The sequence below is a fragment of the Cyclopterus lumpus genome, chromosome 19 (genome assembly GCF_009769545.1).
Source record: "Cyclopterus lumpus isolate fCycLum1 chromosome 19, fCycLum1.pri, whole genome shotgun sequence".
In the NCBI taxonomy this organism is placed as follows: domain Eukaryota; kingdom Metazoa; phylum Chordata; class Actinopteri; order Perciformes; family Cyclopteridae; genus Cyclopterus; species Cyclopterus lumpus.
The window spans coordinates 8,988,402-9,060,490 of record NC_046984.1 but is presented as its reverse complement, the minus strand read 5'-3'; the positions used below and the strand labels follow the sequence as shown (position 1 = coordinate 9,060,490).

The 72,089-nt window shown below is 40.6% G+C and overlaps 4 protein-coding genes across 4 annotated transcripts; 2 read left to right on the top strand and 2 right to left on the bottom strand.

Moving 5' to 3' along the window:
- Window positions 1-17,761: 17,761 nt before the first annotated feature.
- LOC117749092 (tripartite motif-containing protein 16-like) lies at window positions 17,762-20,739 on the bottom strand. The gene is made up of 4 exons (XM_034559306.1): window positions 20,691-20,739; window positions 18,740-18,802; window positions 18,491-18,633; window positions 17,762-18,190 (listed from the first exon to the last, which is right to left on the bottom strand). The coding sequence occupies exons 1-4, from the start codon at window positions 20,737-20,739 to the stop codon at window positions 17,762-17,764; spliced, it is 684 nt and encodes a 227-aa protein (XP_034415197.1).
- A 3,534-nt stretch (window positions 20,740-24,273) lies between these two features.
- LOC117749091 (stonustoxin subunit beta-like) lies at window positions 24,274-42,584 on the top strand. Its single transcript, XM_034559304.1, has 6 exons — window positions 24,274-24,325; window positions 24,724-24,786; window positions 24,867-25,009; window positions 25,101-25,484; window positions 25,708-25,765; window positions 42,502-42,584. Exons 1-6 carry the CDS (start codon window positions 24,274-24,276, stop codon window positions 42,582-42,584), a joined length of 783 nt encoding a protein of 260 aa, XP_034415195.1.
- Window positions 42,585-44,234: 1,650 nt separating this feature from the next.
- Window positions 44,235-54,107, top strand: LOC117749090 (myosin-binding protein C, fast-type-like). Its single transcript, XM_034559303.1, has 26 exons — window positions 44,235-44,298; window positions 44,452-44,600; window positions 44,690-44,807; window positions 44,920-44,968; window positions 45,138-45,197; window positions 45,319-45,482; window positions 45,631-45,763; window positions 47,247-47,371; window positions 47,501-47,606; window positions 48,074-48,243; window positions 48,526-48,691; window positions 48,805-48,911; window positions 49,009-49,038; window positions 49,154-49,296; window positions 50,052-50,211; window positions 50,355-50,459; window positions 50,554-50,742; window positions 50,856-50,990; window positions 51,229-51,396; window positions 51,502-51,590; window positions 52,191-52,386; window positions 52,522-52,661; window positions 52,828-52,987; window positions 53,167-53,303; window positions 53,531-53,717; window positions 53,969-54,107. The coding sequence occupies exons 1-26, from the start codon at window positions 44,235-44,237 to the stop codon at window positions 53,992-53,994; spliced, it is 3,276 nt and encodes a 1,091-aa protein (XP_034415194.1). The 3' UTR covers window positions 53,995-54,107.
- Window positions 54,108-54,292: 185 nt separating this feature from the next.
- Window positions 54,293-60,418, bottom strand: LOC117749089 (testicular acid phosphatase homolog). Its single transcript, XM_034559302.1, has 10 exons — window positions 60,314-60,418; window positions 59,597-59,683; window positions 58,353-58,508; window positions 58,010-58,108; window positions 56,514-56,609; window positions 55,926-56,058; window positions 55,571-55,653; window positions 55,354-55,460; window positions 54,639-54,820; window positions 54,293-54,402 (listed from the first exon to the last, which is right to left on the bottom strand). The coding sequence occupies exons 1-10, from the start codon at window positions 60,416-60,418 to the stop codon at window positions 54,293-54,295; spliced, it is 1,158 nt and encodes a 385-aa protein (XP_034415193.1).
- Between the last annotated feature and the right edge of the window lie 11,671 nt (window positions 60,419-72,089).

Here is a 72,089-nt window from a genome sequence, read left to right as displayed (position 1 = left end):
ATGATCATAACAAACTCTAAAATGAAGAGTTACATCACAAATAAATTAGAAAGAGTTGTAGAATGTATTGCAATTTTGTGAATGAAAAATCAAATGCTGTAGGACCCTGGAGGACTGAAAGATCTCAGCAGATGGATTTAACTTTTGCACTGAGTGGACAACAATTCCACGTTTGTTCATAAGCAGAGAGCAAACGTCCCTGACAAAGAACCAATGGACAGGAGTACTGTACCACCGGGAGTCCACTCTGCAGCCTCTCGGTGGGAGATCCAGGGGATCCAGGATGTGGAGATGTCGGCTGGAACACTGAGGGGAGAGAGAAAAGGTCACGCTGTTGCTCATCAATCGTCACGTTGGGTATACTCCATATGAACCAAGTTACATAATCCAACCTAAACTTAATCCAACCTAAACTCCTGAGATTGGTAGTGAGAGAAAGGTGGTGCTTACTGTGGTGCCTTGGTAGTCCCAGCAGGAAGCGGAAGTGATCCCTGTTGATCTTTAGTCCAGCTAGGATGTCCTCCATCATCCACAGCTCTCTCTGGGCCTGAGACTGGTCCTGAGAAGAAGACAGAAACCAATGATAATACTCATGAAGTATCTTCAGGCATGAACCTGAATTATTTGTAGATTTGTTCTCACTATAAGGTAATTCACTACATACTATAAAGACACACGTTACACACTCCAGTGTGTAGTTTTTAATACCTGTGGCACTCCAAAGTTACAGACGTGCTGAAGGTGTGAACGGATAACCGACAGTTCACTCTCCATTCTCTCATATTGACTCCACACCCTCTCCATTTCCTGTATGAAAAGGGGAGAATATTTGTGAAATGAATGAATAGGATTAAACAAGTAAATAAACAGTAGAATTGTTAAGAATGAAAATGTTACATCCCTTTAAAATCATTAATGCTATCTATAAATTATACTTGTGTAATGCCTTCATTTATTTCATTCTGGTTCCGTGTCCCCCGTGCTAATTACACACCAACGATACATCACACACTCTTGCCCGGATTGTGACCAGCTCTTCCTGGAGCAAAGCCTTCTGGGTCAGGGCTTCTTCCTGGGCCCTGGGCCCCTGGCGTTTCCACTCCTCCAGCTGAAGTCTGGACACCTCTAACGCACACTGGACGCTGTCCTGCAACAGGAAAAAAAACGTTTCTTTCTATTCTCCAACCAGTCACAATATATTGTTTGCTATTAATAATTCGAAATAGCTTTAAATGAGTAGTCTTATTATTACCCACCTTATCCATTTGTAGCTGGGCCAGTTCTACCGAAAGAGACTGGAGCAGCTTGTCACACCCACATAACCTTGTCAACACGATCTGAAGAGGGAAAATACAAATAAAACATATTATAGGATGATGAATAACTGCATCATATTCTGGTGACGGTTACAAGCCATATGGCAACACTGTGAATACTCACGTCTGCATCACTTTCAAGAGGCCTGATTGGTGGGGCTTCCCTGGGGTCAGGCTTTGGTGCCTGAAATGCATCAAGGTTATAATTTTGTTCAATAGGTCTATTTTTATATTGCTTCTTCCTGTTCACATTTTATCATTGTGTGATGTAAATACATTTTGAAAGAGATCATTTTTCAATTTCATTTTTTTTACGCAATCCATCGTGCTGACTACAGTTGGTTAATGTGTGTTAATGGTTGAATGCTTGAATATTAGACACAACATATAACTAGAGTTAAACAATATGATGTATTAATAACAAATAAGAACTGAGAATAAAGCACAGGGACATCGACATAAAACAAGTCAGTAACATACTTTACACATACCATATTACAAGGTCTGCAAAAACACTGTTGCTGACATTGATAAACAAAATTGTCCCCATGGTTAGATATAACACTATTACACCACAACATGTTTGAGGAGACACACGAACCAACACACGCAGGTTTAAACTTGAACCCCACAGGACACCATATGGAACACCAAGGCTGTACCGTGACTGGCGGGAGCACACAAACGGATAAATTGCTGCGGTGATGGTGATGATGGTGGTGATGGTGGTGGTGTGGGGGTTGGGGAGCATGTGCAGCTCTCGATGAGGGGGGCAAAGGGGGCAGTGAGTCTGCATGTGGCCCTGTGGAGAAGCTCTGGAGGAAGAGGCCGTATGTAGACAATAAGAGCAGAGAACGCATGGCGACAATGCTACTTTACACTTGTCTGGATGTTTGCCATAAATATATTGTCTGTACTATAATCACCTTTCCTAAATGTCGTCTCCCACTCGATATATGATGGACAGACCCATAGGTAGGTGTAGGCTGTAAACAATCAAAAAGATTAGGTTTAAATAACATGAGATGTTTGGTGATACAACATTTTGCTAAAGGGCTACTGCAGCAATTACGTATAGAACTTCAATAAAGTTGGGCAACCAACAAGAGACACATTATGATAACAATTGACCCTGATAACATCTCAGGGCTATTGGAGTATAGATTATGATTAAGATTAACAAAACACCTTGCATATGTTTTGCCACCTCTCCGTGACTGGAGTATTTGGGGTGGATTTGAACTCCAGTTTAGGAGAGGCAGGTGCGTAGTACAGCGTTTGTGGCGCCATGGACGAGTCATCGCGAGGTCGAATGTCGACCCTTCCTACTGGTGTGTGAGGTCGTGAGCCCAGCTCGTCTCTTGAGGTCAAAGAACCTGTTCCCATCATTTCTGGTGGTGTGTTTTGGCCAGGAAGATAGTCTTCCTCATGGTGTGGACCACATGCTCGTCTTCTGCTAAAATCCGCAGGGCTGGGTGTTCTGTTTGTAGAGAGAACAGAACAGAAATGTCAAAGCTGGGACCTTTCTGGTGAGGATTCTCTGGTGAGGATTCTCCCTTCAAGTAAATATGTTCCATTCACACACAAAGGTGGTTTGACAACCTGCTGTTTCTCTGACGCACACTCCGCCTCCCCCTCGGCTCTGAGCGCGATGTCTCCATCCTCCCGGCAGCGAGGTAACTCGGTTCGCTCAGAGTCCTGTTGACGTGTTTGTGTCTTTGGGAGGGACCCTCTGCACCAGAGGGGGGTTTAGGGAAGTCCACTGACTCACTGCTGCCACCTATCTGCGTGAAATCCTGATAACTCGAGCAACGCCTGAAATTATAAGAGATGGAGAAAATAAAGGCTAAAAAATATTTGATATTTACTGCACAACACCTCATGTCCACAGTGTTGTGAGAATATATTTGAGAATATACATGTGCTGTACCTGTTCAGGGAGCTGTTGGGCTCCATTGCAGCAGACTGACTGAGGGCTCGGACCCAACCCAACATGTCCTCCTGAGTGTCAGCACTGAAGAAGTAAGAGCGCATTCCCTGGTGCACCACCTGGTTGTACATAAATCATTCAGAGTGTTACATTATTATTATTCCCATGATGAACCGTCCTTAAATTACCCTTGAACTGAATGTCATGCATTAGATAAAACAGAGTTACAACAATACTGACCCCCAATTAAATATCTTGCTTGAATGAATATTTCTCAACATGTTTCTGAAAAACTTATTTTTTGCCTGCCCCTTTTCCAAACTATTTCCTGGTAGATGGTTATGTGTAACAAACCATCTGGTGGTTTCTGGCCTTTGAAGATGTATTTTAAAATTCCAATTATTTAGCAATAGGTGGATAGGGTATTTTTTCAGACAAATAAATATCACAATTAAACCTTCCCAGTTGGTAACTTACAATAAGACAATTATTATGTGTATTACAAGTTTTCTGAAATGTTGTTTACAAATCCAAACGAGGCATTATCTATTGCTATCTTTTACTGAATTTTGTAGTGTAGTAAAATGAAAACCTCAATGTGTATTTTGTTTTTTTTCTTTCCGCGAGTCTTAAAGAAGATGTTATGGAAGCAAAAAAGCACAAAACTTGACCAGTGCATGAAAAACCATGTTGTAGCAATGGGGTGTCTGCCCTTAATTGGACCTGATTGGATGGGTGTCAGTAAATATTGATAGAAGTTAAGTGCAGTAAACATAGTTCCTGTATAACAAGTTTATTTTGGTGATCGGGTTTAAAATGTAAGACTTCAAATTAAATGTTTCCAATGCATTTATTGATGGGAACGAGTAACCACATGATGATACCTTGAAGGTGAACTTTCTGTTCTTGCATTCTCGTGGTGTGCAGAACAGGATTTTGTAACTCGGGAGTGGGATGCTGCCCAGCACCGATTCTTCTCTACTGTCTGACAGAAAAGAAATGGACAAAAGAAGACATGCATTGTTCAGTCAGAGCACATGAAAGGATTTCATTCAAGAAAAGCTGCTGGGCTAAAATCGGTGTACCTTTATAGTAAAACAGACAGAAGTTGGAGAGGACAAACCACCTTCTCTTCCAAAGCTTCAACCCAGAGCTGTCCTGCAGAAGAGAGATCCATTAGGAGCCGCTCTTTGCTTTACTCATTCAATCTTCTACATGACATGATGAAGTAATTAATTGTTAAGCAGACTGTGTTTGAAAAATTACTTTTTTGTTGAGCCATCCTCTGATGACTACAGGGCAATTGGGGTCTCTCTTGGCAGCCAGACATCTTTTCCCAAATGTTTGCACCTTTCCATCACTTTCCTGTCACCCGAAGAGAGAATAAAACATTAGTATGCATTAACAGTATCGCAGTAATCCACATGTGCAAGATAGAAAATGCTAACTTAAAACAAACCTGTATGACAGGAAAGTAGGAAATGGTGGCCGAACTGGAGGTTTGGCTTAGTCTGTCCTGGTCATCCATTCTGCAGTGGAAACACAAATGTTCATATAGATTCAAGCTGAAAACAGCCAGATAGATTCTGGAAAGAAGGATGAGGTCATTAGAAGAGGATCACAGTCATAAACATGTGTGAGAGACTTGAGCCGGATGCAAACGTGACAAACAAAATGGTAGTGTTTGCACCCAAACTGATGGCTAACGTGAACGTATTTCATATGTGTGTTTATAAGAAAGTATTTCTTCATTCAAGGTCATACAGTATTTACTTAGTGGTACACACACATATGGTAAACACACACACACACACACACACACACACACACCAGAATATACAAAATATCTAAATTGTACTGGATTTCTTAATAAAAGCTCAATCAAGTAAATAAAACACATAAAAAAAGATCTCTACAGTTATAATTTACCCCAACCTCTGAACACACACTTCCTCAATGCCACACACACTGAACACGCCTCGTACCTCTACACATAAATACACTGGTTACTCTGAGTGAGGCTAAGACATTAGGCCTTACCAAGTCAATTTGAACCAGAGTCTCCCTCTGTAGAAGCAGTCAGTCACTTCCATGAACAGTACCCTGTAACCGCCGAGCACACAAATGCCACATTCCCATATAGTTGAGATTTTTTCCCCAGTCAACTGTTCATCCTCCCAGAGACTTGGTGTTGGGCTCTCCCACTTCCAGCGAAAAACTCTCCCACAATTCTATTCTGAGCCACAACAGGCCGGTGCGCATCCCCACCACGAAACTGACAGGTGACAGCTGCATCGCCGTGGTAGCAGGGAGGGGCCCCGGGCCTGTGTGAAAACCAATCTGACAGCAGGGCCGGGCCGGTATGAGAGACGAGATTTGGAATGTGTCCCCGAACTGCAGAAATGCAGAACTACAGCTCGGACCGCTGAAGACATGAAACCGAAATGAAAGCGTGTGGAGCGGGGGAAAGTAAAATGGCCTGTTGAAGACACACGCGTAGGGTGGGGTGCACTTTGTTACAGGTTTGTGTGAGTCATGCCGTCTTGTTTATTACCTCAGGTCACATGATAGCACGTTTTGTTGCACCTGCACATCTTTATGAATTAAAAGTAGATTTCTCTACTACTTTCTCATTTTATTTTTTATAAATGTATATAGAAAGATAAATATACTAGAATTTTAATTTGTATTTTTGTTACATTTCTATGTAAATAATATTGTTTTATGTATTTATGTGATATTTCTTTAGTTTAAATGTGTGTGTTATCATATACTGTATAATAATAAATGTTATTTACAAGTGTGTATGCTAAACTACTTTGAGTGTATGCATTTGCAGTATTTGCAGTATTTTAATATATACTGTATGTATAATAAAATAACATAATCATTAATATATCACTGAAAACGATCCCGTATTTAGATTTTATTATTATTATTATTTATTATTGTCCAGATGAACTTGCAGATAAAAAATCATGAGGAACATCTCACAAGCACTCGTGGGTGACCCAGAGGTTTGAAAGGGTTTAGTCGATGTCGGTGTAAACCACAATCCTCGAGAAGAGCGATACGGAGTAAACAAGAGAAAACAATCAAGTCTTTGTAAGAGATCAGAGCAGAGAACACCTCATAGCTGCTGGAGGTTACGTGGGTGTTGTGAAATATTTGGAAAATCTCCTCCTTAATCAGCGGGGGTTCACTCACTCGGGGAGGAGAAGACTTAAAATGCTAAAGAGGGACGGAAGGGAGGACAAATGGTGGGTCTGTGTACCACACAGAGTGCGCTTTGTGGTGCCCAAGGACTCTGGCACATCATGTGAAGTTGGACACACAGCATGTTGAATAAAATATCCTCCCTCTCCATCAACAAAAACATTTGCATGTCTCCAACATTCTCATGTCTTCTAATGCCAACAAAAGCATCACTATCAGTTTGACCTTGATACGTAAAGTAGTGACATCAGGCACAGTCACAACTATTAACTTGACTGCCTGAGAAGATTGCCTCATGAGGAGACTGGATCTTTGTACACAGAATATTTCATACGACTTTTCAGATTAAAGTTTGGAGGCTCAACAGTTGCAGGGAAATACAGCTGAAATATATGAGCTTGGCAAAGCTGAGTTAAAGTCCCCCAGTGGGCCTTTAATAATTCAGCCACAGATATATAAGGATAGTTTTCAGCAGTCTGTAAATTAAGTGATTATGTTATTTTATTATACATACAGTATATAAACATACTTCTAACTGCAAATACACATCAGGACTTGATTCACAATACTGTGAACCTTAAGCAGCAGTATTTTTGTATTTTGTACAACAAACTGTACTGTTAATTTCATAAAGCTAAATTACACTCATATATAGTTCTGTAGCAATAGTTTTTTGTAACTATTTTGAGTCTACAGAGAATAAAAAGAGACATAAACCATAATAAAGATGGCATACTGCTGTACCTGACTAAATGTGCCCGCCTGCTGGCGGCAGCTTCAAGCTCCATCACTTGGCAGTCTTCCTCACAGCATCTCCTCAGGCTTGGCTGCCCTCTTCCTGGTATCCAAAGCTCCTGTTGCCCCAAACAACCCTCTCCTGCTGCACTCGGCTTCTCTCCGTGTGAACCTCCCTCTCTCTCTCTGTTTCTGACTCCTTCTCTCCGTTCCGACTTGTCGCTGCAGTGTTTGTCCGGTGGTCTACCTACGCTGGCTGTTAACACTCTTCTGTCCTCTAACAGTGCACTCTCTGTGAGCCCCCTCCCCCCCTTGCACCCCCTTCCTCTTCACTGTCCCTCCCTCACCCTGTCCTTGACAGCCTCTCTCTCTTTTGCTGAGTGTGGGTTTGTGACTTAGGAATTTAGAAAAAAAAAACAGCTGTTGCATTAGTTAAATTCATATCTTCATTTCTCGGCTATATAAATCTGACTTTGGATGCCAAGCCTTGAATCATCACCCTTGAACTATGTTCAAATCGTGTGCAGAACTTACTTTGATGTTGATCTAGTACAGTGGTTCTCCAATGGGGGTATTTGTACCCATGGGGGTTACGTGATGGCCCTCCAGGGGGAAGGTGAGATTTCTTTTAAATATATTTAAAATTAGCATCCATTCGAAAATCCTTTAATAAACATTCAATAAAATATAAGAGTAAGTTCAGAAACTGAATTTTTTTAATGTTCTATATTAAATCAGACACTCGTGGCACAGCGCTGTGTATTGCATCTGTTTTTTCCACCAAAAATGCTTTGGCCGGGTAATTTGCTGAAAAGGTATTTTGACAAGGGGCACATCACTGAGAAAAGGTTGAGAACCACTGATCTAGTATGATGTTGTACAACAGGAGAGAAATCAAAATAAGGAAAGCATAGACATAAACAGAGAACATTTTTTAAATGCAGGCGATCCAGTGGGAAATTAGTCAAAGTCAACTGTGTGGAGTCTGATCTGTGTATGTCGGAAAAACATAGATTTGGGGGGAAACAGATATTTCTCGGTGTAAAATGATTATTTAACGAACATGTCTTCAATATCCCAGAACATGGGTTAAAAAAGAGTGATTTCTATATTTCTACATTGAAACTTAAAAATATGGCAACTGGGCCAAATTTTATAAAATGCCTCAAACATGGTTTAGTTGTGCACCGCGGACCCAATGGACGCACAGGTGTAATCAAGCAGGGCACGTTCTTCTGTGTGGATGGAACCACTTGATTTGTTTTGATTGTTGAATCTTGAATTGATGACGAAACATTTAGACCTTTTATAATCTTTTTAGATATCTTCCCAAAATACACCAACAATTGAATGCTGTTAAGATGGATCCCATTGGTTTTTGAGCTCTGTCTTGCAGCTTTGTGTAGCTTTCTGCCCATCATCGCCTTTTCCCCGTTGGTCAATTCCATCTGAAGAAAGTCTTGCGGTTCTGAGGGCAGGAATACGAATCCAGATTTCTAGAACATTTTTAAATTGAAGATTATACCAGGCCAGTTTTATTATTTTGATCATGTTTAGTTTGAAAGAGTATACATGAGCTGTAATATTCTCTCATCTTAACTAACCTAACATTATGTAATGTTATTAGAAATCCATGAAGTCACATTTTCAGGTGCTTCAACTTGTTGGTGTAAACGACGAGCTGAGATCACTCCCACACTAGATGGAGATGGCCATCAACTAAAGAAGCCCGACGATGACGAGTATGAAGACACTGAAGATGACGTTGATGCTGCGTCTGGCGAAGATTCTGGGTCCGAGAACCTTTCTCCTGTTCCCGCTGGCGCTCCTTTTTCTCTTCCTGTTGTCCTTCCTCAGCAGCTGAAGCCTGTTAAGCATCAGGAGCTTTCTGGGCATCAGGAAGAAGGTCCACCCTCAGTCTCTCCAAAGACGGAAGAGTCTGATCCCTCGACCTCAGGCCTTGGATCCTCCACAAACAGGACATCCTGGACATGTCCTTTTGATTACCTGGGATGGACTGATGACAGCGACTCTGATCAGGACTGTCATCCCTGTTCGCTGCAGGATTGTTAAGTCTCACCCAGGCTCACACAGTCCTTAGCATCGTGCACCAGGGCCTATTTGGACATAAACGGTGACAGGTTTGTACACTTGATGGCTGGCAAAGACCCAGGTAGGCTTCTCTCACGTCTGGCACGGTTGGCAATGACTGAAGTAACCTCTTTCACCTGTTTCCTTTCTCTTTGGAATAATGGATCTCTTTATTGGCAATGTATAAGTTACTGAAATTGATTACATTTATGTGTCATTTTCATCACAAAGCATTTTACAATGTGCCTCTCATTTAGACACACACTAGCTACCATGCATTGATAGAAATAAAAGTGATGATAGATTCTAAAAACATTCTTATCTAAAGAAATTTTTGTAAAGTTCAAATATAAAATCTATAGTAAAGATAAATGTAACATTTCAATCCTATTGTCTTAAAATCAGTCAGACAGGGCTTTAATGATTTCCACAATCATACAAAAGCATTTCCCCAAATGGTAGGCTCTTTTTTAAAGTTTTTTTAAAGAGTCAGTGTCTTGTGGTGTTCTTCAGTACACAAGAGAGATGGTGCTTTACTAATCCAGCTGCAGGGAAACAGGTGTACGGTGCTTTAAGGTGAGAAGAGTGTCACTGTTTCTAGTCATGAATAATATCAAAAACCTAGACAGAGAGAAAAGCTCTCGAAGAAACAGTGAAAGCTGATACCCAGCAGCGGGGCCACGACAGATGCCTCAGGAGAGCTGGCATTGTTGCTGTACACAAGGAAGATATGAAAGGTATTTTAAGAGCTATGATAAGAACAAGGAGATATGAGGAAAGTCATGTCTAAATATACACTCACAGGAAAGCAGCCATAAGGCTGGTTGGTAGGACCATATTTATGCTATACTGTTAACCTCAACACGTACTGCACGAAACACACAAACAATTTCTCAACACTCAAATATGCCATCTTATAATTAGTATCTCACATGCAGGCCATTTGGTTTTGACCAGGAAGGTCGTGACCCAGGATGTCCTCACAGGGGACCAATTAGTTGCTTCAAATATTTACGAGGTATCCCTTTTAGCATACTATACGATTAGCCCTGTTGACGGACAGCTGTGTGGCTACTTATCATCTCCTGTTACACACTGAACAATCTGTGGGGCGCTCGTATTTAGTAAGCAGGGACAGTGGCGTCAAGACTCATGGGAAAGGTGGTTCAGTTAGACAGTTACATTAACCTATAATATATGGAGCCCCCATAGTGTTTAATAAATAACATAGATTAGATATTATTCATATTAATAATTCAAGAGAACTCTTTAAATGGACCAATAATCTGTGAAATCATTTAAGAAATTGTTAAAATGTAATAAAATATTATTATTTCTTTTCATAATTGAAATTTGAAATAACAATTTATTATAAAAAAACATTTCATTAGAGTCAGAGTGATTTATTTAGTTAAAAAACTATGAATAATAACAAAATATAATGCAATTCTATAGAAAGTCATGTATCTATAGTATTTAATTTTAACATTCAGGAAACTCATGAAATGTGTCTCTGTTATAAAATGTCATATATGAAGGGAAGCATATTGCATACGGAGTTAGTCAAAAACTTTTTCAGTATGCAGACGGTCCATACTGTGAATATAATGTGTTGCCGTTTGTTGTATAAAACAACAAGAATCCAACGCTGTTTAATCACTTACAGTATCTACTGTTCACAATAAGCACTCAAATAATAACTATTGTAGATATCAAATGTGGCTCAAATACACAAACGTGCTTTATAATGTTCCAGGATAGATAGCAGAATATACACGATATACAGAGGCCAGTTTACATGTCTTGCTTGCAGTGACTCAATCTAACCAGAAGATGGTGCTGTTGTCTCGTGTAATGAAGAACGCTCGAGACCAAAATCGTTGTTCACAGGTGACCGAGAAACCCAGAAAGACCAATGTGCAGTGGTCAAAGAAGCATTCAGAATGTATTGAAGTAAATCTAAAAATACCCCATTATGAATTAAGGTTCTGGCTCAAAGTACAGTTCCATAAGTATTGTAAGAAAATTGTAGTCAAACTACTTTTTATACTGCTGCAGTTTAATTCATGTGAAAGCTTTGTATTGTATATAGTAAAGTCATCTTAGATTCTAACCTAAAATGAAGTGGAGATAACTTTAAAGTAGCTTAAAATGGAAATACTAAAATACTGTGCACAGCCCTCAAAATTGGACTTGAATATATGTACTTAGTTGCAAATGTGTACATTGATATTGTCAGGATCTGTAGTGTTGTGTCGTGTTTCCTGTTTTATTTTGAAGTCCTTGTCTCTCGTGTCCTCTGTTTCTCTGCACTTCCTGTCCCTGTGATTGTCTGCCCTGTCCCTGATTGTTTCCTCCTGTGTCCAATCACCTGCACTAGCCCTCTGTATTTAAGTCCTGTTCGTGTCATTCCCCGTTGTCGGTTCGTCTGGTCTAGATTGTGGAAGAGTTTGTGTGTGAGCCTGGTTTTGTATCCTGTTTTTGAAACCTGTTGAGCAATAAAGTTGCCTTTCCCACGTTGACGGCGTTTGGGTCCAGTTACCTGCTGCGTATATAACAGATATACAGAATCAATAAACTAGTGTTGCCAACATCTATATGAATAGTGTTTTTAAATATTGTCTTCCTGGATTATAAGCACAGTTCATGATTGAAAATTAACAAAGTATTTGCCTCACTACCTCAAGTCTTTTTTTGTTAATAATGTTAAAACATACAGCACGTTGTGATACTTGGTGTTTGATGATGTGTTAGGGTTAACACAAAAAACAAACAAATCTGTATTCTGATCTATTTAAGAAAAGTTAATTCTATCATAAAATATTTAATAATGTGTATGAGCAAATCTGGATTTTTACTTTTGGGTTACATATAAAGGCTCATCTCCCAAATGGTTTATATGATGAGAAAACATATTTTACTATTTGTATCGGCTCGTGAAAATTCATCTGTCGAAATGTTTCCAATCATATGGTGCTGTCAAAAACCCCAAACTGTTGCAGCAGACATGTCTGACTTTAGCATCATAGGCAGAACAGACAACAGATGTGAATATGTGTATGTATATATGTCTGTGTGTGTGTATATGTGTGTGAGAGCGTGTGCATTTGTGTGTGTGTCTCTGCACATACAGAAAGCGAGAGCAACATGTAACAACTGATGCTCCCAACAGGCCACGTTGGACTTGAACGTGGGCCAGCAGCAACGTGACAAGCTGCCAGGACCAATCATATCAGAATAAATGAGTGCTGCATATTGTCGATGAGTGTTGGACCAGGCGGGAATACAACCATCGGGAGCACATGGAGTAATAATAACTGAACGCTACTCATTGAGTTGCTGCACAAGTGTTATAAATGACATATGTCATCAATTCTAGAAGCTGTGAGGACAGCAGAGGAAAACTGACTTTAATTTTCCAATGCTATCAATGAATTTTTTATGAACGTTTTACTCTTTATTTCTGTCACAGTCGATGTGGATGCATCGTAGATACCATACATTCATTTGTTTTGCTGTACAACCTTTACACGTTTGATGTGAGGGTACAAGTTAAATAAAAAATAACAATGTTTTTAATAATGTGTTATAATATCTCGATATAGTATAATTTTTTCCCTTGAAAATCTGGTTTTGATTACTCCCTATTAAAATTATGCACATCCCCATTTACTTTTTATGAAAATTTGATTTGTGCATAACCTTTTTCCATTTCCCTCGTACATTTAGGGATCTCTCCTCGTGATCGGGTTCTTTTGTTGAAATACAGCTGGTGTATAATACTTTTTTTAATGTATTTGTTACCAAATTAGAAAGATAGCATACACTTATCGACACATTTGCAATAACTAGTTGGCAAAAAGTTGCTTATTTACCGCTCCAGCAGCTACAGAGCAACACGTTTCTTTCCACCTGATGAATGTATAAGTCTAATTAGTGTCTCCGTTAGCTCAGAGCTCCTGAATGCTCCACCAGCTCGTCTCTCATGTGTCGCTCTGTACTTTGGTGCAATACTGTCACATCAACTGAGACTTTCTATGGAGCTCCATAAAGCCGAGAGGAAGAGGTGATGCTGCAGGTTCATTACTATTAGCGACCCCTTTCACATTATTTCATTGTTTTTACATTCTCATTTGATGCAGTGCTATTATAAAAAAATATTTATTACAGCCACAAAATGCATTAATTTTAAATCGGATCATTTAACGCACTTATAGAGGAGTGGTTAACTGAATAATTAAATATATAGTTTTAACTACTTTTAATGAAAATATCTACTTCCAAGTGAATCTGCATTTGCTTAAAACACAAGAAATGTTTAATTTTTTTCCTGAACAAGATGTAATTACGTAATTCCAGCCAATCTTTTTCGATACACCCACACAAACAATGACCTTTTGTAATAATTACTCTATTCCAATGGGAAGTAAGCCATGAGTAACGTTGAGCGTGTTGTGGGCTGGACCACTTGTGACTTGGCATGATTTAATAATAATTTAGTATTAGGCTCAAATAAAGTTAACAAATTGAATTGAGAGAAAACGCCAGCCTGATTTGCCTATGAACTGATCAGACTTTTGACGGCATTGGCCCTATTATTAAAATGAAAATTAGAGAAGCAGCCTAAGCTAAGCAACATTTTAGGACGAATGGCCTAATATCCTATTGTTTTGCTATACCTAAGTAACACAATTAAGTTGATTATGAGTGCAAAAATAAATAAATGACACACTAATAATGAAGGAGTTTGTACAAAGACTTAATCTATACAACAATTTGATGCAAAAAGTTGCCTTTTGAGCAGAATCTTTTCATCAGTGTTTTACTGACCGATGCATAATGGTTCATACGTCTCTATGCATGTCCTATATATTTACCTAAGTTGTCTCAGTTCCCACATGACCTTCATTGTACGGTATTAAATAGACACGACTGCAGTTGAAGTGCATGAAATACTGGCATGTATTGTTCTCACTCACTGGGAGGCGTTGTTATGACTCTGTTAAGCCATGTTAAACCTCCCCTTAATGCTGCTATGATGTGTTTAGCCTTGCTCTGTGCCTTCTTTTTATTGCAGGTGATTGGACGGCGGTAGTTAAGAGAGAACCTGATGTGGAGGCCGGCTCTCTCTCTCCAGCTTCCAACCGGGCCTGCAGCACAGCACTGATTCTTGGGTGGTGGGTTTAGAAAGGGTGTCGGTTTAGGGGTGAGATGCCCTTTTTGTTTAACCCTGTTTTCTCCAGTTTTCGGGTAGGGAGATAGGTAAGACTTTTGTTTCTTTTGTGGTCTAGTGAAGTTAGGTGACTTGCTTGGATTGTTTTGTTTGTTATTTTGGGCCAGGCTCACACTGAAGAATTTATGACACCGAGTGCACAATAAACAACCATTGTTCATTACAAACTGCAGCATTGGTCCTAATTTGGGAGTTGGGGAGACCCGTCCGTATGCTACGCTCCGGCTCTCCTAGGCCGGGCGTAACAGGGGTGTCCTACATAGAGTTCCGGTAAAGCGTGTGCTTTGTTGTGAAGGAGGCAGGAGTTGAGGCCCACCTGTCAAAGTAGGAAAGTAATCTTCAGGCCGGAGCCACATATCAAAGTGAGTCCCTTTGGTCCAGAGGTGGTGATTCTCGCTCCTTCTACACCCAAATCCAGAGAGAATCGATGCAGCGGGCACTTTACACAAAGCAACCTCTTCTGAGCGTATGATCACAGACAGAAAGATTAGAAGATATAAAAGCACTTTGGTTATCGGAAGAAAATAGTATTTAGTTGCCAACAAAGTTTTGCAAGGTCACAGATATCAAACTTAAAGTATGACGTCAAATCTTTTCCATCGTAAATGATAAACATGACGACCTTCGTATGGAACCACATATGGAATCACGTAATGTATTTTTTCTATGATATAATACAGTTTTTAAGTTTTGCAAACTTCTTTTCTCAATTATTTATATTGTACAGGATTGTTTCTTCTTTTTTTTTGCCCAGGCACCGCAAATGAGCTATGTTGCTAAAATGGTTGTGTTATGTTGCTGATAAATGAACTAATAAAAGAATATTTTTGATTAAACCGTAAAAACAATCAATTTATAGTAATACATTCTTTATTTCAGATGTCAAAAAGCAAAAGGCACTCAACATTAATGAATATCATAACCAGTACATAAATATCAATTTCTCGAAGTTAGTTTGAGTTAGTTTGAGTTCCCATAATTCAGTCTGATGTCTCTAGTATTGTGCACGAAGATTGAATTCCCATCCAGAAACCTGTAAAACCCTTTTTCTTAATGGTAGTCTGAACTTTGAACAACAGCTCCCTCTCTTCCCCCTCACCGGGCACAACATAAAAGCTCATAATCCCCGCAGGCTGGTCAATGTGCACTCCAATGGTGGAGCTGTTTGGGATATCGTTTATGTCTTTGTTCATACCGTTGAACCAGATCTGGTAACGTGTACCTGACCAACACAGACCCCAAGACTCCTCATTCTCTCCGAGGCCGCTCGGCCCAGAATCTGCCCTCCTTGCTGCTCCTTCATAGGTGGCTCCACCCAGAGTACTCCACCTCCCAGTAAGCCCTCATGCTCCAGATACCCTCTTTGCACCTTTGAAGAAATGAAAAAAGGAAGGAAAATGAGAAAACAACATTTGTTTCTTTGCAAGCCTGTAACTGTATTTGTATAATGTTCTGACATACCTGAGGAGAGTACTCATATTTCTCTGGTCGATCCAGGACAGGACAAACCTCCTCAGTTCTACGGAAAACATTGTCAGAAATCCACAACATCATGTTGGCAGTCTTATAATCCAAAGAGAAATGCATCCAGTCTGTGTTCTCTTTCTAATTTTTCTTATATGCGGGAATATATTGCTGAACATTAAGTGATTTGAGTGAATCTGCTCTCACACATCATGAGCTTGTTGGCTCTGGGATCTGTGGAAACCATAACAGATATTCAAAGGTACAGCCTGCACTGTGCATCTTAAATTATGTAAAGTTCATATTTATGTGATGGTGTTGTCCACATAATGAGATATACATTAATAAAAACAATTTAACAAAATCACAAATCCAGCATTTGACAAGACAGCTACCACCATCCAAGAAAGAATGGGCAGAGGCAACACTGTTACATGAGAGAAGTTGTAGTCTAATAATAAATGCATGGACTTTTAATGTAAATAGAAGAGAAAAAGATGTACCTGGTGTGTTGGTCTTTGAGAGGATTATTGCAGAATTGGGTCCAGTAGGCATTTTCAGGAGTGCCAATCATCCAGATGCTTCAACATCCTTTGGTAAGTATAAGTGCCAAGTCTTTGTCCTCCACTTGACTTGTATACCATCAGTTCAGATGAAGCGGAGGGGCTTGAGTGTCTGTAAGAGGAGCTGAACTCAGTGCAGCGGGTGCTCAGCGAGTTTCAAGGTTCAAGTGAGGATATATATGCATTTGACTTTGACATGAGGCCAACACAGACATCCGACACCCCGGGGAGTCTGTTCAGGAAAGCAGCACGATGGGTGCAAACATGAGTGAAAGTAAGATTAAGGAAGTGGTCTTCTCAGTGTTGTCAATACAGACGGGAACAGGACCACATAAACCGATATATGTTTTTCTTTCAGTTACAATATTACATTGACAATGTTGGTATGCTCAGAGTCCAATACTACGTCACAAGCTCTTGTTGACGTGTATGCCTTTAAATTGTGCGTCACTCATGAGAATGGATCATAATTGACTTTCCATTGTTTTTGTGCTGCTGAAGTGTACTTTCAACACATTTCGTGCACACCAACACGTAATGCATTGTTAATGGGTCGTAACCATTTAACGTAACCGGGCTGTGCCATGACATGTCAAAATTGCTGCTGGGAAAAGGGCCAGTTATCAGTGTAATTCATAAGTTATCTAGTAAAGGAAATTAATTCAGTGCACATGCAGAACTAAGTTCAGTATTTCATATTTTTGTTGTCATTCTCTTGCGTTGGATATTTGGATTAACAGACAGAACAACATGTGTCTCACTCAGTGTTTTATTATCTATTTAAACTTTACATTCTGCACACCAAACTAGGATTCTCTTTACGTTAGCAAACAATAATAAAGGAGGAATAAAAATACATATAATTATCAATATATAAATGTTGAGTGGTCCAGTGGTTTCAAGAAAGTCCATATAGAGCAGATGGTCAAAAGTGAATACCAGTTGCATTTAAATGTGCAAACCTAAGAACTGTAAATCTTCTTCAGAGATGCTATATGTAAGGAATATTCATGTGCGCTTATGTATTCATTATGTTGTCACATAAGAGTTATTTAAGTTTATGAAGCACGAATGTTAACGTGACCTAGTTGGTGTTGTGCCATGATTGAAGCTTGATTAAAAAAGGACGAGACAGTGTCACTCCTTTCTTAGCCAGAGTTCTGTTCATAATCACTGCCTTCAAGATATGATATTGTAATGTAGATTCAGTGCTTTATTCCTCCTTCTTCAGGATCAGACAGTGTGACTGCGGAGCCAACCAGAAACCTGGTATCATTTTCTGCTCAAAGGTGGTCCGATACTGCTGCAAAATATGAACCTCCTTTCCTCCTGTGCACTCCTCTTCCCCCTTCACCTCCTCCACACCATAGAAATTTAGGATACCGGCAGGCTGGTCAAGATACACACCAATTGTGGAATACTGAGGAATCTCCATGATCTCTAAATTGCGGCCTTTGTGCCAGGCATTATATCTGGAACCACTCCAGCCAATACACCAGGACTCGTCGTTCTCCCCAAGGCCACAGAAACCATCGGTGTTCCTCCTGCCCGCTCGTTCGTAGGTGACCCCGACCACGGTCCACCCGGAGTACTCCACCTCCCAGTAGCCTCGGAAGCCGTGGATGGCTTCTTTGCAAAGAACCTTTTGGAACATGGATGGGAGTGTTATTTAGAGGCTATCCAACATTAACTGGGATTAATAGGATTTTACAGCTGCCACTGTGGAGAATTTAGAGCAGCATCACTTTCTCCGACTTGCAATGCCAAACTAGTTGCCTCAGGATTTAAATAAAAGCCGGGGGACAGCCTTCTGGTTCCAAATATCTCTTGCCTGGGTTTTACAATCACATCAAACTCATGACAACTTCATGGCACTCTCTTATTATTACATACTTGAATAGCATGAGAAAATACATATAGATAGCATTGTGTCAACCTGTACCTGTGGAGAATACTCATATCGCTCCGGTCTATCCAGGACAGGACACTTGACATCGTCGGTCTTACGAGCGACCTTAGTACCATTCTCTCCGATCCACAGCATCTTATTGGCTGTCTTGTCATCCAGGGAAATGTTGAACCAATCTGGAAAAAAATGACAAAGAAACAATGATTCAATAATAAATTATGTTTGCATCAAACTTGTGTAGTTTTTAAGAGAAAGAAAATTGTAAAAGAGGAAGAATCTTACGTTTGATTAGATCAGCTCTGCATTTTGGCTCAGGGATATTTGGCTCGTAGGCCGGGATCTTCTCTGAGGAGTGAGTGAGAGAACAACAAGGTCAGACAAGGTCAGGGGAACTGGAGACACATTAGATTTGTACTTAAAACATGTAACAAGCAAAAGCCTGTAATACGGTGGCTGTCTTACCTGTGGTTGCATTATTGGTTTTTTTTGCTGCAAAAGAAGAAAAAATATATATGTTTTATCACCAGAGCAACCTATATTAGGATCAACATGCTCAGCTGTTAGGCAGAGGTATGTGTCAGGTGGGTCTCAACAGGTGATGATGTATAATTAGAAAACCATCTGCTTCTGCCAGATCATCACATCAGCAACCACATGCCTTCTGGAGCCAGTGGTTGATTCATGCCGTGCAGTTGGAATTAACCAGACACCTCACATGCCCTCATGAAGCTCAGAAAAAAAGAACATGATCTGCTCGTACAAATCAGATAAATTGGGGATGTATATCCAACATTTGTTCATTGAGGTAAATTACATTCAAGAGAGTTGAGTAAAGGCAGCCAACAAATTACTAATTGCATTTTAATTGTGTCACAATTAAAAAGCAGCTGCTCTCAAATAGAGTTAATGTGAAGATAATGAAGGCTTTATCCTTGTATGTAATAATGAGAGGAGCTTATAATACAGACAGAAAATAATTAAGTCTGCTAGCATTTAGATTCAAATTAAACTTGATCACAGGCGGCAATATTGTGCCGTAACTTTCCTTGAAGTCATAAATTACAGTTGCATAACAGGCTCTGCCACGATGCCAGCGTTTGTAACTAATACTCATGTAAGCATGCACTATGCAGTTTGTTGTTAAGTACGGGGATTAAAAAAAGGAGACACCTGATCCCCACAGCATTAGGTGGTCAGCGTCGACTAACATAAGGGATGTGTTTTATTTATATCCAAAATGACTGAACCTTTTTCATTCGCACATTGACATCAGGTCAGAATATTAAAGAGCAGAAAAAGTAGCAAAAGGTGTATATGTTAGGACGTACGAGGTGAAGCTCTACATGTATCGACATGTATCTACATGTATCGTCATTATCCAAATCATTCAAGCTTAGCGGTTATTCATACGCCGTGCTGTATGAGGGCCACGTCTCAATGAGCTGATATTTATCCGTCTGTTGATATAGCACATGGTGATGAACATAACTGCTTTTTTTCTGGCCTCATTACAACATGACCATACAAAACAGTTAAGGTCAATGAAGCCTCTGTAGAGGGCTTGTTAGTCAAGTGACAGGATCTGGCATTATCGTCTCCTCACTGCATCTGTTTCCATGGTGATATGGTTAAATGCAAGTGTGTGAATAAGAACTTTTTTATAAGGACTACAAACCTCTGTTTCACAGGCAAGAAGCTGGATTCCTATCATTAAAAAACTAACGATTATACTATTGTAACAACTGCAAGCCAGCTGTAAGACTCTATTCCTTTGGAAGTTGTGCTACAGGTCTATTTGGATCTGTTAGCCTTGTTGCCATGATAATAGTCTGTGGACTGTATATACATTAATGAGCTATAATCCTGCTGAATGTCAGCTATTTTCAAGATGCAATTACAGCATTTAAATGCATACTGCATGATAAATCTGTTCTGGTGCTTATGATGTTGATACACCCATGTGTTGCCCCCCCTTATACGGACAATAAAACTGCAGCAAACACTGACCGGCTGGGGTTATTGAATGAGTTGATCGAAAGCATTGCTGATAATAATTCCTGTATGCACCAACTAATATATGCTGTAATATTCTTGACAGGCTTAATTAACCTCCCAAACATTTAGATGGAGGTGTTCACACATGGGTAAAACACTCTTAAATTATTAAAATAGTGTCCTGTATTCAAATCAATTATTCTAAATGGTGTAAAATGTAAAAAAAAATAAAGTTCACCTTTCTGTGACATCTGGGTGACAGAAACAATTCTCTTGGTGGCAGGCATCTCGATACCGGTTGTTTAAGCTACTGAATTGAGCCCGGCTCAGCCCTGATGTCACCGGTCTCTCTGTTGGCTCCACTGTGTGATGACTTAATGCCACTCTTATACCTTTATTGCAGGACATGGGTGAAGGAATGAGAGTCGGTGGCATGGACATAAGTGTGAGTTAAAACGTGCCAATAGAAAAGACGGGGAGGCAGGAGGCTTGTAATTGGAGCAGTGTTTTTCCTTAGAGGGGTTAAATGGATGGTTGAATTTCTGTAGGACACCCCCTAGTACCAAGTGAACCACACCCCCTTCCCTCGCCATCACTACCGCTGATATTGTCACATTGCACAGTGACAGCACTGATGGTGGAAGGGGGATTGGTGCATGCAAACACACACTCATCCAGAAACAAATTCTGAGTATGCAGCTTGGAAAGATATACAACTTAAGTCCTGGTGTTTGGCATCAAGCAGTATAAGGTTCAACATGCGCACATGTGTAACATATTGAACAAGTATGAATATCACTATGTTCTACACTAGAGCATTATCATTGTGATGTGATATGTGATATTCCTCTTGCAGCAACATATTTAAAGCCTACATTTACCGGTCTTATTCTTACATTGAACATTTAAATGTAAAAAACAAAAAAAGTAATTCATCCCATATATATATATATATATATATATTTATATAATATATATATTTTGCAAATTTTTGCAAATCTATTAAAAATAAAGAACGAAAACATAACATGTACATAAGTATTCACAACCTTTGCTCAATATTTTGTTGAAGCACCTTTGGCAGCAATTACAGCCTCAAGTCTTCTTGGGTATGATTCCACAAGCTTGGCACACCTATTTCTGGGCAGTTCCTCCCATTCTTCTTTGCAGAACCTCTCAAGTTCCATCAGGTTGGATGGGCAGCGTCGGTGCACAGCCATTTTCAGATCTCTCCAGAGATGTTCAATCGGGTTCAAGTCAGGGCTCTGGCTGGGCCACTCAAGGACATTCACAGAGTTAATAATAATTAATTTAATCCATTTTGGAATAAGGCTGTAACATAACAAAATGTGGAAAAAGTGAAGCGCTGAGAATACTTTCCGGATGCACTGTATATACTGTATATGGGATCAATTCTTTTTTTGGCAGCAAGGCTGGTTTAGGTATGTCTGCTAGTTGCCAGAGGCCGGGCTGTAGTCTGAGTTGAAGGAATCTGACACTATGGCACCGACAACCATAACAAAATATCCAATCTTCTGGCTGATGGTCTTGTTTACTTATGTTGGTCATATAAAGACATCAGAAATAAATGAAAACAGTTTCATAACCAGTTAAAAGGTGAGCTGCATTTAACATTCTGAACATGAATATAGCAGCACAAACTTATTTTTTATGTAGAGATATAGTGGAGTAATGTCTACTGATCGCAGAATGAAGTCACTCTCCACCTATGTGTGTTGTTATCAGAGCCTCTCCTGCATTTGTTGCCAGAGCCGCGTGCTCCAATGGTTAGCTCACGGGCGCCGCTCTGCACTGCGCTCATATGGCATATGGTTACAGTATATGATGCCGTCTCTGAAGACCCTCCGATGCCCTCTCAAGTTAACAATGTTAGTTATGTCAGCACTTTTGCCGTAGTTTGCAAAGTTAGCGTTGTTAGCACTGTTAGTTAGCTACGAGCCGCCGACTTGCCGCCGACATATTGAGAGCCGTTGAGAGTTAATTGAAATGATTCTAATCATGAAGCTTGCATCTTTAAGTAATCACATTAAAGTGTACATCTTTCTTTTAAAGAGAATAGGTTACTTTAATTTAGCCGTCTTCTAATTCATTTCACAATAAAAGTTACATCTATACAACTGCACATGTGTGTAAAAAGTCCAAATTAAATGAATACATTTGAATGAAAACATTTACTCACAGGACCTTGTCATGAGGTTAGGCATATCACATCTGATGATCATACTTTTCAAAGGACATTTACGGTATGTAACAAGCAAAGTCCGAATTCATACTGTATATACAAATATAACCTAATACAATAAATAACATGCCAACTGCAAGTCACTTGACTGTAGGTATGTCGGTTCATCATATCAGATTTAGCAACACACTTGACCTCCATTATCACATCAACCATTTACCACCACTCGTGCCTTAATGCCCATTGCCGGGGTTAAAAGAAAAATCCTGTCACTGGCCGTAAACCCTTCCCTGTGTTATGCCCTCCACTGCGAGCTGCGTGTCTCAGGTGTTTACAGCTCTGGGACCCTGCCAAACCGTTAGCCAAGGCTGTCCCGTCCTTCTTGTGTTGCTGGCTGCCCAAGCAGATGAGTGAGCGAGGCAGTAAATACCAGGAGTAGTGATGGAACTATCCCAGACTAGCCAATGGGATTTGTGTGGGTGATGTGTTATCTGAGTTCTTCCAGTGTCCTCTCATGGGACGATCAGAAACCAGGGGCAACAGACTTTCAAAACATTGCTGACCGAAAACCGATCTCTGCCATAAAGGCAGGGCTGAGCTGTGACCCTGTGGCTGCTCTGCATGGTGATGGTGAGGACGTGCTGGACTTCAGGTCTAAATATCTTTGTTTCTAACTTTTTTGTTGTCTTTTTTCGCCAGCTTCTCCTGTCCACATGTCTCCTTGAGTGAGACACTAAACCTTACGTTGCTCCCTGGGTCCTCCATAGCAGCCCACTGCTCCTAAATTCTTAGAAGGGCTTCAATGGCTTGAATGCTTAGAGATGTCAAGTTGTATGTCATTTGTAATGTATTTACCTGTAGGTATATGACAATTATAATACAGTTTATAATACCAAAAGATAAATCCTATTTTGTACTTTGCTGAAAACGTAATATTTAAATGAAACCTTTTTAGGACAATTTTACTAATCAATAAACACTGATGGACTGCCCATAAATGACATTAACTTTTTTTAAGCAGAAGGAATGCCTACAGAAAAGCATATTGCAGTATACAGTATATTTATATGCTCAGGGAACACAGAAGCATTACAATCCTACAGTGTCGTTCAGTAAGGAATCACAAATCTTTTACAATAATTAAAGGACATAACAGGCAAGATCAGATACATTAGTAAAACTACTTATTTAACTTACAATGCACAGACAAACTCTTCTCCAAATGGAACTCCATTGAACCAGGTTTCTTTTTGCCGGTAACCTTTTCTTCTGGCCTAACTTGACCTCTCTGTTCTCTACAGGATGACCTCATTACTGTATAGGTATCAACTACCAAAACAAAGAGATGACAAGGTAATTGTCAAAGCAAATACAGAACTAATAGATATGGGTTAGCGGGTCAGATGCCTGACTGGTTTGGCAGGCTTGTGGCCAATTACTGAGCTAATTATCTCTAAATACCATACCAAAACTTATCTTAGAGATCCCCGGGGCCCCCCAAAACCTTTAGCGCCTACCCCCATTCCGGGGGGTATATAAAGAAGCCGTTCGCATCGCTGCAGCAGTACACCACTGATAGACGCCAACATTCAACTCAACACGACAAAAAGCGATAAAGATGCCAATCCGTGCTCCCAATATAAGAATTATGCCAGCCTCCGGAAGACCTGGTAAGTAAACTCCCTTTCTTGTCCTCAGTAGATGATGTATGCTCATTGAGATATGCTGCAGCGTCTTCAGCCAGGAGTATCACTTTGTGTTGGAAAGTTTATCTGGAGATGAGCCAGGATGCAAACTTATTTAGCATTGTGCATATGGTTAGTATGAAGTTTTCTATCAGTGAACCAAAGTAAACGATAAGTAGAGCTGGCGGTCATATTGGTTTTGTACTTACAGGTACACAATCTAAAGATCTGGCTACTCCTGCAGGTAAGATTATAAAGTAAACTACAGAAAACACAGAATATAACTCCAACTGTGAACTCACTGGGGACCGTTGAAAGGTGTAAAGCTTCTGCTTGTTATTGTATCATCTTATACCCACATTGTAACTTTTCCCATCACTCAGAAAGTAACCCAGACTACGAGCCCAACATCCCTGAGCCCACATGCAGAGCTGATCTTCTGAAATGTAAGAGCGGACAAAAAGATTTCTCACTCTCATGATTTATAGCTTATTTTCCTGAATGGCACATTGTACACATCCCACAGACTGGATTAGCCTTTCCCTGGATGACAAGACAGCCAATAAAACGCTGTGGATAACAGAGGGTGGATCCAAGGCGTCACGCATGACCGATGATGTCACTTGTCCCGTCCTGGACACGCCAGAAAGATATGAGCATGTCCCCCAGGTAAGTTTTAAACAAGATAAATTAATTTGAGAAAGATAATACTTGTTTCCTATGCTAAAAACTAACTCAACCATTGTCTTTGTTCTCTCAGGTTCTTTGCAAAGAAGGCATCTCGGGCTTCCGAGCTTACTGGGAGGTGAACAATTCAGGATGGGTGATCAGCGGAGTCGCCTATGAACGGGCTGGGAGGAGGGGATGCGACGGACAGTGCGGGTTGGGAGAAAATGAACAGTCCTGGGGTCTTGGGTGGGGTGGATCCCACTACCAGCTGTGGTTCAATGGCAATAATACAGAAATCTGGAATATTCCCCAGTACACCACCATCGGGGTCTACCTTGACCATCCAGCTGGTGTACTCAATTTTTACGGCATTGAAAAAGCAGAGGAGGGCGAGGGGAGCGAAGCCAGGAAGGAGATCCATCTGCTGCAGAAGATTAAGAGCTCCTTCAAGGGGAGAATGTTGCCAGGTTTCTGGGTAGGACAAAAGTCCTCATGTTTCTTAGTTAAAACAGAGGAGTAAAGTAAATTGTGTGCGATAAGATAAGGAATATCAGGTCAGATGTGTACTTGCTTACTGTCATATTATTTTAAGTAAGTGTGTTGTTAAGCATTAATTTGTACCTACCACTATTCAATAAATTACTTTTTAAATTCAAACTTTTGTCCATTACATTATCTGAACCGTTTATCCTGTTCAGGGTGGCGGGGAGGCTAGAGGCGATTTAGAAAGGTCACAAGTTTCATCACAGGGCACACGTAGACAGTCAACAATTCACGCTCATATTCACACCTACAGGCCGGCCGCTTTAGAGTCTCGCATTACTTTGGACTGTGGGAGGAAGCCGGAGAACCCGGAGGGAACCCACACTGCCACGGGGAGAACGTGCCAATACACACAAAAGGACCGCCCGGGATCGGGGGATCGAAACCCCGGCCCCTCTTGCAGTGAGTGCTAGCCACTACACCACCGTGCTGCCGTAAATTAGAACTAATTTCCTTAATTTACAAAAGTATTTAATACTATATCCGAAAGTGTTTATAAGAGAACAGAGCAAAATAAACAGATGATATTGATAGACGGACAAATAAACAGACAAAGTGTTCGTGCCAAATGTTTTGAAGAGAGATCAAACAACGCTGCATTGCTTTGTGGTATAAACGTCAGACGATAAGTTTTGATTTATAAATACAAGCTTACGGCGCAGGAAAATTAATCCATCGCTGCCATGTGAAGCATTCAAATTCGACCATAGCTTCGGCTGCTCTGGTCTGGGCCTTTCATCCTTTGCCTGGCCCTGTTAACGCTGAGCACGGAGGGGTCCGGAGGATTAAGCTGGTGGCATGAAAGCAGATCCTGCAAATCCATAGACACGTTCATATGTGAGCACACATAATGCCAATGAGGGTGCATGCAAGGAGGAGATTGATGAAATATAATAGTGTAGATGCCTGACTTAACTCAATGCTGAGTTCATTGATAAGAATTTAGACTTGTTTTTTGCAACCTACACACATGTTGTGTTTCAACTTCTTGTGTGAATTGAACAAAACTGAACTGCACCAGAAAGACTATGATTTTGTGTTGTGATTGAACGAAAAGGAAAATGCGGAATGGACTTTGTGTATTGTTGTGCCTGCCTGTGACGTGTTAAATACAAATGTATTCATCTTGAGCAATCTCTGTTGTGGTGTATAATTGTTTGGTGGTCGATATTAAATATTGTGCTTTTGGGAATGTACCTTGGCGGGTTCAATATATGAGCTGTGTGTTGAGGTTTATTATCCTCTATACTTGAGGTTGACTAAAACGACAAAAAGTGACTCCCATCCTGAAGAAAATATTGTTAGGCACAGACCTTGCTGGCACCCCAAGCCACCACAAGCTGAACTAGGAACACAGGGGGAAAGAGTGAATATTAATTGCAAAATCAAATAGTAAGATTTAGTTTTTTTTGCACATTTTAGGAGGTGCTCTCAGTGAGCTGATGAATCTTTTACAGTCAAAGGACTTCTTGAGAATGTTACACCTTGTCATGAGGGCAACCTGAACCGTCTGACCTTAAAGTCTCTCTGATAATGTCCAATGGTGCTAATTAGCATTAAGCTAACATCAAGCACATTGTTGTCATCAAGATGCATGTTGAATATAATCAACAGAGAACATACAGTACATAGATCCAAAAAACACAACAAAGAAAGTATTGCCTTAATTCACAGTAATTAATCAGAATCAGAAATCAGCTTTATTGGCCATGTATGTGTGCACATACATGGAATTTGACTCCGGTTACACGTACGCTCTCGTCGTACATACATGTAATTTACAAATAAGATAAATATAAATAGACATTAAAGACAACAGAGTAGCAACAGGTATGTACAATATAACAAACAACAATGACAATAAATTGTAGATGTTAGTGCAGAAAGGTGGTAATAGTGCAAGTAGTGCAGATGGATGTGTCTGATTAAGTGTTCATCAGAGTGACGGCCAGTGGGAAGAAGCTGTTCCTGTGTCTGCTGGTTTGGGCGTACAGTGCTCTCTAGCGCCCACCAGAGGGGAGGAGTTGGAACAGCTTGTGTCCAGGGTGTGAAGGTCTGCAGTGATCTTTCTAGCCCGCTTCCTGACTCTGGAGGTGTACAAGTCCAGGATGGAGGGCAGGCTGGAACCAATAGTTCTCTCTGCAGACCTGACTATCCGTTGTAGTCTGTCTCTGTCCTGTTTGGTGGCCGATCCAAACCACACAGTGATGGAAGAACAGAGAACAAACTGGATGATGGCGGAGTAGAACAGGATCAGCAGCTCCTGAGGCAGGTTGTCCTTCCTGAGCTGGCGCAGGAAGTACAACCTCTGCTGGGCCTTTTTCCAGATGGTGTTGATGTTGGAGGCCCACCGCAGACACAGTGCTGTTGAGCATGGTGAGGGGGGTAGTGTTGGGGGGTTCCTCCTAAAGTCCACCGTCATCTCCACAGTGTTGGGCTTGTTCAGTTTCCAGGTTGTTCTGACCACACCAGAGGACCAGCTGTTCAACCTCCCGTCTGTACGCAGACTCCTCACCGTTCCTGATGAGGCCGATGACCGTTGTGTCAAATGTTGAAAAAGCTCTGCACAGCCTCCAGCCACCAAAATGTAATTTTACAAATCATGCTCCAACTTGCATGCGATTATTCACTCACTGAAGCAAAAAAACGGAACTCGTTTTCTCGCAGCTTTCGAGCAGATGAGGAATAGTGTTTTTTAAGGGGTCTCAGGACGGAGAAAAAAAAAGAGACCAGCTGAGACGAGAGGGCCTTATAACAGCATGCACTGGCACACAAGGCCCATGTGTTGTCAGTGCTGCTGATTACCTCAGTTGTGTCAGTGCTGCCGATTACCTCAGGTGTGTCAGTGCTGCCGATTACCTCAGGTGTGTCAGTGCTGCCGATTATCTCAGGTGTTTCCGCTCTCCCGATGACCCTCTGCCACCTCGCCCACCTGCAAGGACAACAGCCAGTGGCAGAGAGGGTCGTCACACACATCACAGGCTAACACCTTGAAGAGGTGGTGGAATAAGTATTCTGCAATGCCACACTGTTACGATAATCCATCACCATTCATTTCATTAAACTAAATGAAATAAAAGTACTCATTCTGAGGAATAGTTGCCTCAATCAGTGTTTTACTGTAATATATAATGTTCTAAACATTACTGCTGCACGTTTATGTATACACTTTAATATTATTGTCTGAATGATTATGGGTGCATTTGAGTTTGCCCTTTTTCTTTTACATATATCGATATATAATATCGATATATCTCTGCCTATTGGGCGCAGTCACAAAATAAAATGGTACTTCCTGATAATACCACAAGATGGGGCCATGGTGTCATACAATAATTAAAGACAAACGCACATAGCCAGTGCTTTAAAAAAAACATTGACTCGCTTTGACTTTGTGTAATCTTTGGGATTTTTCATACAATTGTATTAATTATATTAATTTGCTCATCAAAAACATGAATGTATTACAGTTACTTTTCCATAAGCCGAACCATGATCCTACTCCAATCCTACTTGTCAAAATGTTCCATTAACTGAAAAAAATAGGTATTAATTACATTGTGGGAAACCCCACATATTATTTGATTAAAAGTCGACAGCTCTTCTAAATTGAACACTTTAACATAAGCTCCAAATGACTGGGTGACTGATCAGCCGTATGCTGTATGACTATTGGTATCAATTATAGATGCATTTTAAGTAGTAAATCCAATTAAAAAAATATTGAATGTAATTGTGGTGGATTATCCATTTAGTCATGGCAGGGTGTTGGTTGTATGTAAATCTACAGTAACACCATTTTAGCTAAATCAATCTAGCTAAAATAGTGTGCCATAAGGAACAAAACGCGATAAACTATTAATACAAACAATAAAACAAGAGTTGAAGCACAGACAAAACTCAATATACAAGCGCTATAATACACAAATCAACCTGATACACCTATATTGCCCACCAGTAATAATTGGTCAGTCTGTGGTATAAATCACCAAGCTGTTGCAGTGGGGAAACACTGCTGCTGAACGTTATGTTTAAATGAAGCCATCTAATTGCAGAAGGAATAAATAAGACTGCTCTCTCCGCTCTGAAGTGTATCCAGTGTGAAGGATCAGCCAGAGAGTATCAGTTCCTCTGTAAGTAAAAATGATGTTAATCTTTCAGCACATGAATCTCACAGTTTGCAACTATTTGTGTGCAGCTCAGAGCAGCAACCATAGTGGGGTTACTCACGAAGCTCCCCCCCAACAACTGCAATACGCACAGCTAATGCAATAGAATCTGATAAAAACTAGGTCAAAATCTTAGCAGATGTTAAAATATTTTGTTTTCTGTCGGGGAAACGGCTGCGGTTTCCTGCAAATGATATCATGTTACTGTCTCTGTTTGCTATCTGTAGAAGTCCCTAGATATTTATAGTTGCCCTCCAATTCAATTCCCTTATCAGATTGTAGAGTGGGAGCGGCCTGTACACTTCTAAAATATACTGCACTATGACAAAAAAGTCACAAACACAGTCAAGTTTCCTCCTGAACGCGACCACAAATTGCCAGAATCATCTACAAACTTGCTAAAATGTCTGATTAAATATATACAGTGGGAGGTATATATATATGGAGAGATTGCAGGAGTTTACGTGGATATATTTTATACAACCCAGTGACGGTAGATAAAAAAAGGGGAACACTGGGGACCACGATGTGTCACTTAAAATGCTGTGATACAGCCTACAGTTTCCCAATCAACCGTGTGAAAAAATACGACAAGAAAGTTAAAAGAAAAGTTAACAGGCCTACTAAAAAGCAATGGAGGTGAGCATCCTCAGGCCCATAATTCAGTATGCATACCTTCGCCATCGTCTCCAGGGTTCTGTCAGTGTTTCAGCTGCTAGAGCCTGAAATGGACGTTTCAGCATTTCTTTTGAAAACAGCTAGAATTCTTCCAATGAAAAACAACATTTCAGTTAAATTCAATTAAAGATGTTAACGGCAGACACACCATTAAAGTGTATCTTCCCATATTCTGGACTAATCACTGACTTATCACATTAGATACACAGGTTGCTGACTGTGGAAAAGTTATTTTCATGTCGCCAATTAATCTTTATCTCATCACAATCTATAATATCTTTTTGAGACACTAAATCGCTGAAAGTATTCTTTGAGAAACTTAATACTGCCCTTCCCCATCGGTCTCCCTCTCTTTGCCAAAACACACACACACACACGCACACACACACACACACACACACACACACTCACACACACACACACACAACTTTGACATTCTATCTTTGTGAGGACAGTCACATATATCATATATGCCTTAACCCCTTCCCCTTCCCCTTCCCCTTCACCTTCCCCTTCCCGTAACCATCTCAACTAAATGCCTGCAAAAAGACAGGAAGCAGGGGAAACCGCTGGGGCTGTCCAAAGTGAAAAAAATACACCTGACAACACGTCTAAAGCTCTAAAGCTGAACTGTAGTTTGGAGATTACCAGGCTAACTCTTCCCCCTGTGTCCAGACTTCCTGCTAAGCTATCACGTCCTCGCTCCAGCTCCATATTATCACACAGAGAGAGTGTGTGACATCAATCTTCTCATCTAAATGTCAACAACAAAGCAAAGAAGTGTAATTCCCAAAAAGTGAAACTACTCCTTTCACTTTTTACACTATATTCTTAGAGTGTTAAAAGTAGCAATACCACATTCCGCCCCATAGAAGATCATGTAGTGTGTGACCCTTGTCGCCAGTCAGCTACAGTATGTAGTGTGAGAACCACGTCATAAATGAGAAGACCCAATCAAGAAGCGAATGTGAGTGTCTGCATCATCATTTTCCAAAGGTCTAGTGTTTCCCGACTAAAACGCAACTCCGGAGTTATCAAACTAAAACGGCTTCAGCGGCATTTACTGTCGTCTCCTTCAAAGTTCTAGTGTGGACGATAGGCAAAAACTGAGCAAAAGATATGCGTTTTAAAACGTAGTGTGGATGTAGCCTGTAATGCACTTGGTTACATTTCATTACTGCATTATGTTGTTTCTAAAGTAGTAGCATGATAGGTTGCAGTCATGGGAGGTTGGATAAGAAAATTGATATTTAAGGCCTCAGGGAGTGTAGTGACTTGGGATGATCATGAACATAATAAACCAATATGTAATATATCTCCCCTGCTATCAATTGTGCTTACTCTTTGTATCACTGTTCGTTCCCCAAGAGACATTTCAACCCCTGTATCTATAGATGCACCCGTCTGGTGGTCCCTGAAGACCGACATGCCTGCCACACTCTGACCCCAGCGGTGGGGGACTTGTCTCCACTGCGGCTCCCCGCTGTTGACGCATGCACATTTCTGACAAATGAAGGAGGAGATGACGAACGGTAATGAAGACGTGGCGAAGACTTGAATATTCACGATGAGATGCTAAGGAGCGAGAGGCAGAGGCTTCTGCATAGCGTATCATTAGGAAAGTACACTGTTCCTGGCTGTGGCAGGCGGCCCAGTCGGCTTCAAATAGGACCTGGAAGCATTAAGGCGTCATTTGGGAAATCAAACAGAAATGGTTGTATGTAAATAAGTAGGCCTTCATTTACTCAAGAGCTGCACTGATGTACAATTTGGAGCTTAAAAAGTTATCTTTTTTTACTCCAGTGCATCTATTTGACAGCTGAGGTTAGTTGCTTACAAACACATTGCTAAAGATGTTGTGAGCTTCTAAATCTGATGAATTCTTATATATTAAACTACCAGAAAACTGTAAAATATTACATCTGAATTACTGAATCAATAATCCCAATAACAACCCAATGTTATTGGGATTATTGATGCCTACAACAATTACATAGTTAATACATATATTGTACAATGTCCTGTTGATGTGCTGAGTGCTATGAAAACATACTTTGGGCCATTACGCCAGCCGATTCATTAATACAGTAGTGGATGCAAATAATATGCCATGTTTGATAACCTGCTCCATGTTTGATCAAATGATGCTGCGTCAGGTGCATCAAGCATCAATAACAGTATTATACATTGTTTTTCAAATACTTAGTTGTCTGCATATCCAGTATACTGGAAGAAACCACAAAACTACATGAACATCCTGCTCTTAATGTGGGTTGTTAAGAGGTGATGATCCAACAAGGAGCCAGATAAAGTGTCAAAATGTAGTTACGTGTTGGTCATCTGAGTTTATTCTATATTTCTGCAGCAAACATTAGAGCTTAACAGGTTTAGTTGGTCCATTACTCTCAACATAAATGTGTAAACACCTTGGCCTGTTACAGACTGTGGAGGGGCATATGGTGGAGAAACATATCTCCACCATATCACGCTCTCTCTCAGAGTGCTTCTCTTTTTCAACTCCTTAGGGGTGTCGGCAGCCTCTCTCGCCCTCCTCGCTCACTGGAGGGTGTGGGTGACTTGAGTGCCAGAGGAGATTTGAATAACAGAAAGAGGGAGAGGGAATAAATAAAAGGAATAAGCACCACAAGCTCTCAGTCTTACAGCAGCAAAGAGGAGACACAGGAATAACCATGCCTGAGCCAGTCCCTGCAGGTATGCAGATACTTTTTGTGAAAACATCATTCATTTTAATTAGTTTGGAGACTGAGTTACTTTGGTAATGTGGATGCTTGATTTTGGATTGCCTGGTTGGTTTAGAGATATAGTTGCTTGCAATAGTTACATACTACTTATATATCTCAGGATGTTGCAGAACTTGATGGCTTATATATAATATCAGATTTCTTGGTAACAATTATTGTATGGTAGTCTAAGATCTAACATCAATTAATTATTCATTATGTTTATGTATAGTCTGTGATAAAAAGAATAAAACGATCTGATGCAAATACATATATTTATATTTAGCTTTGAAGAGGAGAGTATATGTATCTAAGAGCATGATGCCTGCTGTTATGGTGTAGTATAGTGTTTAATATTCAATCTAACATAGGTTACCAGGTTACCCCATCTGACCCACAGAAGTGTTTTTCAGCCCAACTGAAGCAAACAAAATATCAGATGACCTCAACGCTTACTGCCACATGTTCAATTTCACACAGTTTCCCACCCCTTCTCCTCATCTGAGAGCAGAAATAATATTGTTAAACAACATTCCAAAAACTACAATAGACTTTAATGTAAAATGAGATTAAAAGTTACAATTTTGATATCACAATGACAATTAACCAAAATAGACCAAATACTTGAAAATATAATCTTCAAATGATCCGACTGTTTATTCGTCTCTTGCTGCTAAAGATTCATGCAGCATTTAAATTACTGTGGCTAAACAGATTGGGCATCTCATAAAGACACACATTTGGCTCCTGGTTGTTATCTGTCCATGAAGAATATGTTAAAGGTCATAAATTAGCACAACCAGCTGATATGACATCATCAGTATGTTACTGACGTCTGCCCACAGAGCGCTACATCATGCTGAAAAGCTTCCACAAACAGTAACTACAGCAAGTACAGCAGGTACCCAGCAGGTGCTATATGCGTACTATTGATGTGCTGTATGACGGGCCAGTTTATGTTTCATGGGAGCTACTACTGCTGACTAGCTTCATGTACTTTACAGAAGTTAATACGATAACATTTGTAATACAATATTCACAGGTTTTGATGCTTTTTAACAAAAGCCAACATTAGTGGGCTAATAAACATGTTAATGATTACATTAACCCTGACCCCTAAACCTGTATTATCATAGAAGTGTGCTTCATAAAATTGTTTATTATATTTTAAAAAGCAAACAACACAAAGTTAAAGTTTGACTTCATATTATTTTGCATATTCATTTTCTATAACAATAAATAATATATATAAAACTGTCATTTGGCAGCCGTGGGTGTGTCCTTTTGTGGAGCCGCATTTCCTCCACTTTGACCCTGCGTGGCTGTAAATCACTGAAGTGGCAGACAGATAAGCGAAAGCCACAGCAGATGGGTCTGTTAGAGAAGAAGAGTGTTGAGCCCAAAGCCCTTTGTGTACTGTCTCCACCGCCCGTGCTGTAATAGTGAATGTATTGGGCTTTGATGGACTTTCTTTGGCGGCTTTGCACCTTGCTCCCACATTGTACTGTGCATTATTTTTTTATTTTTTTTCTCTATCTGTCCCCGTGTTCATCGTTTTATAGATCTAAGCCAGGCCCTTTTTTATTTATAACCCAGAAACATTACCGGGCACTACTTTTATTTACCATATACAGCCTCAGAGTTAATCCGTGTAATGTGGATACGATCCCACTTTCCTTTCTGCTTGTCAGCACCTCCCACCTCTTTTTCATTCCAAACTGGGGGTCAGATAACCAGCCACTGTGATTTAAACAGCTCAACAACTATATGTGTATTACACTCTCATGAAACATTTTCACCCTTAATTTAGAGTCTCGCACCACTTTATTCCGTCTGTATTTACACACAAGATGAGTTGAACTGTTTTCTGTGCTGCTTCACTTAGCAGCCAGGTCCCGCCCTCAGCTGACAGCTAAAAATACTCACCCATGACCTTTTTCACGTTTTCTTTTTCCCATTCCTCATAAGATTAAGAGTTAAAGAGTTTCACACACCAGAGTGTATTTGATTTAGTTGCAATCCCATGTTAGATAAGTCGTTACATGTAAGAAATCTATCAGAAAGTTCCCTCATGGTCATCAGGCCTGCGATGCCCTCAATGTGATGTTGTTCTAATGGACTCAATCAAGCACATGACAGTTTTCTCGTCATCATATAGGTATGATTCATGTTCACAATTCCTTTCACCTGAAAAAACACGATGAGGGCAAGTTGAACCAGACCAGTTCGGAGAAGTTTATCCATCAATGTCCCAACGTTGTTTATCTTTTTAAGGTTTCCAACAGCCATGACATGAAATGATGGAAGACTGAAGCCTCTCCTAGATAATAAACTATACGCATAAAGCCAGAAGAACCCATCACAAAAAAAATCTAACTCAAAATTGAATGCTAGTTCCTAATTGCTGTTATATTAATGATGATTTATAATATTTATAATAATTAATATAATATAATTAATATTTATATTTTTTGTCTGATATTGTTCTTTCCATTAAATACATCCCACAGCTGAACCCATCACTTTCTTTATTCAAACTTGAGACAACAGTGAATGAAAGTATTACATTTGAAATAATGAATGTATAGAAGTTCAATATGCAATACTAACAATAATAATAACATTTTAAACCGAGAAGTTGTTTTATATATCCACTCAAATAAAAGTTTGCATTATCTTCAAAAGGATATCGTCCTAAAAACACGCACTAAAAACTGTTTCTTATGGCAGATAAAAGCTATTGAATGATGTGCTACCGAGATATCTTCATTAACCTTTTATCATGCTGTCTAAAGACACCCAGACATCTTCAAAGGCGTGGTATGGTCAGACTTCCTCATACTTTTTTTATGTCTGGGTCATTGCGCACTTCGTAAATCAAGCTGTCAGTGGTAAACACAGAGAGGTAAACAAAAAGTGAGGGGAAGACCTGCAGTACCTCAACTGAACTCCAGATTATATTTAGGACAGAGCAACTACAAACAATATAAAACACACACATAAATCATATGCTTCCAGAAATAAATGGAACGTAACTTCAGACAAATATAATACAATAGCACAGAGAGCTTGTGTACTTACCTTAACAAAATAAGGAACAGGCTAAGAAAGAAGTATCCCACAAACAAACAAAACAAAACAAGCATATCTACAACAAAATCTACAACACCTTTTAATACTTTGCTAATATATGAAACCATGGACAGTCTCTGAGGGGGACATTTAAACTGTGAGGAACAGCTGTGCAGAAGTTGATTACCATGCCGGATCAAACACTTGTTGGCGATGATCAAGATTCTCAGCCCAAGTGGATTGACTTAGCAGATATTAATGCAGATTTACACTCGATGTAGGTGTTAAAACGTATCACAGGAAGTATTAATGTGTTCCTTTTTTGTACAGACAAAAAGCAGAAAGCCAATACTGTTTCGTTACTTATTGTTCAGAGACTTCTGTTCCGTAAGAAGCCATACGAGCTAAACACAGTTGTACACAAATGTGTAGCATTAAACACAGTGCTAATAAGATATCAGCTGTTTACACGAGGGCCCAAGTGGGCGCCGTCTGTATACACTGCTCTGTGAGAATGGATACAACATATGTTCTGTGCATTAGGACAGAACAGAGAGACGACATAGTAAATATAACTCGTCTAACTTTAGCTAACAGCCAAGTGAATACATTGTAAATTCATGTAATTTAAGACAAACCTTAAGTGACCAGTAAAGCAAGCAAGGTCAAGTGGGTGGACTATTCAAGGAAACTGTTCAACTTGAAAGAACGTGGCATGACATCAGGGAGGTCACAAGACACCGTCCCTGGCCTTTAGCTGCTTCTGCAGTGGCCCCCGGGGAGATACCTGAGGAGTTGGGTATATTATATGCATCTATTTCAGTTGAGAATTTCCTTTTACCAGATTTGGGCCTCAACTATCTCCACCCACTCATCCTCTATAGCTCCAATTGGGCCATAGAAATATGTCTTGCCCATAGGGGAAGATGGTACAATGAATTTATAAAATAAATGGGAGATGAAATAATCATAGACATGTCAAGGTGGCCGTCTCACACGTCTTTTACCTGGTTGGTAAAAGGCCTATTTTAGATTTACGGACCAAGATCACAAGCTTCAGATTACTGTAAACATTCCTGAATTAACAGTTTTATATAATGCCATCAGTTTCAGACAAACATCCAGTTAGATATCATAAACCGATTGTAATTAAAAGAGAACAAGATGAATCAAGATCCTTGACCACTCAAAATGATTTGAGATAAAAAGGATATTCTCAAATAATGCAAAACAGATACATTGTTAATATGTGTACTAATACAGTTTCTAATCATCTCTTTACTCTCTTTCTACTCCTCAGAGAAACCGGAGGGGCAGAGTAAGTCAGCTGATCCACAACATTTGCCTATTGACCTTTTGTGGGCCATCCCATAGTGACTTGATTATGGCTCTCACATTTTGACTTTTGCTCACATATCATGTCAACTCCCCGAGTCGAGCAAATCCTCTGACTCTGAGGCTGTGTGATCAGCACGCACCATTCTACGCTAAACTTTTGGATTTAACTCATGTATGCCAGCATAATGTTTATATATTATATTTTTACCTTCAGGCATTTTCACTGAGAATGTGTTGCACTGAAAATGATCAGGTTACTGAAGCGGTAACTCAGCTGTCTTCAGATGATGGAACAGCACAGACGGCACAATGGGCAAAATGCGTTGGGTGTCACGAGCCACATTTGAGTGTAGTCATGTGATACCAATCTGGATTTTATGTTACACACTGATACAGTTTATTTGCTCAGCTGTCGGAGTGTATTGATATATATATGTGTTTTCCAAAGGGGCTGCCACTGTATTTCTTTTCATTTTATGTCTAACAAAAATCTGTTAATTTTAGCCCCAGAGGAGCCAGCGGAAGAGGGTGAGGGATAATGATTTGCTTTTTCTTTTCTCCCCCTTTTTTTGGACTTTGAGTGATTCAGAGCATTCACATGGTGTTATTATGTGACATGGAATGGGTTTGAGTTGAGTGTTGTGCATTTGAGCTAATCAGTCAGTAATTATCTGAATAATACAGAACAAGTAGTTTTGCTTTAGATAATAAGTAGGACAATTACAATCAGGACGATAGGCCTATAAGTCAATAACATCATATGAGACAACATGAAGCAATTATGATGCTACTTCCATTCAGCGTGTTTGTGTTTCTTAGTGAGCTTACAGCATGCGTCACACTACATCTCGAGTGTGCAGCAACAGATTTTATTTCCTCAGTTTATGGTAACAATCTAATGTCAGAAATCGGCAAAGTGTCATCATGCACTCTGCACATGTACGTAGCTTACAGTGTATCACAGCAACGTGTCAATCCATGTCTTTATGTTTTGTTGTTTTGGGTTGATGACCTGCCTAATGGGAATTAATGTTCTTGTTTCCGTTTTGGTGTTTTATGAGTTTTTGTTGATTTTTTAAGTTGTTTTGCATGTTGGACTTGTTTGATTGTACATAAAGTATCTACATGTATGAAGCAGACACGACAGACCATCTGTATGGATTTTAATATAAACTGAACAACAGAACAACTTAATGCATTTGCATCTGGGAACTCTCCCAATGCCCTGTGGGTTACACTTCACTGTGGCCATGTCATGTGTGATCAAATACAGTATCTGTAGGTGGTCTGTTTACATGTTCTAGTGGAGTTTATCTGGAGATCCTCCTGTTGCCAATCACTTAAACATGATTTTTATTTGCCCAGCCGAACTGCAGGAAGAGAAAGATGGTAGCCACCTCTTAGTGTCAGGGAATAATACACTTGTTCTATTGAGTTTTGCCTCAGCACCCTCATTTATGACTAGATGTAGTGAATAATTACAGTCATTCATTTTCTTTAGATGCACTCCCCACAGATGGAGGTAAGAATGAATCCTGTGCTTTGAATGTTCTGGTTCAATATGTCCGTCTCTATAATCCATCACATGTATTCACATATAAGTGCATACATGCGCCAGTCAGTGTGAACATTACACTATCTGCATGACTGTTGTACTTGTACATTTTATTTTCAAAGCTCTTTCCCGTTTGACTCGTGTGACCTGCATACTGTTTATGTGTTTTTAAACACCCCAAAAATACATGAATTTATATAAAAACTGAATGTCTTTGAATGAATTAAAAACATTATAAATATGCTCGTCAATGACTGATATGCTGCCATGACATACATGAAATAACAGGATAAAAAATGTCATGTTGAATGCCTTGTGTTTTTTGTCATCACTGGACTGATATGTACATATACTCTATAGTATATGCTATGTGTGAACGTAACCTGGTTTGGTTTGACATATATTGTTGTATTTCCAGGTACATATTGTATGTTCTGGTTTCTGGGTGTTTTTACCGTAAGCGTAGATATTTTTGTGTTATATTCATCAACGTATATATTTATGTGTCAACAAGTCAACTTTGTATTAAATGTGATGGTGCATGGTGCTTCTGTTTTTTGTTTATTGCTCTCCGTTGCAATCGTATGTCATCTGCAACAAGCATTTGCTTCCTAGCTGCTTTTTTCAGTTGATTTGCTTCCTTGTCTGCAGCAGATTCAGACGCTGATGGGGATGGTAAGAAAAGAACTGCGCTCATAGTCACATGTCTGTTGATTATTTACTTTTGCCCTTCCAAAAGTATGGTTTGAGTGTTTTACGTTTATGTATAATGTTGGTATTATGTGCTAGTCAAGATGTCACATAATATATGAAAGATTAAGTGGACCACTTATTATTTGGAATATTTTTGATTACTTCAATTTGGACTGAAATGACAGCATGAAAAACAGTTAAAAAGTCTTTTTACACAAAAAAATGAATTCAATGTGTTTCCCATAGTTGTATGTAAGCCTTATTTTGCTTACTTTGCTCTGTAGAGAACTTTTACATTTTCTTTTAATTGCTGACTGACTGTTACAAGTTTTCTCTGCAGTGGTTTGTCACAGAGCTGCTAGCTAGATCCTAAATGTCATATAAGTATGCAGGGTGGCTGCGCTTGCTTCAGCCTCATATAAGTGTGGTTTATGCAGAATAAGCCACACCCAGGCCTACAACTCATCATATCCTCGGCTGTGTAAAGGAGGAAAAAAGGACTAACGTGGTGTCATCTGAAGTTTAGTGCGTGATGTTATTCTGGTCTCATTCACCAGTACATCTCACTGACAAAATGATGCAGTTTATGTCCTTTTAGCAATTCTGAATTGTTTCCCCATGTGAGGAGTGCTGCCCATCCCATGCCATCTACAAGCTATGATACCAGCTCTCTTTTGCCTATGTCCCTCTGGTCATTTTAACAATGGAATGGAAACACAGCTGTGGTTTATTTGGAGTGTCTACTGTTGAACAATGGCAGCTGCAAACATACCAAGTGTCATCTGATCTGACACTTTTATTAACATTATGTTCCGCAGGGAAAGTGCAAGGAGAGCTCAAACAGTGAGGTCATCCAAGATATCTTAGTCAGTACATAGATGCCGCCATACAGCGCTGTATGAAAATACATAATGGGTCAGGTTTTATCCTCTATTTGATGGCCAAAAACTAAACCATGGTTGTAAATCACAGCTATGCAGTGTTATTCAGAAGTCAACCATCTAAAAATGTTCCTGAAATTCAAGCGCTTTTATTCATGTTACAAAGTTGTCCTTCTTTGCCGTGGTCTTTCAAGGCCACAGCAAATAATCTTTTCCCCACTGGGACATAAGTCCATAATCTTCTGTGCAGTGCATATTATCAAATGTTGAGGAGAGATCTGTAGCATTCCTTCTGCTCTGTAGAGGGAAAGATGGGTTTAGTCAAAGACTCTTCCAAAGGTGGCGTGGCTGGTTTGTGTCTATTGCTATATTGGGGAGATAGGTTGGTGAACTGAAAAAATGTGACCTGCTGAGCAAAGAGAGGTCAAGCAGCCAGGGAGAGGTCACCACGTGTTGTTTGGTCACTGCTATGGATGTCACGTCCATAAAGTATTTGTGGAACGAGTCCTGTGATGCTTCTGGGAAGCTGTATCTCGTCTTAGCATTTATGAGTGCACATCTCATTGTGGGCCTTTCATGAATGTCCTTCACTGCATGTTGGACTCTGCAGTACAGATTGAGATACATTGGTTGCCCAGAGTGGAGAAAGACAGACTGTTCTGCAGGCGTACCAGACAGCGCTCGGCATAAGATGCGACACATATAGTGAAAAGAAAAGACAAGCACGTTGGCAGCGCATGATTAGAAGAAAACTGAAGCATGAAACAAAGAAGTAAAAGGGATCAAAGTAGAAACACTGCACAGCACAAACACCTTGTGGTTGTCTCTGTCAGCCAAGTGCCTCCCACAGTTGGAGCACAGCTGTTTCTCTCTAGGCTTCGCAAAATGCTAATTTTACATGGTGAGGAAATTTAATTCAACACTATAGCGAGTCGATAGCATGGCTAGCACGCACGCAAGGCTTAATCCAAAGACAGCAGCTGAGGAAAGTTCAGAGGGAAACCTGAGGAGACTATTATTTGGTCAGAACTCAGCCCAGGCTAGATGCCAGGACATCCATATCCAATTTTAGTCATGGGAACCGGCTTATACAAAGACTAACCTGCCATTTACCTTAGTTTAATGACATCATATTGAGTTACTCTTGGGATAGATTGAAAAAGTATCATATAAACACAGTGTGGGAGGATATATCTACTTCATACCACATGTATGGAGAGGCAATTGCACCTTATCATACCATAGTATGGTAAGCCATGGTATGATAAGGGATATAGTTTGTGTGTTGGGGGGGGGGGGGGCACCAGTATTGGAAATGTTTTTAATGTTATTCGAGCATAAATGTACAGTTTGCTCAGAATTGTACTAGTCTTAGGGTATTTTTAGAGGGAAATCCGACAAACTTTGAACCAAAGTTTTATATTCATAACACGTCGATGCCCTGTAAAAAACAATGTCTTCACACTTCGGTGGTTTGTTTAGACAGCCCGGGGGGCTTTGTGGTAAAGTAATTGCCGTCTCAGTGACAAGCAGCCTTGCAATATCAGTCAAAAAGAAGTAATCATGGTTATTTCAATGTATCACAAGTTTGGTGATTAAAAGTGCAGTAATCAACTAATTTGATTACTTTATGTTCTGATTGCTAACGTTTTTTTTTGGTTTGCATTTCACTGTGTGGTGATATTAATGTAATAATTCTACAGAATGATCATTCTGTAATTGCTGTTCACTTGTCTCCAGAGTGTACACAGACTTATGGTACAGTATTAACTGCAAATTGTTATACTTCCATATGTTAAACTGGGGTGTTTGTTTTTCCTAGCAAAAGCAAACCCTGCAGAGGAGGGTAAGGGTGAGCTGGAGGCTCAGTGCGGGAATGTGACCATCCACTGCATGCACATGTGATGAAATGCAGTTGTATGCATCCTATATGTTGTTATGTATTAGTCAAATATCATGGCAAATGAAAATGTCAACTGTTTGTATTTGTAAGGGCAAAGAATGAACAGAGGGAATTTTTGAGTGTCTATAATAACTATACACGGACTTGCACTGTATAGTATGCCTTCAATTAGACGCATTGTTTACTGATTTGCAACTTCAATGCTAAATCTTTGATATGGGTAGTATGTGCTGTTGAATGGAGCCCAACAAGTGCACTTGATCTTGCTAGACGTTTTATATTTAGCACAGTTAGAGTCCAATTATTGCATTCTGGACCTTCTAATTGGTTATGATACTTTGCTTGAGCAATTATGTGCCACTGGAACTTTTGCTTGCCTGAATACATGAAACACATCCGCTCTTGTGTGCGTTCTGAACTGTGGACATGAAGTGTTTTACTGGTCTGAGGACTTAGTGTTCTGAAGCATCATATGTCCAATGGCTTTAATTATGTTGCAACTGTACATTCAGTAGAGCATGCCATCTTGTGATTTTGGGCAGTATCCATACAATACAGCAAAGTAATAATAGGTACTCAAAGATGCTTTACATAGGGCAGAGACAAAAAAAAAGTAACCCTATATAAAGTCATTTGCCTTTTATTTTTGTGCGAAAGCACAAAACAATAGCACAGAACATTTACTTCACATATTTCTAATGTAATTTGTCAATAGAAGTCAGAACATGGCTAACTCTGCTTAAAGTCAAGTGCAAAACTGTAGGAAGTGGTTATATTTGTGATAAGCAAGAATGACAATCAATGCATTTGTTAGGAAGATAAGCCTACCTCTGGGCTGCAGTGCCTGTTGCACTGTCACCTCACAGCAAGAGGGGCCCAGGTTTGATCCCCCGATCAGGCGCTCCTTCTGTGTGGAGTTTGCACGTTCTCCCCGTGGCAGTGTGGGTTCCCTCCGGGTTCTCCGACTTCCTCCCACAGTCCAAAGACATACAGCTCAGGTTAATTGGAGACTCTATATTGCCCGTAGGTGTAAATGTGTTGTGTGCCCTGTGATAAACTGGCGACCTGTCTATGGTGAACCCTGTCTTCACCCAATAACGGCTGGGATTGGCTCCAGCGACCTCTCGACCCTAAATAAGATAAGGAGTTTGGATAATGGAATGGAAGAAGCCTAACTAAGATAGCCTAATTAGATACAGATTTAATAGAATGCTATATTGTGACTATTTGTGAATAACAATAATAATACGTATTTGTAGAGCAAATTAAAAAAGGTGCTCAAATGCACTTTACGTGGTTAAAACAGAAACAATAAAAAAAAAACAGGCAGATAAATGACACTAAACATAACTAGCAAGTAAATGCAATGTTTCTTTTTCCCTTAATATGTAGATATATGTTTTCAGAAACTGTTTACTTGTCATACTTCTCCATCTGTCTTTTAGTGTTTTTTGCCAAATGCTGTCTTTATTTAGTGATTATTGTGTGTCATATATACTGTGTGTGCGCAGTCTGTGTGCGAGTCTTGTGAGTCAGACTTTTTTCAGAATTGTTCGTAGAAATGTCCCAGAAATGTACATTGCCAATAACACTGAAGGGCTTTTTTTTCCAGAGTAAGTGAACTAATGTCTTTCTCCTTTTTTTCAGAGAACATGTCGACTGAGCTCACTGGGCTCTTCGTCGAGAAGCCAACAGAAAATATAACCGCTGTTGCAGGTTAGAAACGCGAATGGATAAATGTAATGAACAGGCCCCCTCGTTAGAGTCTAGGAGCAGTTCTTTTACAAGGATCAGGAAACAGTAGCAATCCATACAGTGTGTGTCGGTTACATAATGTCATATGACTTAATTGCTGTTTGTAAAATGCAGGAATGGATCTCGTCATCATAGCCAAGGTTGATTCGACCACCCTGACAAGAAAACCCACCATGAAATGGCTGAAGGGAAAGTGGCTGGACCTCGTCAGCAAGGCTGGAAAACATATGCAGTTTAAAGAAACTTATGACAGGAATACTAAGGTTTGTGTTCAACAGAGAGTCTGATTATCTTCCTTCAGAAACAACTAAGACAGGAAGCAGTAATTAAGCAATACCGCCCCTCCCCCCAGATCTATACTTATGAAATGAAGATCATCAAGGCGAAAGTTGGAGATGCTGGGGCCTACAGGTGTGAAGTAACGGCAAAAGACAAGTGTGACAGCTCCAGCTTTGAGATCTCTGTTGAGGGTGAGTGAAAGCGGACTCTGGCCTGCCATGGCTGCTCACAGATTCCATACGTGCTGATGTTTTGATCTGATCCAGCCCTAATGTGCGTTCTCTGCAACTTCTCTTCTTACAGCTGCACAGCAGGAGGCTCAAGCAGATATTTTTTCTGCCTTCAAGAGATCGTAAGATTATTAATAGTGTGTGTGTGTGTGTGTGTGTGTGTGTGTGTGTGTGTGTGTGTGTGTGTGTGTGTGTGTGTGTGTGTGTTTCACCACAGGTGGTAGATGACAGCATAGTAAAGTAAATGTGCCTTATATTGATTACACTGGATGTCTGTTTCCGTACACACAGGGATGCTGGAGAGGACGACGGAGATCTGGATTTCAGTGCTCTGCTGAAAGCCACGAAGAAGTGAGAAGCTTGGCACTGTTTGCAAATATAGCAAGCACACACATGATTGTGTCCTTTAAGGAAAAAAGTTTTTGATTGTCCAGTATCAATTGCATACATGTCCCTTTCTCTTGACTAACAGGAAGAAGGTAAAAGAGGAACCAGTGATCGACGTGTGGGAATTGCTTAAGAGTGCCCATCCGAGCGAGTATGAGAAAATTGCCTTTGAGTATGGCATCACTGACCTGAGGGGCATGCTGAAACGTCTGAAAAAGATGAAGGTCGTCGAGCCCAAGCATTGTGAGGGTAAGTCAGATTTAACCTAAGAGGATGTGGAGAGGTAAGGACAGCTGGGGAGGGAACCAGGCAGGAGGAAGGGCACCATGAAACTGGACACAGAAAATAAGAGACATAACGGATGAGTTGCTAATTCTGAATGTTTTCCTTTCCCCAGCTTTCCTCAAGAGGCTTGAGTCTTGCTACTCAGTGGAAAAGGGCAAGAAGATCGTCCTGAGGTGTGAGGTGGTCGATCCCGACGTGCCGGTCAAATGGCTGAAGAATGGCCAGGAGATCAAACCCTCAGCCAAGTACATTCTTAAAAGCATAAGCACACACACACACACACACACACACACACACACACACACACTCTCTCTCTTGGCCTTGAGTGTCTTTTTTCACCCTGTTAAGCGCCATGCAAGACATTTGCTTAATTTGGGCTCTATTTCATTCATTCATGCTTCGATGGGCTTGATATGCAGTGTTTAAAATGAGCTATGCCACAAAGTCATTCTCACAAATGATGCTGCCATCAACATGTTTTATTTTTAGGCAGTCATGAGGAGCCCCCCAGGGGGTTAAAGGACCAGTGTGAAGGATTTAGTGGCATCAAGCGGTGAGGTTTATGATTGCAACCAAATGAATACCTCTTCCGTCACCCCTCCCTCTCCAGGCCTGTAGAGGCCGGTGCAACATGGGGGTCTCCATGAAGATGACACGCTCCCTAAGTAGATATTTTAAGCAAACAAAATCACAACAATAATTAGTTTTAGGTGAATGTACACTGAAAATATAATGAATATTATATTCCATTTCTGCCAAAAGATACCCTTAAATCCTAAATCCTACACACTGGCCCTTTAAGCAAGTCTCACTGACAAGACATCGTATGGCTTGTGTAAAACAATGCAGATACACCCCACAGGAAGAGAAAAAAAAAACTAATTTCTGTATTTCAAGGTCTGGATGTGAGAAAGCTCTATGGCTCAGGTGAAATGTGAACGTAGCATCGCTGCCTACACTCCAACCCTAATGCACGAAGGCCAGCTTCGAGTGCATATCAATGAAGTCTTTTTAAAGCCCATAAATAAAAAAAGACACTAGGTTAGAGGCAATAGGTTGTCTTTTATTACACAAGCACTTATCAATAATAGGCGGTTGAGTTCCCAAACATGACAGCAATTGCACTAAGGAAAGATTTAGATGAATGTTATAAGCAAAATCAAATTCACAGCAAGAACAACTACAAACAACTACAAACAGATGATATGACGGTACACTGTCCAACACAAGCAGCGAACACTCTGCAGGTAAACAACATGCAAGAAGGGAACACTGCCCTCAGGTGCTTGTAAACCCTGACAACCAGGTACTCCTGGCTGATAGGACCCCGGACAACAAAAGCTTCAGTCTAAAAAATAATCAATCTATTTAAAGCCCAATTGAATTGTTAAATTAGTACAAGTTAAACAATAAATATACCTGTCGCACGTATTTGGCATTCCCCGTGATAGGTAAGTGATAGGACCCTAGACACCAGAAGCTGTTTGTATATTTCCTGTAATGTGGGTGGAGAGTAAATACAGTCATTTGGTGCACCCGCCCACATCCCCAGTTTGGCTACACATTAAATGGGTCTGTCCATCTTTTTAAAAAAACCTTAAGTTAGGCCAACATTTCAAATATGACCGACATTCCTTTTTCTTAATATGATTATTAGAAAACATTTGGGCTGAAATATATCACTTGCTTGATATAGGAATACTTGTAATCTATTTGTCCTTTTTTAAGGTACATCATGGAGGCAAACGGGAATGTCAGAACACTCACCATCAATAAGACCTCCCTGGCTGATGATGCTGCGTATGAGTGTGTGGTTGGAGAGGACAAGTGTTTCACAGAGATCTTTGTCAAAGGTGCAGCATCGTTCCTTTTTGACAGTTCATCAGCAATACAAATCTGACATAATTCATGTGAGGTTGTCAACCTTATGGCGAGTTCCTACTGAATGCATGGATCATGACGTCCCTCTCTACTCTTCCCAGAGCCCCCTGTGACCATCACCAAGCTGATGGATGACTATCATGTGGTTGTTGGAGAGAGAGTGGAGTTTGAGGTCGAGGTGTCGGAGGAGGGCGCCCATGTCATGTGGTCAGTATTTCCGTAATTTAGCAATAATGACTCAATCAAGTTTCGGGGCGGACGAATATCTTTCTTTCACTCGGTTCTAGATTATGAGGAAGCCATCACCAGTAGTTTATGGGCTATATATGGATCCATCCCAACTCTAAAACACTTCATAACTGATGTTTAGCATTGTGTTATGGTACACATGAACCATAACATCAGTGTGGCCTTTTTCTATGTACAAGTTACATCATTGTCTTGTCTTTATTAAACAAAGACTGAATAAACACAGACTGTTTTACAATGTACCTTTGATGAATACAAAAATATGGAAATTCATAGTTTCCAAAGCATATTCTAGCATTGACTGAATAGTGGCAACATCATAGCACGTCGCGTAAATATACATCAGACTCATGCTTAAATGTTACTATGAATATTTAGCAGTGACATGTTTAAAAAAGATGAGCTCATTTTCTATTATTTTCCAGGTTCTTTGAGGATATAGAGCTTGTAAAAGACAAAGACTCCACCAAGTATCGCTTTAAGAAGGATGGAAGGAAGCACACGCTCATCATCCAGGAGGCCACGCTGGACGACATCGGAATGTACCATGCTTGGACAAACGGGGGTCATACCAAAGGAGAGCTGGAGGTGGAAGGTACCACTGGAAGATATTATATAGTTTTTAGTGTGTGAAGTGTTTTTAAAACAGACTTTATTGTATATAGATTTGCAATATTTAGTCTGGGTTTTCTGTCATTTAAATGCAGTGCTGAGGATGCAGCTGAATTTAACTGCTGGCCCGAGGGCTTAAAGCCTCGCTTTACAAACCAACTAACAACTCATGGCAGTGGGTGTCAAGATGTTGCAATGATGACCCTTAGTCTCCCTCTCCCCCGTACCTGAACTGTTCTCTTGTGGTTTCCAATGTCTTATTCAGAAAAACAACTGGAGGTGTTGCAGGACATTGCCGATCTGACAGTCAGGGCAACAGACCAGGCTTTGTTCAAGTGTGAGGTGTCTGATGATAAGGTCACAGGAAAGTGGTTCAAAGACGGAGTGGAGGTCTTGCCAACCGAACGCATCAAAATGACTCACATCGGAAGGTACAAGGACAAATTAATATATTCAAATGTATTTTTAGGATATTTGTCTAAGGACCAAACACATCTTGAATTGTTTTGCCTCTATGTCATTCCTTCTGTGTTGCTTGTTTCAGGTTTCATCGCCTGCTTATTGATAATGTGATACCAGAGGATGCTGGAGACTACACATTTATTCCTGACGGATACGCTCTGTCCATATCTGCCAAACTCAACTTCTTGGGTGAGAAAAAAAGAATGATCACAAAGGTCCTATCATGGATGTATAAATCATCTGCAGCCTACATAATATTGTCAACTTTTTTTATGTCTCAAAACAGAAATTAAGGTTGACTACGTGCCAAGACAAGGTAGGACGGAGCCTTGCATTACGTCCCTTCACAAATATATAAAATCTCTTTTAATCGTCATATCCCAAACCCAAATTGACATGGACTCTTTCTTTGTACATTGTCCATTAACCAGATCCTCCAAAGATCCACCTGGACACCACCGGAAACATGGTCTCACAAAACACCATCATTGTGGTGGCAGGCAACAAGCTCCGTCTGGATGTGGAGATCACAGGAGAGCCGGCACCCACCGTTGTGTGGTCGAAAGGAGATCAAGTAAAGGGTCACTTACCTTTTCACAACCTTGGCATCCATGATGTTGGAAGGTCGGACTAACCTATCTGTGCAGCATGGCCTGTTTTATTATGAATACTTTATCTCCTCGCTGTCACTTTAGTTTAAATGCTACCTCACCAAGAAAGAGAGATGCTGCTCTTTTGAGATATGGCCCAACCAATGGGAATGTCTGTGTCCACAGGCAGTTAGGGGCGCAGGGGGGCAAAAGAGACCCTGATGTATTCGGTCAGAGTGCCAAAGTCCCTTTTTTTGGAAACAGGATATGTCGGTGTCCTAGTGTGATAACCTCATGCTTCATATTCACTACAATGCTTTGGCGACCACTGGTTAGCTCAAGTGCTGCCATAGTCTCCCTCTGGTCAACTCACCTGTCTCATGAATGCCCTTTTGTTATTTGTCCCAAAGCCTCCCAGTAGCCAGTGTGCTGCTCTGCGTTGCTTTTAGGTTAAACCCTGCTTCTGACCTTAATTTAATTGTCACACCTCCAACCCCAGAGAGTCTTTGCACAACCGTGACTAAAGATAACTGTAATATGTGCATTTTAGTGACAAGCAACCAAAATGTTGCTCTTAATCACTCTGACCTGTTTAGTTAGCTCCGCTTGACCCAGAAGTTGCTTCCTCAAGAGGAAACTGCGTATTGCATCTTTAACACATCAGATTTACTGAGCCGATTTGAATGACGAGTGCAAACTTACCCAGGGCGCTTAAACTCTGCAATTTCCCTTTTGCTAGCCAATTTCAGCCACCGAAGGGCGCATGAGGGTGGAGGCCAGGAAAGACCTTAGCTGCTTCGTGATAGAGGGGGCAGAGAGGGAAGATGAGGGCAACTACACCATCTGTGTTAACAACCCTGCTGGAGAGGACAAGGCTATGCTGTTTGTGAAGATTGTGGGTAAGTGAAGATATTATAGGGTAATGTCAACCGGTGGTAACTGATGTGCCGCCATGTGGTTTACACATCACCACTTTCAAATAATGTATATGTATTTTAAACCTTTCTGATGTACGTTGAAACTAACTGTCATCTTATTGTAGATGTGCCTGACCCCCCTGAGAATGTGAGATGCACATCAGTGGGAGAGGACTGTGCCAGCATCATTTGGGATCCTCCTGTATTTGATGGCGGTGCACCACTCAAAGGTAAAGGATACATTTTGTCCGAACCTTTTCATATCTAATGCACTACTAGGGTTTCTGAGTGTCTTAAAATATTATTCTGTTTTTTCTCCATCAGGTTATCTCATGGAGAGGAAGAAGAAGGGCTCCTCCAGATGGACAAAGCTCAACTTTGATGTCTATGAAGCGTCTACATATGAGGCTAAGAGGATGATTGAAGGTGTTATGTATGAGATGAGGGTGTTTGCCATCAACAGCATTGGCATGTCTCAGCCAAGTCTCACCTCCAAAGCCTTCATGCCTATTGGTACGTAATCGCAGCCGCTCTTACTGAGTCTCCCTTAGCTTCCTCCCTCTGCACAGCCCTCATCTTCTGTCAACTCAGTGATTCTCTTGGGTCTCTCTTCCTGTCACCCTCAGCCGCGACTAGCGAGCCAATACGCCTGACTGTGCACGATGTGACAGACAACACGTGCACCCTGAAGTGGCTCGCCCCAGAAAAGATTGGAGCTGGAGGCCTGGATGGCTATCTCATTGAATACTGCAAAGAAGGAGGTGATGAAACCAGCAGTTCTGTTTACAGAAATATGAGCTTTCACGTATAATTTAACAACATTCTTGAATCACATTATAACCTAAAGATATGGATTTGATAGTTGAATTTATTTTTTAAATCGACAGATGTATGTCCATAATGCTATCACAATAATTACATGTAATAAGAGAACAAAAAGCAACAAGATTGAAACCCTAATTACTGTAATTTACTGCATGAAATTCTCTTTAATTCCAGGCACTGAGTGGGAGGTGGCAAACCAGGAGCTTTGTCAAAGGCAGGGATATGTGGTGCGTGGCCTCCCCGTGGGAGAGAAGGTCAACTTTAGGGTGAAGGCGGTAAACATCGCTGGACACAGTCCTCCAGCTGTGCTGTCACAGGCCGTCACCATCCGTGAGATCATGGGTGAGTCAGTCAAAGAGCACATCTTATTGAGTTACAGCAGTTTTAGAGTGCTATGGTTTGTAGCCTATAGGCAAATGCTTCATACAATGTGTCTTCATGCTATAGAGTATCCTAAGATCCGCCTCCCTCGCGAGTTGAGGACAAAGTACATCAGAAAAGTTGGAGAAAAGATCAACCTGACCATCCCCTTCCAGGTTCGAAACCAACTTCATCTTTCATATGTTGCATATGAAGCTGTGTTAGAACGTACTAAAATCAACCACATGAAAATAAAGTGGAATATACTTAAGCAAATATAGGCGTTATGTCTTTGAAGGGAGACTGTTTACAGGTGTTAATATATATCTGAAAATGTTTTATGAAGCCTTTTGTGGCTCCAGAAGGATCTCTGGTTCAGCTGCATCGTTTTTCACATTATTTTTTAATTTCCACCATTAGTTAGTGTTATAGGAGTTAAATGAGTTCAATTTTTTAACAATACTATTTGTTCTAGAAGTGCCCATTTTATGACCTGGCTTACTTTAGTGAGAAACTCTTGGAAAAAGCATATTCTCATTTTCCTTTAAAACAGTAGCTTGTAGCATACACAGTGGTTATGTTTCTGTGTCGTATTGTGTCAGCTAATATGTTAATGTATATTAATTAAGGTACCATCTAGCTCTTAAAAACAAAGAGTGTTTTTAATTTGGTGTCATCAATCATTTTGGAAGTGTAAACAATACATACAAAAAATAAAGATAATTACGAGGAAATCCTTTTCTTCCTGAACAATGGGTTACCTTTGTGTCTAACAGGGTAAGCCACGTCCTGTCGCAACCTGGTACAAAGACGGTCAACCCATTGACCCCAAGATGGTGAATGTTCGCAACTCTAACGTGGACACCATCCTCTTCATCCGCGAAGCAGAGAGAGAGCACTCTGGAACGTATGAGCTGGTGCTGCAGATCGAGAACATGGAGGACAGAGCCAGCCTTATCCTCAGAATTGTGGGTAAGGTTGTCAGGTTTTTTACAACTGTGGAGGTCCGTTTCTACTTTGTCCGTCAGTGTCTGCATTTCGGCGAGAACCATTAATAAATCATTCATGTGAAGAAAAACACGCACATCTGATTTTTATTCCATTCAGATAAACCTGGACCTCCTCTGAAGATGAAGGTGACAGACGTCTGGGGCTTCAATGCAGCTCTGGAGTGGGATCCCCCAAAGGACGATGGCAACTGTGAGATTATTGGATACACCATCCAGAAGGCAGACATGAAGACTAAGGTGAGAGAGGAAGCGGAGGTAGCATTTCAAACTTACGGTAGATCGACACTACAGTCACCTGCTTTTAGGGCCTGTAGCTCAACTGTCAAGCTGAGATTACCTCGAGCCAGTGTTTGACACATTTTATATGCTCAATTTGTGGTTGACCTTTTTTCTCCCTCTTCAGGAATGGTTCACTGTGTACGAGCACAACAGACGAACAAACTGCACAGCTTCAGATCTGATCATGGGCAATGAATACATGTTCCGCGTCTACAGTGAAAACCTCTGCGGCCTGAGCGAGGAGGCAGGCGTAAGCAAGAACACAGCTGTCATTGCCAAGACAGGTGTGTTCACGTGGGTGTGTGTGTGTGTGTGTGTGTGTATATGTACAGTACAGTATGTGTTTGTAGTGCGGATTGCATTTTACACCATCATTGGAGATGTCAAAGTAAAATGTGACACATATCTGCTCTGACTTATGGGGGTTGACCATGTTTTCCTGCCCTCGCACCCGTCTCCATAGACCTAGAGCACAAAAGAAGCCCCTACAAGGAGAAAGACACAAGCTGTATGCCCAAGTTTACCCAGCCTCTGGTTGACAGATCCATAGTGGCCGGTTACAGCACCACCATCAGCTGCTCCGTGAAAGGATACCCCAAGGTAAACATGCATGTTGAAATAGCCTGTGGAGTGTGAGTCACAGTGGGAGGCTGACAGTGCCGGTTCTCATGAGGAAATTAAAGTCTGAAGTTTCCTGTAAAAGAGAATTGTATGCATACAGTTGTTCTTTCATATCAAACAACCCTGCATGAAAAGAAAATCTTCTATCTAAGAATTAGATTTGTTGCACCTGATTATTTACCAATTTGGTTTTTTTCACGTCTCAGCCTAAGATTGTTTGGATGAAGAACAAGATGATCATCGGTCAGGATCCCAAGTTCTTGATGCGGAACAACCAGGGAGTGCTGACCCTCAACATTCGCAAGCCAGGCACCTTTGACGGAGGCAAATACTCCTGCATGGCGGTCAATGACCTGGGCACGGACGAAGTGGAGTGCAAGCTGGACGTCCGAGGTAAGAGGGGATGAGATGTTGGAGGCAGATGTGAGGGGAGATATGAGTCTGAGATGGGTGCAATGGAGACGATTAGTACGTGGTCAGTTTTGATTGTGTGAGACACACTCAAAGCCAAAAGCTGACTGTGTTATGACAGATGCAACATGATTGAATTGTTTGAATGTGGATATGAAAAACAATACCTGCCATTCGATTTGGGATTATTTCTACGAAATCTAACTGTCGTCATCTGTGCTGTCCTCCCACAGTTGCCACAGACCCAGACAAGAAGTGAGAAAACCGAACAGCAAAGAATGTGAAATGATAGGAGCCAAACAGTGAATGTGTACACACTGTGAAGGGTGAATCTAATAAAATGTAGTGATGCTTGCTATAAATAATTGTTTATTTTGAATATGTTTCATTTTTTATATATATTGTTTTATTCATATACACATTATTCATACAAGAAAAGAGTTCACGACCTCTCTCCACACACAACGAATCAGAAACTAAAATTTTTAATACAAAGCACATTCTTATTAGAGAAGCACCTTTCTGTATGTTTGGCACATGTGTGGCAGTCACCTGGACTACACCTCCCTGGAGTAGTGTGCTCTCCTCCTATTGATTGCCACGACTATGCTGAACAACAGCGCCACTGCCAGGAGACCTACAGTCACTGCAAGAGCTGTTATGACACCTGTGGGAGACAACAATCCGTTTTAGGTGTAGGTGTATGTGTATGTGGAACATTTGGAAGATATCCAAAAGCCAAGATATTTTTTTAATCAGACATTCTCTGCTGAAAATCCCCCACACTGGTGCCTAAACTAAATACAGGAATTAACATATCGCAGTGAGGCATTAACCAGGCCAAAAATATATGTATATATGTATATATATGTATATATGTATATATATTTAAAAAAAACTCACTTGTGCTTGACAATCTGGTCCTAAACCCACACTCAGCCTCCCAGTCCTCTGCCACCACGTCCCGCACCAGCTCAGTGAACATGGACAGAGGGCAGGGGCTCAGAGCCTTGCATCCCGCCACGGGGTTGGGGTAGGGGTCGCGCCAGGAGTCATTGCGGTAATGCAGCTCCAGAGAATAGGAACTGGGGGATAAACACAATGACGGCACTTTGAGAACAGCAGCAATAAAAGCAATAGCAATACAAACAAGGCAGAGAGATGACATTATAACAGTAAGAAATACAAAATATATATGCATAATTAGCATCACATGTTGAAAGCAGATTTAAAGAGGTGAGTTTTAAATGCAGTTGGTGAGTGATGGAGACCGTCTGAGGGGCTGGGGGGGAGCATTAGGTCCAAAAGGTGTGAAGGGGCTAGGTTGTGAAGGGCTTTGTATGGAATGAGAATCTTGAACTGTATTCCTTATGGGGAACCAGTGGAGGTTTTGGACTGTGAAGATGTGGTCTCTGGTGCCCGTCTGGAGTGGGAGAGAGTATTGATGATTTTGTTGGATGTGCCGTGCACGATGCTCTAGTCCAGTAGAGGGGCCATGAAGGCGTGGGTGAGTGGGTTTGGTGCGGCTAAATAGTGGGATGCGATTGCTAAAAATATGGCCACCGTCTGACCTAGATAGTGTAGTTAAATATGCAAAGGGAAGGCAGGACGTCATTACCCATCATACTCCTGGTAGAACTCAAAGAGTTGACAGGCAGCATAAGGAGGAAGAAGGCCGTTGTACACGTCCAGAGCCGCCTGGAGGGTGATGAGGGTAGAGTCATGCTGGAATGAGACACAGCCAGGAAGGGAGAAGATAGAGTTTGTGAAACAGTGGTTTGCACGATAGATGAGGAATGTGTGTGTGTGTGTGTGTGCCTAAAAGTTTAACTTACAGCTGAGTACATAATGAATTTGAGAGTGCTCCCTTGGTCTACGGCCCTGGAGAAATTCCTCAGAATGGCATTCAGCAGCACCCCTGGTAATTTAACACATAGTGTCAACAGTGCAAATACATTTTCCCACCAACACAATTGTTTTGACCTTACTGAGCAACTTGTCTTAGTGCTGTAATCATCTTTGTCCCATTAGCTCATATGGGCTAATGTGCTTTCGGGAGGCCCGGCCCAGCACCGTCTGAGGCATAAACAAAGCCTCTGCCAGCAGTCACAACATTAGATACACTGAGATGTCTTCATTCAGATTACACAACAGTGATTTAAACAAATTGCCTGTAATGGGAATCCTCACCTCCCGAGAGCCTGGCCTTCTCTTTGCGCTTGTGACTGAGGATGCTGTACATGACCTCAAATGATGCAATCCTCTTCAGGGTGTCCAGAACATCTTGGGTGGCCCAGCGTGGGAGAGTCAAGTTATGGATCCGCTGCACAAAAAAAATCACATTCACTCCCATACATCACGCTAATAATCACATTACACAACACATGAATGCCAACAAAAGGGTTTTAAATGGCTGCATTACATCGTTTCTATTTTTAGCGCCGGTCTGAAGAGAACAGATGCTCATTTTGCAAGTGTGAATGAGCGTATTCAGCCTAGAATTCACCCATCTCATAAAGCTTTAATTATCATTTCAATATGTTGTCCTATTCATGTCTTATGTATAAGTATAAAAAATATTTATCCACACTCCAGCCCACTCTCCATCTCTCTGCAGAAGTGCTGAAGAAAACAGATCCCTTCTCTTTCCCCTCTTTCTGTTTGACTCTCAGTGCTCTGCAGCTGTGTGTGTGTGTGTGTGTGTGTGTGTGTGTGTGTGTGTGTGTGTGTGTGTGTGTGTGTGTGTGTGTGTGTGTGTGTGTGTATTTTGTAGTATACCTGACAGGTAAGAGTGTCGAGGACCCTCCATATCTTTTTGCCAACCAGTTTGGAGACAGGGTAGCCAGTGTGGTTGGAAAGTCCCTCCACAAAGTACTGCAATGTGCAGAAAAGGAGAGAACATTACATTCAATACATTATCAGATTCTCTACTCATTTAAAGTTGATAAACCATGATTTACAAATACTCCTTTACTAGTAATAGAGCAGTCAAAATCACATAATATGACATTTTACTGTTAAAGTTGGACCGAGGTGGAGCTAGTTTTAACTACTTGTTGGCAGATTATGAGGTGATTAATGATAGTAGATTTTTTTATCAATATTATGGACTTTTCTGTAAATGATATGACACATCTTTAAGTCATTGCAATCAAAATCTGCGAGAAGCTGAGAGGGGAACATCTGAAGGGAACATCTCTGTAAGGGGTCATAACGTCAAAAAGGGAGGAACCCACTAATCTACATTGCATTCTATACACATGTGATTTTGTGATGACATGTTTGGCCAGCTGTCAAATAAATATAGTAAACTAAAATGTACAATATTTCTACCTGAAACGTTGTGTGGTATAAGTGGAAAGTACCATACAATGAAAATACTCAAGTTAAGTATAAGTATCTCTAAATTGCACAAAAGTAACCTTCAACATCACAACCTTCAACTCATCATTCTCAGGGAAAATGAAGAAGAAAATACTTAAATTATTAGTAATTATTAGTAATGTTTTTGCAGATGCACTGTGAATAACTAAGGATTTACAGACATTAGTTGGTTAGTTGAACGTATTTGTATTGTTTATTGATTCAGTGTTGTTCACTTCAGCCTTTGGTCAGACAACACAAGTGATTCAAAATGGCACCATTTTGGTTCCTGCATCCAACTTGCAGGTGCTGTGCCTCCAGCAGAGGGTGTGAAAATGCAATGCAGGAGGCCCCGATCTCAAACACCACCTTAATAGGCAGCGCATGGGACTCTGTTTAATTAAACCCTTTCATTGTAATTCTTAATCTAATTCAATCCGAGCGTTAATTAGCGTCCCTGAGAATGTGAGAGAGATTGCACAGTGCAGCTTTTTTTCGAAGGCTCTGGAGTCACCGTGCCTGAGAAAAGAACTGCGAGGACATGATGTCTGCAGCAGAACTGTCACGTCCACGGGAGGTGCCGATAACATTGGCACCAGCAACTGTGAACTATATATATCACTCACTTACACAATTGTGCATTTCACAGCGTTTGTTCATTTACAAATTAAAGGCACAGATAAGCAGAAAACAAGGAGGAAAAGCATTATTCACAGCCGTCCTGATTATATCATTCTGATGATTAAATAAAACAACAGACTAACAAACAAATTTGTAGTGGTTAACAGGCACATGAATCATGGTGTTTAACACAAACTGCGCCTTGAGTCGAACGTTTACGTCACAGAACAGATTCTGAGGATGAGGTACAGTGTATTTCGAGTACTTTCTTCTTCTGTGGTTTGTCTTACCCGGTGAGCCCTGAGGAACCTCTGGTAGTGCTCGCTCTCAAAGGTCTCCGTCATCAGAGCTCCGAACCTTGGACAGTCTTTGCCTGGAGACTTCAACAGCTTGAGAAATTGAAAACAACAGCACAACATTTACTGCAGGTATACTGCCGTCTTCTGGGCATAATTAAATCTTCATTCCACACTTAAAATCAGCGGTGCATTTCAGAAGAGCAGGTTCACAGCTCAGGTGAATGCAGGCAGCAACACAGAGCTACAGAGAGGGACTCAGAATAAGTTGGACAAGTTTCTATTCGGAGTGCGACCGCCATGTGAAAGGAAATATTTATGTGGCTCAGCAGCCCACCTTGTCCTGGTCCCTGGGGACGGTGTGCACTGGAATAGGCCTCCATAGTAACTGGGGCATGATGGGAGGCGGGCGTCTGGTTGGGGGGAACATCCCAGCAAGGCATGCCTGGGTACTCATCAGAGTGCGGTCGTAGTCAGTGCTCCTCACATAAACCTGTTGGAACAATGAGGGAACAAATAGGACAAAAAAGCATCCATATCAAAAAGCATCCATATCAAAAAAGCATCCATATCAAAAAAGCATCCATATGCCCGCCGTTGATTCCAACGCTCTGATCTCCAGGCTCACATTTTTGGAGAAAGTGAAACTGCACTTGGAAACTCAAAAGGCTTGCATTCGGAAAGTGGAGCTGCAACAAACACACTTCTGTTTCTGTATTTAAATTCAATATGTGTTTATTAATAAAGATGCAAAAAATAATTGTACCCAGCAAAGCAGCAGTGTATCACAAGTTAACTGTAAATCAACGGAGGTATTCCCTTAACATGAGGAGGAGCAGGGGAGTCAGAGGAGATGCAAACGGGTGAGAAAAGGATTGGGAAAAAGATCTGTCCTACTGTGATCTCTCCTGACAACAGCCTTCGCACATCTATATCTCTCTGTCACCCCGTGTCAGGTTTTCACACACAGTAAATCACACTGATAAGGTTGGATGTCCTGTCGATGCAAGAATGCTTCTTTTTTTACCCCCCTTTTTTGTCAAATTAAAACAGACATGGCAGCGCGGGGAAAGGTACAGCGCGCGTTTGACGTGAGACTTGTGCGACAAATTCCAGTGACAGGTACTGAGAAGAGCTGTTATTTTTGTGATAATTGCGTGTTATTTAAGAGAGGAGAAGAAGGACTGGACGCAAGGAGACAGTGAGTGTGAAGAGAACAGAGAACAGAGAAATCAGATCTTAATAATGACAGGATGCTGAACATGCAGTCCACCATGCCTTTTTGCCAACTGCAGTGTACGTGGTGCTCAGGGATAACATTACCCCACATGTTACAGCACAATAAAGGCCATGGCAGTGATATCACCAACATGAGTCATGCTCATTAGCTGAGTATGTGTTGGAACAGCTAATACAGACGGTGGCTGGCGCATGATTTCAGATGTTGGGCCGAGCTGACGTGCAACAACAGCATTAGGTGACACTGAAGCACACGGAAAAAACTGAATTGCACACACACACATATATGTACATATATATATATGTATATATATTTATATGTTTCCATACACACACACCTACCTCTTTGCTGTTGTAGTCCTCACTGAGAAAGTTGTCATAACGCCTCCGTAGAAACCGGCCCAGCTCAAACTGTTGTTTCATGCCCAGCTGAAAGGAAAATTGCCATCAATGTTAATCTTTGTCAAATCTGACCGTTTGCTGCAGATTTGACTGATTTAAGGTGCAATTCTACATATTTACATAAAATAACACATTTCACCCATTCCACAGGGCCTCCAGGCCAGAACGATGATGTCACAGTAGGAAGGACTTTAATTATAAGTGTGCATTTCTTTCATCTCAAGACTTGACTGGTTCGTGTTGTACAGATCAGAAGTGAAACAGACACCATAGCTAATGTGTACCTTTGGTGTATTTACTCTGTAAGTGACTTTCTTGTCAAATTATGTGAAGATTCATTTTCATTTAGCAGTTTAGAGCATGAACTTGTACGGTCAGTGTGTCACTGGCTCCAGTATAAGGTGGCCCTGAGGAGCAAAACAAACCAACACAATTATGATATAAACTACTGGTTTTTGGTTTTATTGTTATGTTTTTGGTTTTGCTGCTGGGTTTCTGTAAGTAATCCAGAAAATGTGATGGATTGATGGATTTATACACTATATACATCTAAAAGTTCTTCATATTTGGTTGTTTGTTTGCCAAATCCTGCTTGACAAAATGTCTATGACACACACACACACACACAGACACACACACACAGATAACACCCAGTACCTCAGTCAGCTGTCGAAGCCTTGAGCCCACACTCCTCCCATGAGGATCCCTGGGATACGACTCAATGGGCGATCGATCGCCATGTCGGAACACCTTAAAAGTCATAATAATATCACATGGATTCAGATTCAACTCCTCTGTATGTCTAGTACACGTCGAGGAATTGACAACAAGGCTGACTTTGACTTTGACGCCATGCTGCTGCGCCGGCCGTTTCACTGTGTACTTAAGGAATAAAAACACCCTGAGACGGAAGCCCCGGAAATAGAAACTGTGATCTTGGACAGTTCAGCCTGGATTTGAGACAAAGAAGTTGCTGAGACACAAATGCTGGAGCTGCTCCGTTAGTATCATTAACCTGAAGACTCACACAGGTTGACTGAACTGGACTCTGGATACATCTGAGTCACTCCTGATACGTCACTCTGGGGTGAACAACACTAACAATTTGGATTGTAAAACCCACAAAGTCAAGTCAGCAAGCTGTGGTTTGCTTTTAGGGATAATTATTATTTTCAAAAACTCACTGCTCTTAAGATTGAACGTGAACTGAATTAACCCAAACTAAACTTGACACATAAGAATAGTCCAAACTAATTTAAAACCAAACATTGTTACCAAAAAAAGTCACAGTTACATGAATTAATTTAATTGACAAAGATAATAAACAGATTCATGAGACAGTTGACAATAAAATGTAACACCTAGCCCGCATAGTGAACCTAATCCTTACTTTGGCTTTAGTAACTAAGTAGTAAATAGTAACTTTCAAGCTACAGTATGTCTGTTGTGTGTGTTTCTGTATACATATATACATATACACACATTACAAACACTATTTTAATATATGAGGTTGCATCAAAACATTTGTGATTTTCAACGAAATCCTTCAATTGTTCATTGAACCGTGCTGTAGAAGAAAGATATGCAAAGGTCTGTCTTAGTGAGATATGCCTCACACTGGAGTTTAGGCTCAAAGTAATCCTTTGTGAAAAAAAATGTGTACATATAACGATGCTCACAGCGCAGAAAATACAGTGTAATCAGAAACAAAGTGTGGTAATGTCAGTCGTGTGCGATCTAAAGAAAGTGTGTAGGAGCTCGATGATGTCAAAGTGTTGTAACACAGCTTTATGAAAGCGGACCGACTTACAGCCACGACAAACTTCAGCATCCGGCACTCGTTTAAGCAGACGCAACTGAGGAGGAATAAACAGCCCAAACTTTCCTGGAACTTCCACATGTTTTTTCACTTGTCGATCTCGACCTCCTTCACAGAGTTCCCCTGCGCACAGCAGGGAGAAAACATTTGTCTCGAAAGTTTTCATTGTAAAAGGTCATTAGTAACAGAATATGAGATGAAATGTGTCCTTTTCGTAACGTGTAAAATGTGTATGTTTGTAGTATTTATGTCATTAAGATGGATGTACAGCAACAAAATGCCTTGTCAAAAGAGATTTAACAGATCATATTAATGAACACATGTACTTACCTCAGCACACCTGTTCACACATGTTGCTGTTTCAATCAAACGAGTTACAGACTGCTGTCCATCCCAAATCTTCAGTCGTACCCGGATTGACATTAAGTGCATGTTCCAGTAAAAGAAGGAGTGCTTTTATAGCCCTCCTACCTGACCTCGTCTCTCTCTCTCTCTCTCTCACTCTCTCTCTCTCTCTCTCTCCCCAAGGATTTCTGATCCCAATATACTTCATCGTCGACTAAAGTCCAAATCGCCGTCTGTGCCAATTCCCCCGCTGTGCAGTGAGATGACAACCCCCCCCCCCTCACCCCCCCCTAAGCAGACATATTTAAGTCGTCTTTTAAAATTAAGGACATATATTTGGCTCTTTAATATGGATAACTCCACTCTAAAGCCCCATACTCTAAAGGACATTGACTTTAGAGTATAGTATGACAAAGAAATGGGTTAAGTTAAGCCCACCTGGCTTCTTAAATTGTACTTCACAAGCATAAGCACACACACACACTTACACACTGGCTCTGGGCCACAAACACTCATTATAACTTGCTATGTCATCCGCCGTGGGTTTGGCCCCAAAATTACAGGGCCTGGAGGGTTTTCCCTGACTCGACACACATGTAAGTATCTGTTAGTATCAAAGCAGCTTTATGGGATACAATGGGATTAGTGAGTGTGAAGATTTAGAGCCATACAGCGAAGACATCGTATTTGATAAGTGTAAGATAGGATCTATTGTATTAAGTGATACACAGTACAATATTTACAAGGGTGGCTTGTCAGTGTAACATGGATGTTTGAAAAATGTCGTTAAGACTACAATTACGTTGATTTGAAGCAAAAGAGCACAAATGGCCACACACATGCAATTATCCACTTTTACTCCATTTTAAGTATAATACCAGAATGTAAATCCAAATTGTATAATTACATCTGGTGATATTAGATTTTCTTATTGTCAACAAATGCCCCTTTGCCGGATATATCTTCTTCCTCTGTGCTATCATAGATGCACATCAATAAACCACACCACTGGACTGCGTGACATGTTTCTTTATCACAACAAACATTGGCATTGTATTTGTTTGGAGTCATTCCCACACACATGTCATGTTGCTGTAATACTCACTAATGCACCAAATCTGTGACTGAAAAACATCCCAAACAAATAGATTATTTTTTTCTGTTTGGTTAATGTCTGGTAACAACTACAATGCCCAGCTGTTTAATATATATATATATGTGACCAGTTTACATCTTTCCTAGGAATTTATGGACATTAGGGGATGATTTGTGGGATTTGTTTACAATACCAAAAATAAAGAATATCACTAGCCTTGTGCTTTAAGCAGAAGTACAGTACAACAAAAAGTCAGACTTGTCATTAGAAGTAGACTATTAAGTAGCATAAAATGGAATTTGTTATGTAAAGTACAAGTACATCAAAGTATAGTACTTGGGGAGATATATATAGTTATCTTTCCACCACTGTGCAGATCTCTCTAGGCCCAACTGTTTTAGTCTTTCTCTTTATATCATAGCAGTGCATAGGAATGCTCTCACACACACACACACACACACACACACACACACACACAACACAGACGTGTGGTACTGTTGCTGGCACAGGTTGGCTTTATAAAACCATACGTGTGTACAAATGGGTCAGTGAGTCCACCGACACTGATCTACAAAACAAACATGAACCTACTGAGGTCTGAGGGGCGGAAAAAAAAAATAGATACACAATATACTGTAAACACAGACCATCATACTGTATGCATATTTGTGCAACAGTTGACACACACAAGTTCATCAAAGGGTCATTAAACATGCACTCACAGACTCACAACTCTGCATCTCTTTCTCTGTTTCACTGAGACACACACACACACACACACACACACCTTCCTTTTTCCTGCCTCTCCCCCAAGTGACTGTAGTGTTTTTTTCTTTGTTGAAATAATTGGAGTGATTTTCAAGACTGTTGTCATGGCAACAAAGAGGTTGATGCATGTTGACAGAATATGTTGCAGGGCGACCTAGAGACTGAAAATGGGAGATAAGAGGTGGGAGGAGAAGTGATGCCTGTGTACGTGTGCGCTCATGTATGTGTGTGCGTGTGCATGTGTGTGTGAGGTTTGGGGGGGTAGGGGGTCTCATGTACTACAATCCATATGATGAATGGAGATGAGCAGTATGGGACATCTTAGACTGATAGAAGAAGGCCTACGATAAGGAATGAACAGTTATTAGTGTGTTGTGAGCAGAGGAGAGGGAGAGCAAGAGGGAGAGAGGGAGGAAACCGGGGTGCTATTTCAGTCCGTGCGTTGTCATGGAAACTGCAGCCTCACTACAAATGGAGACATCCAGAACACATGGATCGTCAAAAAAATGGCGTGCGTAGGGCCAAGTGTGAAGCTACGCCAAGTGTGAAGCTACGCCATGGCTGCGCGACACCGTGCCATCTCAGTCAAACCCACCCCCACCCGCGCTGGCACCCACCCCTCCAGTCAGATAGCGGTGGCGTCTTCTCCATCGCAGAGGCTGAATATCAATGGGAGGGTCGCTTTTAGGGAGTGAGTGGTGGAGGAGGGGGACAAACGTTCATAGTCAGGGGCTAAGTGATAGCCAATGTTGTGCATTCAGGCAGAGAGTCCCAGCCACTCGCCCTCCGTCTTTTAGTTAACAGTCTTTTCCACACTTCCTTTTCTTCCTTTCTCTCCTCTTGTCTCTTCGTCTGTCTACCTCTTCCCTCTCTATCTGTCTCCCATCCTCTCCCTCTCTGCATACCTCTATCTCTCCCCCTCTCTCTCCCCTGCGCTCTGAAGGACGGAGGTATTCCCACATTTCTCCGTTGCTATAGCAACACCGCAGCGAGAACAGGAAAGAGAGGACGCAGGGAGGGAGGAGGAGGAAGGGAGGATGGAGACGTGGTGGTAGGGAGGGAGGGGGAGGGGTGTGGAAGTGGCCTAAGATGAGGGGATGTGTGAACAATGCTAATGCTAATGGTAGCAGCAGCAGCGACAGAGCAGCCAAAGTGTTGGTTCCCCTCTCAGCGCACCCCGCTGGCCGCAGACTCACATGGCACATCAACATTTGCATAATTGTCAGCAGGAATAAATTTTCTCGATATGTCGCTGGGATCATTGACGTCTTCCATAAAATGATACACGAGAGCTGTCTCTGCTTACACATTTGACTCTTTTAGTTTTTCTCTTTGACATTGACCAACTCTCAACTTGCATCCAATTTATTGAGTATCATCCCAGAGTAAAATGAAACAGACCAGTGTGAATCTAAATAGAAGGCCGTTTGTAGCTATAAGCTCCTCTGTGCTTCGTTACCAATAAATCAATCAGCTTAAATCAATGCAGGTCAAATAAGCAGAAGCCATGGAGAGACAAGAGCTATTTCATATTGATGTCATCATCCCATGTAATCAGGACACAACGCAAACTCCTTATCTCCATGTGTGTGGAGATAAGGAGATTGCGTTGTTATATATATCTTAAGCAGTGTTGCATCAATATGCCAACATGTTAAGATATGTAGCGAGCAGCAAAGCTCATGTGGCCTGCAGAGGAGACAAACACCCACATTCTCTTCCTCTTCTCTCAGTACACATTTGTCTGACTTGACATGTTGTACAAAACTCAATGGATACATCAGCACAGGCTGAAATGATATTCCTCCATTCAAGCCACATACACGTATGCATGTTTAAGCTTCTCGGTACCTATGTAATCTGCTGAATGTCAACTGTCTAGCCTTCTTCTCCTCTCAATCAATAACTCATCTCTTGACATCGATATTGTTTTCCCCGTGGGACACAAATGTCCTTCTTTAGGACAAAAGAAGGATATGCAAGATGGAAGAAGGGGATGTGAGAAAAGAAAAGATTAGTTTGTTCTGCCTTCATATGTCATTGTTTTATCCATGTAAGGAATCTCCATGAATGGCCAATGTCCATTGAAATACCAAAACAATGTTGACATTTGAGACATTGGTTCATATACTATATTGTGAAGCCATATCTTCCCATTTGCAAAGCAAAATATGAGTAAAAGTAATAGAAAAATAACAACAGGAAATCCACCTTTTCGCTTTTTGTTATTGGCAAGAATTCTCCTCTGAATTCAGCACTCATCTAATCTTATACTTGATTAAACAGTGGCGCAATATCACTTAGAAAAACTACTTTTAATGCTAAAACTCTCGCGTATATTTTGTTAGATGGGAAGATTGATACTGCACTAATATCGTGTCTGTAGCTATATATGTAGTCAATTAGCTGCTCAACATAAAATCTGGAAACGGGGAAACAGCTGCCTGTTGTTAAGAAACTACAACTAAAGCTCACTAAGTAACACATGATATCTCATTTGTTTAGTCCGTACTGTACAAAAGCTCAAATGTAAAAATAACAGGTTGTGATTTTAATAAGGGGTTACGTGTCGGACTATTTTTTTAGACAGGACCAGTTATTGGAGGCTCCACATGTTGTTGATTATTTTGTCCAGATTACCCAAAGGATTATATGATGTTAATTATAATCATAATAGATGTATTAGCCTTTGCACAAAGCCAGGCTAGCTGTTTCCAGTATTTATGCTAAGCTAGGATAACCTGCTGCTGGCTTGATATTTATTCTCCAGGTATAAGAGCGGTTTCAATCATCTCATGTAACTCTCAGCAAGAACGCAAACTACTATTTTTCCCAAAATGGCAATTAATTTAACGATGAGTGCCAGAGCTGACTATGTGAATATTACTGAAGCAGCAACAGGGTAAGTAAAAGTCACAATACAATTCAGAGGGCCGTAAAATGAAGACACCATCACCACACACACAACATTAACCAAGCAAAGTGTAAACATTACCCCTATCTGCTGTTATGGTAAATCAATACTCAAGTCAGTAACAACATCAGCAGAGTGCCTGAACAGTGTGTTTGCGTGTGGGAGTGCATGCTCTAGGGAACAATTTGCCACATACAATACCTCCCTCCAGTAATTACAAGGGAAGTGTCTGTTCATAATACATTTTGGAAACAAAATATCCATAGGAAAGTAATTACTTTAAATCTCACTGTCTACCATTGTCCTACAGTGAAACAAGCATTATTGGTGAGATGTTGATACACAGTTTTCTTTTTTGTAATTGCTGCTAACATGTGAAAGGATTTGACTGCATTATAAAGTAACTCATTATGCGTTGTTTTTTAAAACATTATTTTGGCATCAAGAGGAATATTTGAGTCTCATTGCAGCAATTGAGAGTCTGTAAAAAATAAGACTAAGTTAATTTTTAAATAACTTTAAGGGTGAACATGTAAGTTACGCAATAATACACGTTATCAAATAAAACCGATATTACAGTAAAGTCCATCTAAGTCCATATACACCACCATATACAACAGCAGCTGTATTGCAGACACACACCTCAGCAGCATTTAGTGGGAAGAGAAACAAACTGCTTTTCTTCCGGGTGACATGCCTTGTTGGTCAGGTTGAGTGCTTTATCCCCACAAGAGGTGAAGAACTGTCTGAGGTTACAAGGGCTCCTGAGTGCTTCTTAAGTACATACGTATGGCATCCCCAAAGTATGTTAATGTATCTTTGGAGTATTAATTGAGCTATTTGGGTGATGAAAGAAACAATATCCCTCAATCAAAATGATCTGCTGCATGGCTCTTAATGATATTGGGAGAAGAGAGGGAATCTAAATATAAACTGAAACAAAAGCAAAGTATGTTCAGTACAGAATGAAAAAGCCCTCTGAGAATTCAGCAGCAAGCTCATAATTCACCAACATAGTTTCATGTAATAACAGTCAAAGGCTGAATCTTTGAACAAAGAGAAGACTTTAAATCAAAAGGCTTCTGGTTGCCTTTTATCAATCTACACAAAGTAGGTCCAACTGGGTCATTGTCATCTTTTCCTCACACTTTTTATAATACTTGGATTCTCAGTCCGAGCTGAGCCTGCTAACAGTTCTGTTTAGTCCATCGTCCTATAAAAAATGCCTAAATAGGCCACAGATTCTAAACTTAGTTGTGTATGCTGTGACTGCAGCCCACGCGGCGCTATGGAACACACTACGCTCATGTGAAACACACCGTTTTCTTTTACTGCAGCCTTCAAAATGTGAAGAAATAAAAGGCTGTCACATTTTAGATGAGATGCAGCCCACAGACTGACACCTTTGCTTCACAGTGGAGTTTATGTTGTGTCAGGTTCCCCACAGACTCTGGAGTCTGTCTGAGGGCCAGGGGAGCTGGGGAATCCCTGGAGGAACACACAGCTGGGAGGTTATTGAATGTGAAGGGAAAAGACAGCACAGGGAAAAGGAGAGGCTAGTGCGAGCACAGTGGTTATCTAAAAAAATGACTGCACCATAAAGGAGTGCTAAAGGAGAAGTCAATGCACTGTTACATTTTACAAACAGAAATAAGGTGTTTTGCTCTTTTTAATACACTATGTAGTTTGGAAGTACAAGGTGGAGTTTATGTTGATAATCGTGTCTCCTGTGAATATGCTCTCATGCTGCAAGGGCTAAAAGTGGCCTTTTGAAATTTCACCTTTTTAAAGAATTCTAAATCACCCTCCTCCATCACAATACATTTATGTCTAGATCACAGAATGCTCTAAATGTGTTTGCATTGTAGCATTTCTCTTTCATCTTTAGTGCATATTAATGTAAGTATATTTCTGCTGCTCACACACACTCTGTGCTCACTTACCACCCCTCACTTCAAATCATCACTTTCCAACATATAGCATCTATTGTATGTTTGTATGTTCAAGCAAAGGAACAGCAAAAAGCTGCAAAACAGAGATATTAATAATCTGTTTGAAAATGAGTCACCTCAAGGTGTTACAGGACATTTATAGTTTTGTGTCAATCCTTTGCTTTGGGTTAAAGTCTCCATGAAGTACTACGATGCAACCATTATATACTCTAGCTGTCGTTTCTATTGCTCTTTCAGCATACAGGCCTTTATTTCCAAGAAGTCTCATGGGGACTGAGCTCTTTGGGGACCGAAGTACAAGCCAAGTACAATTACATTCACGAAAATGACTTTACATAGTGCCCCCTAAGACATTTCTAATTCAAGCCCTGTGCTGTAAGGCCCACACATTTGATCTAAACATATCATTCAAATTCGCTGTCATGGTTCGTGGCTCACGCATTTGTTGTTACATGAATCCCTTGAGGTTGCCGTTTCGTAACGAGGGTTGGACTAGCACTGCTCCGGGGACATCTGTGATAGTCTATCGTGTTTCACCTCACCTCGGGGTGCAAAATAAGTTTAGAAATATCAACTCTGAAACATGCAGATGAAGAAGAACTGACGAACAGAATAGAACACAGTGAAGCGAAGCAGGCTTTCAAGATAAGAACTGGTGATAACGTTATGTTAATGTAGCCCTGCAACATAGAAATTAGTTATTGTATTTGATCTGAGATGTCAAGAACAAAGCCCTGAATGGACTGAGTAGATTGTACACTTGCAGTGCAGAGGAAATGTTTAACTATTCACTAAAAGGATCTGATTTGTTGCTGTTTACCTATTTGTCGGATTTGCAAATTCCCAACATATGCTAATGCTAAAAAATGTCAGTGTGGGTTTATGTACAGTTACACTAATGTAACATGATGGACCACTTTGTTTATTAAGGTGTCATGCTTCAGCGATTGGAGCATGTTATACTTCTACAGCCGCCATTCTACATCAATTTGTTATTAGGATTTCAATCAGTAAGATCAGTTTGTTAATTTTTCATGAAAAACAGATGTTTACACTTCAAGAAATGTATTTACACCATCGGAAAACTGTTGACTCTTTAACAGTGTGTTAGCTGCTGGCACTTTTTTTAATTCCCCGGCTACATTTGCTGTAGTACCGTAACATTTGCATGTGCCTTTATAAAACGAGCTACTCGCTACCACAATATAATCGTGCACATATCAGGAATACAAGGGACCACCTTATTTTGAAGGTGTGTTTCCTGTTTCCTGATTTGGTAAATGAGTGTGAGAAGACAAAGAAATGAAATAACAAAATACAGTGTAAACACAGGAAATGTTAGGACTTTGTTCATTTAGTTTTATAAAATGTCACGCAATAACTTATTTGAAACATCATTATGTTAAACCTCTGATTTAGTTAGTTGTGGGGCTCTGTTGATTGAAATCACAACAAAGAATGAAAGTGGCACATGTTTCTAATAGCAGAATAACTCCTTACTGAAGTCACAGAAGTAGCAAACAATGAAATAATATACCTCTCAGTCATTGTATGACAGTCATTGAAGTGCAAGTGCAGCACATGTTGATTTTGCTATAATTGAAGAAATACACTCTTCTGCCACACTGTGTACCTGGATGAAGACATGAAAAAAATGACATTTAATGACAATACGTAAAGACCCAAATTGATAATATCACATACCGAGATACAACCAACAACTGGCAAATAAAAAAGTAAACAAAAAAACACAAAATTACTTTTTTTATAATTATTTTGTAATTAAGAAATCTAATTTCTTCTCGAGCATAACACTGTTCTCTCTCTCGTTCTCCCTCTCTCTTACTCTAAAAAGCTTTCAAAACAGACCCAGGTCATTTTGTACATTGTTTTATCAAACCAGCTTACCTTGAAAAGACCAAAAGTTCAGTCCATTTTCTTGTCTTGCAATTTGGTGTCCCAGATTTGATAATGCTTTTCATTAAGGAGCTTTACTTCCAACAAACCAAGAAAAGTCATCTGGGCTGAAGCATTCATTATAAGCAACGGATGTTGCAGAGGATACACATATGCCAGTACTCCATCTGTAGCCAAACCGCATCAATTCAACGCCATATACTATATAAAACAGTGAGGTACAGTTGCCCAATATGCACATAATTCTGATTCAAGCTTGTGATCTTCATTAAAAGGGGTCATGCATCACTGCTGCAGAATGAGCCTCCTTTTAAATCGCATCAATGTGTACAATGGCAGCCACTATACTAAGATGTAACAAAGCGCTTCTGCATTTCCTCAAAATGTTAATAATAATGATGATAATTGTGCCTGTTGCACATAACGGATGTCCAGAGGTATGAAAGGAACATTTCTGTGCCCATTAGGTGAGTCACCATTGTAATAAAACACCGTTCAGGTAAAAAGATTTGTTCCACAGTTAACATGCAGCAATGCACCCTCACACGCAGCACACAAGGAGGGATCTGGTATGCTCTTTCAAATCTGTCGGCAGAGCCACCGAATGTAGCACATCAAGGGAGCGGGCCATATGTTGTGTCTTTAGCCTTCATTTATATTCTATTTGTGTCTCTGTGGGGCTACTGTTGAACCCTGCCCACTAGATCTGTCTGTGGGGTTGCAACACATTTACATTTACTATGCTTCTCAATGAGACTCACAACCAAAAACACCAAGTTGAGAAAACTGTCATTTCGACAATTTCGACAGTTGTTTGACCAATTAGTTTACATGTTGTATCGCAAGTATAACCAGACATATTATCATAGATCATTAAACAGGATGAACGTGGTGTGCATTGATGCAGAAGATGTTCCTTTCATGGAACAGGAAATCCTTTCAATTAACCTCTGTGACAATATGTGTGGGTTTTGTCTGATACCACCACTCATATTATCATCACTATTATTACTGCTCGTCAGTGTCCTCTTCTTCCAATAAGTGTGGACTTGTTGTTGATAAGAAAAACCATCAGCAATCACATAAAACAGCTCATATATATATATATAAGCAATGCAGTTGTGAGGCAGGGGTGCAACAGAAGCAATCCCCTACAGAGCTGCTTTACAGTCGGAAACCTTGTTGATATGACTTTGTTGATAATACTGTCTCAGGTACATTTATCTGGAATAACTGGTCCAGTTTGTGCTCAATTGCAACAAACATTTTAGGTTCCTGCTTGATAAATACAAAAAAAAGAGATAATGTATTCATTATACTTCTTTTCTCAATCTTTCTACCCATTTGCAGACCAGCACAAAAGAACCGCCATGGGAGAAGCATACTGGGGTTGAACTTCAGACAAAAGCGCCTTCATTCAGAATAACGTATCATCTAGTTCTGTTAAAAACACTCATTTTGGAAAACCAGTGGTGTCTGTGGAACATCTAAAAGCCTGTCTGGACATGTTAATAAAGCAGCACCTATCATTACCAGGATGACTAATGGCTAAACCACAAACCATACATTCAATCTAGGTTTAGCACAGAGGCCTGCATAATGTCTCACTCTTTACTAATGTG

Excerpts from the sequence above, each read along its gene's own strand:
- LOC117749089 (XM_034559302.1), bottom strand. The coding sequence starts at position 60,418 with ATGACTTTTAAGGTGTTCCGACATGGCGATCGATCGCCCATTGAGTCG. Across the intron at positions 59,684-60,313 it reads GGCTTCGACAGCTGACTGAG|CTGGGCATGAAACAACAGTT; the intron begins GTACTGGGTGTT and ends TTTTCCTTTCAG. Across the intron at positions 55,461-55,570 it reads AATTCATTATGTACTCAGCT|CATGACTCTACCCTCATCAC; the intron begins GTAAGTTAAACT and ends GTCTCATTCCAG.
- LOC117749091 (XM_034559304.1), top strand. The coding sequence starts at position 24,274 with ATGCCAATCCGTGCTCCCAATATAAGAATTATGCCAGCCTCCGGAAGA. Across the intron at positions 24,326-24,723 it reads GCCAGCCTCCGGAAGACCTG|AAAGTAACCCAGACTACGAG; the intron begins GTAAGTAAACTC and ends CCCATCACTCAG. Across the intron at positions 25,010-25,100 it reads GATATGAGCATGTCCCCCAG|GTTCTTTGCAAAGAAGGCAT; the intron begins GTAAGTTTTAAA and ends TTGTTCTCTCAG.
- LOC117749090 (XM_034559303.1), top strand. The coding sequence starts at position 44,235 with ATGTCGACTGAGCTCACTGGGCTCTTCGTCGAGAAGCCAACAGAAAAT. Across the intron at positions 44,969-45,137 it reads TTTTCTGCCTTCAAGAGATC|GGATGCTGGAGAGGACGACG; the intron begins GTAAGATTATTA and ends CCGTACACACAG. Across the intron at positions 53,718-53,968 it reads GTGCAAGCTGGACGTCCGAG|TTGCCACAGACCCAGACAAG; the intron begins GTAAGAGGGGAT and ends GTCCTCCCACAG.
- LOC117749092 (XM_034559306.1), bottom strand. The coding sequence starts at position 20,739 with ATGCCTGCCACCAAGAGAATTGTTTCTGTCACCCAGATGTCACAGAAA. Across the intron at positions 18,803-20,690 it reads CACCCAGATGTCACAGAAAG|AGAAGATCCCGGCCTACGAG; the intron begins GTGAACTTTATT and ends CTCACTCCTCAG. Across the intron at positions 18,191-18,490 it reads GATATGAGTATTCTCCACAG|GTTCTTTGCAAAGAAGCCAT; the intron begins GTACAGGTTGAC and ends ATGTTCCAAAAG.